The 72089-nt window shown below is 42.3% G+C and overlaps 2 protein-coding genes across 2 annotated transcripts in view; both read left to right on the forward strand.

Annotated features, from left to right (window-relative positions):
- The first annotated feature begins 28869 nt into the window (after window positions 1-28869).
- On the forward strand, window positions 28870-57841 carry Ctu2 (Cytosolic thiouridylase subunit 2). Its single transcript, XM_080284067.1, has 8 exons — window positions 28870-28952; window positions 38168-38242; window positions 42467-42666; window positions 44725-44870; window positions 47802-48047; window positions 51366-51500; window positions 52817-53389; window positions 57743-57841. The coding sequence occupies exons 1-8, from the start codon at window positions 28885-28887 to the stop codon at window positions 57839-57841; spliced, it is 1542 nt and encodes a 513-aa protein (XP_080140193.1). The 5' UTR covers window positions 28870-28884.
- Window positions 57842-69449: 11608 nt separating this feature from the next.
- The window catches only part of LOC145414548 (uncharacterized), a 17286-nt gene continuing 14646 nt past the window's right edge, over window positions 69450-72089 (forward strand). The window contains exon 1 of the mRNA XM_080284068.1: window positions 69450-69660. Coding sequence (XP_080140194.1) covers window positions 69450-69660 — 211 coding nt within the window. The remainder of the gene's footprint in view (window positions 69661-72089) is intronic.

The following is a 72089-nucleotide window of genomic DNA, read 5'->3' on the forward strand; positions in this document are numbered from 1 at the left end:
CCTAATACAGAACAATTACTTGGCATTTTTCTGGACTACATGAACTTAAGACATGGACGACATATAACATCAGAGTGGCCTCGTAGCGGGATACACACAGCCAAGGGAGTGGCGCACGTAACGTCATGTCCTCCTCCATCGCCCTAGGGACCTGCGCATCGGCTGGCCTGTTTTACTGGGTCGTGGCTGCATATAACCCCTCCGATTCTGAACACTCCTCCTAATCTGAATAAAATCGTCTGAAAGCAGCAAGAATGAAATAGTAAATACGTCACTGGAATGAAATGGTTAGGAATAGCAAAAAGTATCTCCTTCTTCTTCATCCTCTGAATCCAGTGATGTATCTTCTACAATAAACCTCCTACTTCCAGACGATTTTATTGAGTTCAGAATTGATTTTTCGAACTGAGGGGGTTAGATACTTCAATAACTCCTTCACTACACAAGCACTTAATCTGACTGTCCTGTGTCTAATGTCGTCCATTTCTATTCATGCGACAAGGGTACTTAATCTTTGCGGTTCAGTCGGGGTGGAGAATAAATCTGACTAGTAACCAAGGAGACTGTTAATATTCAAGTTGTAGGATTGGCCCAGTTCCATCAAATAAAAAAAAACACGACAGTAACAAAAATAAAAAAGTCATCGAGTTGAAGGGATTACTGTCACATTCGGTTTCAAAAATAATCACACTTTTTCAATACCCTCGGGACGTGCGTCTCAGAATGTAATTACGAAGGAGAAGGCGTGTTCACGAGTGTTGACGATAATTTCTGAAACAGGTGATAAAAGTGCAACATACCTGAGCTCTCCATGTCGCTGCTGACCGCTCTGAAATGTGGGATGCAGGTTAATAGAATCTAATAATACTAGGAGCTCCATTAATGCCCACAATAGCAACAATGATAACGGTAATAATAATAATAACAATAATAATAATAATAATAATAATAATAACAACAATAATGATAATAATAATAATAATAACAATAATGATAATAATAATAATAATAATAATAATAATAATAAACACCACCAACAACAACAATAAAAATAACAACAGGAAGATGAAGAAAAGGAGGAGGAGGAGGAGGAGGAGGAGGAGGAGGAGGAGGAGGAGAAGAAGAAGAAGAAGAAAAAGGAGAAGAAGAAGAAGAAGAAGAAGAAGAGAGAGAGAGAGAGAGAGAGAGAGAGAGAGAGAGAGAGAGAGACTAACTTTCCCTTCCTCGTTTTAAACTTTAATCCTTGACACCAAATCCACCAAAGACTTCGAGTATGATCACCACTACAATCCCCTCGACCTCACCCCCCCCAAAAAAAAACTATCAATTCCTCCACATAAGATTTCAAGTAGGACTATACAGGGTGGTTCATAAATAGCGCTCCACTAGAAACTCGCCCTGCGGTATCTTATGTGTTGAGAGGGCGGCTTAGTCTGCTGCTGTGGGAGTGGGTGTGCCAGTGGGAATAGGATGAGGCAGCGTGTGAGTGAGGCAGGGTGTGGGGTGAGGCATGGTGTGAGTGAGGCAGGGTGTGGGGTGAGGCAGGGTGTGAGTGAGGCAGGGTGTGGGGTGAGGCAGAGTGTGAGTGAGGCAGGGTGTGGGGTGAAGCACGGTGTGAGTGAGGCAGGATGTGCGGTGAGGCAAAGGGTGAGTGAGGCAGGATGTGGGGTGAAGCAGGGTGTGAGTGAGGCAGGATGTGGGGTGAGGTAGAGCGTGGGTGAGGCAGGTGTGAGATCCAGCTTAGACATTGATAACGCTGACCAAGCCGTCCCCGCAACACACGACAAATCGCCTGGCAAAGTACAAAAGGAGAGTTAATTATAAGCTCTTCTGAATATTGACTCTGGGCTAAGTATTCTAACCATAAGCATAACTTCCAAGAGGCCTCCTTAACCCTCTGACTCCTTGGATTTCTCTCTCAGCTGAATAAAATCGTCTTAAGTTAGCCTTTAAAATATGCACCAACCAGCAGCGAAAGTATTACTCTGGCTAAATTCTATCCTCTGATTGACAGGATTTTTCTCAGCCGACCAAAATCGTCTCAGCTGACCAAAATCGTCTCAGCTTACCAAAATCGTTAATGACACCATCAAACGCATAAGTACTGGATAAATACTGTACTTCTAGATGCAAACGTAGTCACCACAACCTTTACTACTATAGCTATCACTGCCACTACCACCACCACTACCATCACCACTACAACTTTGAATATAACTATACAACTACCATTACAGCTACAGTTATCACCATCACTGCCACCACCACAACCACTACATAACCATTACTAATACCACCATCACCATCACTACCACCATAACCACTACAACTACGACCACCACCATCGTAACCACTACGATTACCGCTACTACCCCCACCACCACCACCACCATAACCACAACGACTCCTAACACTACGACTGCCACCATTACCACTGCCATTACCACCACCACAACCACCACCACCACAACAACCACTAACACCACCACTACGACCACCACCATCACCACCACGACTACCCTGGCTGACCACCCCCACTCTGGCCGGCTACACAGGATTATCTTTGCGCCACTGCATCACTGGGTTTCTCATCCTGGACAGATATTAAGAGCAGATGTATTGTTTCACATCATCATCATGAAACTTTTCCTCCTCTAAAGATGGGTGAGGTCTGCATAATAATTTCAATAACAAAATAAGAGACATTGAAAGAAGGCAACACCCTCTCCCACCAATTGGTCTAAGGGCCGAACATTTGACTTAGCTCAGTTTATGTTGGCCTTCAGTAGATTGCTATCAAAAGCAAATAGTTTTATTCATGCCTGACACGTATCACTTCCACCAAATTTGGTCCAAGCTAAGTCAGTACTGTTTCAGCTGACCTTGCACTGTAAACTTGACTTTTGACCCATCTCTTTGATAGTGACCGTCGACTGACTGGTTCTCAGAAGCACATCCTTCCACAAAGTTCGTCTGAGATCCGATAAAAACCGATTAAGTTGACTTTGCCATGTGACCTTCACCTTTGACCAATTGTTCTCAAAAGCAATCGATCAGCTCCTAGAACTATCATCAACCCTTGTACCAAGTTTGATCCAAAGCACATCAAAACTGTTTTAGTTCATTTGTTCAAGCACAGACACAGGATTAGAACTTTGACCTTATCCTGTGACCTTGACCCTTCACTTATTGTTCTCAAATTGAACCCCTTTGTTCTTGTATTACTTTCAGCTCTTCCACAAAGTTTGGTTTAAATCAAGTAAAAATCCGTTTATGTTATCTTACTAGTTCAAACTTTTATCTACCCTTAAGATTTTGACCTTTGACCTATTGTTCTCAGAAACGATGGGTCAACCCCCAGCCTGCCTCTTTACCCCTCCATATTAAGTTAAAATCGGATAAATACTGTTTGATAATTTTGTTCACACACACACACACACACACACACACACACACACACACACACACACACACACACACCCGCACTAGCTTCGCGAATCACGGGTGTAAAAACAACAAGCAAAGGAACGGATATTACAGCAAAGTATAGTGTTTCACTTCACTGTAATTAGGTTGGCATCCTAATATTTTCATCATCATCCTCATCCTCATCATCAAGGGGCCATATGTTACAATCTCTTCAGTTTTAGCTACGTGAAACATTTCCTGAACATATATTTGTCTTCTCTCATACACCTGTCATTAACTCCACAACCAAATCAGAGTCAATAACAGACCGACAAATTACGCGACACTAAACGATCTGTGATAAGAGTAAACAGTTGTCGAGGGCTTTCTTTACCTAACAACTACTTCGGATCCTTAATCTTTTTTCTTCCAGACGATTTTATCTACCTTGCGACAGACAGTACGAACTGGAAGGGTTAAAGAGGCCATGGTTTAGAGAGGCCATCGTTAACCCCTTCAGTACGAGTGTTCTTTACTAAGCTCAGTATATTAATCAGGAAGCAGAGAAAAGTAAAGAATATGTCGTCGAGATGAAGTGGTTAATGATGGAACACGCCTCCGTGAACCCTCTCGTGGTCGTGACGCCAGACGATTGTATTCAGCTGAGTGAATTATACGAGCCTGGGAGTGTGAATACTGTCACCATTAACTCCCTCATGGTCGGGATAACTCTAGTATTCTATTCCAGCTAAATCCAGACAATTTTATTCAGCTGAGGGTGAGTCACGGAAGCCTGAGTATTAAAAATCTAATCACTTTTGGAATTTCTTGACCAGAATACAATGAGGCGGATTTTTGGAACCACTCCTACTGGCTCCCTTCAAACCTCTGTCTCGTCGCCGCACTGTTGCCTCTTTAGCTCTTTACTATTGCTACTTCAATGGTCACTGTTCCTCTGAACTGTCTGCTTGCATCCCCCCACCTCTACGACGGGCGCATAGCACCCGTCTGGCAACAAACTCTCCTCCCCTTTCTGTCCAACCCTCTAATGCAAGAGTTAACCGTTACTCCTAGTCCTTCATTTATGCAACAGGTCAGCTCTGGAACTGTCTCCCTCTGTCTGCATATCCTACTTCCTATGATGTCCGGTCTTTCAAACGTAGTGTGTCCAGGCATCTCGAAATGAATGGATCTTGAATTTGGCTCTCTTTTATTTTTTTTTTTTTTTCTTGGAAGGAACGGTTTGCTGGCTCCTGGCCTTAGGTTCCTTCTTCCCTGCATTAAAAAAAAAATCACTGTAATGGCATATTGTGTGTTCTGTTACTAATAGTTGTATTAGTTGCTACCCCAAGCTTTTCTAAATGTAAACCCAGACTGCAGGCTTAACTTCCTCTCTTCCTGCAGTCCACCATCCTCGTTTATGGAGATGTTGAAATTACTGAGAAGCGATTTTATAGCTCGGTAGTTGATCTCCCTGGCTATATCAGTGCCACCACCACATGAAGGCGTTCTTCTCCAATACCATAATCTATTACAGTCACCACCAAACGATTTTATTCACCTCTGAAGAGACTTAACGAACTGAAAGAGTGAGACAATATTTTTCAACTTCTTCAATACTGACGGTCTGTCCTCAGTTGAAGAAAATGGGGTGGTGGCAACAAGAACGAAATATAAAAATCTGATTGAATGAATATAAAAATAGGATTAAAGAATTATAAAGCCGAACTGAAGGCATATAAAGTCGGATTGAAGGAATAGAAAAATCGGATTAAAGAAATATAAAGTCGGAGTGAAGGAATATAAAATTAGGATTAAAGAAATATAGTCTGATTGACGAAATATAAATTTCGGATTAAAGAAATATAATGTCGGAATGAAGGAATACAAAAATCGGATTAAAGAAATATAAAGTCGGACTGAAGGAATAGAAAAATCGGAATAAAGACATCAGCCACTTCACTCTGATGACGTATTTCTATGTTATATCCCTTTTAGGTGATGGAGAGGGACGCCTTCATGTGGTGGCATTAACATAACCAGGTCGCTCAACTGCCTGGTTATACAAGCGTCCCTCAGCTACTTTCCAGTCCCCCCACAAGAGAATGGTGTACTGAAGGAGATCCACTAAAGCCTGCAGTTCACAAGGTTCACATTTCAGATGAACCTGAGGACACAACAACTACTACTACATATTCCTGTTACCCTTGGACGATTCTATTCATCTTAGGAAAACCGTCTGCTATTGATGGGCTTTATGTAGACTAAAACCTCTCCAATTTGAAGTCTCCCCAAGCTGAATGAAATCGTCTGTATAATCATATATATTAACTAGGTGGAGATTTTCGTCCTTTTGGAGCTTATTTCCAGTAGCTCAGAGGCAGAAAAGACATTGCCATAGCTCTACATCCTTTCCACGGCGTGTCTGCGTGACTAGCATCGAATTCTTGTGTTAATCTTTTTTACAGCACTACACTGAAAATCCTGAGATGGCAATTTTACGTCATGTTAAAGACAATAGAGCATAGGGTATGTGAATATTTGCTTCATGGAACTGAAGGGGTTAACAGAAATATGACCTGGGTTCTGTCTCTCACTGAATGATGCTTCACCATAAATAAATAAATAAATAAATATATATATATATATATATATATATATATATATATATATATATATATATATATATATATATATATATATATATATATCCCATCATCTCCACAAAACCTATCACCTACCTCTGTCTATCCTCCCTGTCTCCATTCTTTATCTGTTCCATCCATCTCCTCATCCCTACTACCTCTCTCCACTTTACCCTTCCATCTTCCTTCGCCGCCTATTTTCTCCCTTTCTTCCTCTACCTATTTTCTCCCTCACCCACTCCCTCCATCTTCCTTCTCCACTAGTTCCCTCACCTTTACGCTCCCCTATCCACACTCCCAGCCATCCTCCATTCCTACCCCCTCCACCCTGCCAGTACAAGATTTGGAGGAAACCTAACCTGAAGGAGGCGCCGTCTGTCTTGATGTCCATGCTCCCCTGACGCCTCACCTGTCTGCTCTCACCTCACCTGCTCTTTACTCTCAACCCCTGCTCTCTTAACCCCTACTCTTTACTCTCAACCCCTACTCTTTACTCTTTACTCCTACTCTTTACCCTCAACCCCTACTCCTTAATGCCTCTTCTCTCCTTCACTTACTCTTTCCTTTCCCGTTCTTTTTTCTTTCACTCGCTGCCCACACTCTCTTCACTCAAAACTTTCTTCTCAGCTTCTCACTCTTTCCCTCCACTATCTCTACAGTCTTCCCCTTTTCTTCCTCTTCACACTCTCCTCTTTTCTCTGCCACTCACTCCCCCTTCCCCCCTCTCCCTCCCTCCTCTTCACTCTTCTCCTCTTCCTTTTCTCTTTACGTTTTTTTTTTAATCAGTCACACACCTTTCCCTACCTCTTCTCTCCCTCCTTTCTTTTCTGTCTGACTCCTCCTTCTCTTCACTTTCCCTCCCTTTTCTGACACTTAATTTCCCTCCTCTTTGCTTCACTTTGCCTTCTTCTCAGCCCTTACTCTCATCTTTCCTATACTAAGTGTTCATGTGTGTGTGTGTGTGTGTGTGTGTGTGTGTGTGTGTGTGTGTGTGTTCATCTCCCAGAATCCCCTCTCCCTCTCCCCAACCCCTGATAATCTACCCACAGTTGGGGAGATGAGAAATAAACAGAAAAAGTCATCGTGCTGAAGTTTATAAAAAATATAAAAGCAGGTACTTAAAGAGGCCAGTGTGTGTGTGTGTGTGTGTGTGTGTGTGTGTAATTCACAGGGTCGGTCAGGATCACTTGATGGTTGTGATCGTCAGCTTTTACCCTCCCGGAAGGGAGCTGAGACTCATATAGTCCGATCTAAGGGCAAGGCTGTGACCTTCACACACGCACACACCCGTCCCCTTGCTCAAGGGGGACAGTAACCACCCACTTCGTCAGCGAAACTTTTCGCAACCTGAGCGAGGCGCGAACTCCCGTCCACCAGTTGGCAAGCGAGAACGTTACCACTGCACCAGCGAGCGGTGTGTGTGTGTGTGTGTGTGTGTGTGTGTGTGTGTGTGTGTGTGTGTGTGTGTGTGTGTGTGTGTGTGTGTGTGTGTGTGTGTGTGTGTGTGTGTGTGTGTGTGTGTGTGTGTGTGTGTTGTCTGGCAAGAACGAGATTAGTGGAGTGGTAGCTATTTATACGTATGGTGACGTGGTCGGCAGAAGAGAAGGTGTTGGTGAGGCGGTATGGGGAAGAAGGGTTAGGTTAGGTTAGGCTAGATTATGTTAGGTTACATTAGCTTAGGTAAGGTTTGGTTCTATTAAATTAGGCTAAGGTATATGGGTAGAGGGTGGCAGGCAGTAGAGTGAGTCTCGGGAAAAATGGAAAAGGGTAAGGCAAAGGGTGATAGGGGTGAGTAGACGTGATAAAAGTGGAGTAATGAGAAAAAATGGGGGTGGAGTGATTTAGTGGTGATGGTGGAGAAGGGGAAGGGAGAGGTGTCTGAGGCGTACATAGAGATGGTGTGATGTGGAGAGGAGATAGTTGGGTGGAGCGATGAACAGAGGAAAAGGTAAAATTGGTGGAAGGAAAGTGTATGGCTGTAAGATGAGGGGTGAGGAAAGTGGCCCTGAGAATGGACAGGATGGTTATGGGTGAGAGTGGGAATGGGAGTGGTGAGTAGGGATGTGGAGGAGATAGGGAGTGGGGAGGAGGTAGGGAGTGGGGAGGAGGTATGGAGTGGGGAGGAGATATGGAGTGGGGAAGAGGGGATGTAGTACCCCGAGAGAGAACGGAAAGTGAACAGAAAGGACGAGAGTGACATCAAGGAGAGAAGCAGGAGAATAGAGAATGTGTCAGGGAAGGATGTGAGGAGGGAGGGGAGGAGGGGAGGAGAGAGAAGAGAGGTGAGAAGGAATGTGAGAAGAGATGTGAGGAATAAAGATATGGGGAGGAGAGAGAAGGGGGTGGGGGAGGAGTAAGGGGATGGAGGAGGTGTGTGAGAAGGGAAGGGGCAGGGAAAGCAGAGAAAGTGAGAAGGGCTGTGAGAAGAGATGTCAGATGTGGAGGAGGGGTGCTAAGGGGTACTGGAGGTGTAAGGAGATGGGGGAAGGGGTATGAGAAGGGTAGGGAGGGGTGGAGGCAGTAGAGGGAGTGAGTGTAGCGCCGTGATAGAGAAGAATGACCACCATGGCTGCCCCTGAGGTTGTAAAGTACGTTAAAGGTCCCAGGCGTTCTCCCCAGGTCGTCACTGCCTGCCTCAGATTTAGGACCGAGAGGAGAGAGCAAGGCGTCTGATTTTCCTGGATTCTTTTTTCTTTCTTTCTTTCTTTCTCTTTTTTTTTTTTTTTTTTTTTTTTTTTTGTTACGCTGGGATCGATGGTGGGGTTGCTTGGGAGGGAGAGGGGGGAGAGGGAGAAGAAGAAGAAGAAAAAGAAGAAGAAGAAGAAGAAGAAGAAGAAGAAGAAGAGAGAGAGAGAGAGAGAGAGAGAGAGAGAGAGAGAGAGAGAAACTCATAGACAGACAGACAAACGTACACATAAACAGACATAGACATATAAACAAATAAACAGACAGACATAATGGACAGGTAGGCAGGCAGACAGGCAGGCAAACACACACAAGCAGACAGACCAACAAACAGACAGAGATAGATAGACAGACTGACAAGCAAACAGACAGACAGATACATAGACAGGAAATCAAGCAAATAAACAAACAGACAAACAGATAAACGTGCAAACAGAGAAAGGAAGGGAGGAGAGAAACAGACAGACAGACAGGGAATAATGAGAGAGAGAGAGAGAGAGAGAGAGAGAGAGAGAGAGAGAGAGAGAGAGAGAGAGAGAGGATCCACTTACCAGAGCCAAAAATAAGTGCCTAAATATTACAGCATGTCCAAGTTAACTCGTCCCCCAACCGTATACGATGTGTCACGCGTCCATTTACAGAAGAATCCAAACCCACTCGCCCCCATCCCGCGTCCCACCTCATTACGTCAAACCACCACATTTGCCACACCACCATCAGCACCACACTTACCCCACCACCACCACCATCACCATCACCTCGTCATACACCTACTTACACTCCTACACTTGCTCACCACACTTCTCCTTGTCCATCGACTCTTTCCTTCGTCTCCCCCTCCTTCGACTTAACTTCTTCTTCCACTTCGCTCCTCATCTCCTCTTCCTCCTCCTCTTCCACCTCCACCTCTTCCTTCTCCTCCCCCTTTCCTCCACATTCTCCTTCTTCCACTTCGGTTCTCTTTCACCTCCTTCCACTTCGCGTCTCTTCCTCCTCCTTTCATTTCGCTTGTCTTCCTCCTTCTTCCACTTCTTTTCTATTCCTCCTTCCTCTCTCCTCCTCCTCTTCCTTCTCCTTTCACCACCTCCTTTCCGTCTTTCTCTTCTTTCTCTTTCCTCCTCGCTTCTCTCTTCACCACCTCCTCCCCCTCTTCTTTCCACTTCACTCCTTCATCTTCTCTTCTTCCTCCTTCTACTTTGCACCTTGTCTTTCTCCTTCAGATTCACTCCTTCATCCACCACCCCTTTTCCCTCATCCATCCATCACCACCTCCATCACCTCCTCCTCTTACCATTCTTCTCCCATGGAACCTTCACCTCTTCTTCCTCCACCTCACACTCCATCCACCACCTCCTCCACCTCCATCACCTCCTCCTTTTACTAGTCTTCTCCCACGTACTCTTCACCTCCTCTTCCTCCACCTCCCACTCCATCCACCACCTCCTCCACTTTCTACTCCATCCACCACCTCCTCCACTTCCCTGCCCTCCACATTATAGATCCAGCCAACTATGCCGTCACGTGAATTAAGAAAAGGGTGCATCTGTCGCCTTGAGGAAGCTGAGACGTCGATAAAAAGCCCTCATTAGTGTCAGAGATAAACGGGCGGCCCCTCCTGCCAGACGACTGCTGTGTGACGTCCCGGGGTGAGAGAGAGAGAGAGAGAGAGAGAGAGAGAGAGAGAGAGAGAGAGAGAGAACGATTGATGAAAAACAGGATAACAAAATGTGGACAGATTTATTGTGAGAGGAATAAGGATAAAACCAAGACGCATATTAGAGGATGGAATATGAAAAGCCTATGAATCCACATGAAGGCGTATAGAACACAAGACTTTGAAACTAATAAAAGTAAATGCGGTGAAACTCATCCCACTGTTGATAATCGGTAACCAGCAAAGAGCCAAGCAGTCTACATAAAATACAGAGTAAATCAGGGAACTTGAATAAGGAAATTTATAAACGTTTTAGTGAAAAGCACTAAATGAGACAAAAGAATTCAATGAATGCGACTAAATCAGTTTATTGTATTATCTTTCGAGTGTTTATATTTCACATTAGTCTTTGAAAAAACATTAATTCACTCGCACTTCAAAGCAAGGCATAACAAGCTTTGGAGTTTATACTGGTAGGTTGACGACGAAACTGTCTTGTGGTGCATCGGGAACATGAAGAGGTAAACGCTAGACGCTTTAATGTGCAAGTTTGAAAAATGTGAGAAGGTCTTTAACCCCGTCAGAAAGGTGATGTATTTCCATTCAGTTTTAGCTATCTATTGACGGTAATATTCAGCTGAACAGAGATCTACGGTACCGACGGACTAAATGTAGGCTGTAATATTAACCTTTCCAGCTTAAAAGGTCTCTCCTAAGCTGAGTAAAACTGCCCGATGGTAGCAAGGGCAAAATGCTAAGGATGCCCCGGATTGAAGAGGCTAATGATGCAGTAGTAGCAGCAGCAGCAACAGTAATAGTAGTAGTAGTAGTGGTAATCGTAGTTGTAATAGCAGTAGTAGTAGTAGCTGCAACCCCAGGCTTATCTGAAAGTGAACACAGTGGACTGCAGGCTAGAACTCATCTTCTTTCGCAGTCCACCACCATTCTTTTGCTGATAGAGAGGGAATCAGGGGCGATTCTATAATAGAACAGCTCCTTCGCCTGGTCATATCGGTGCCACCACGTGAAGGCGTCCCTCTCCAGCACCAGAATAATGATGCAGCACCAAGCCATTACAAAGCTTAGATATGTACCTTAAAATTACATATTAATACCAGACGTTTGTCGCACAGTGATCAATCTGATTCTCTACACGTATATAAAGAGACATCATTAGACTGGTTGACAAGTGTTTATACAACTCCCATTTCTGATCTCCGTCTACCAAGTCTTTTTGAGTACGATGAGCGTCTTGCGAAATCTGTAAGAAGCGTGTTGAAAAGTTTGGTGATCATGTGCAGCTAATTAAGCCTGGGTAATGAGTTGATCTAGTAATGAGGCTGGGGAGTGAGATGAGGGACACTGAGACGGATGCTTCACGTAGAGAGATGAGGTTGCAACATCCATTTCATCTCACCTTTTGCCCTCATCGTCTTCGTTCGGTGCTTCCTCTGCCTTCACGACTTTTATGTTTAGACGAAAGGGCGTGAGGTTATGCATTTTATTTTAAACACTGTTGCCTTCACACACACACACACACACACACACACACACACACTTCCACCACCACAAACGTGCTGAATCTCTCTGTATCTGCCAATTAGGGTGGGTCAGATACCATCACTTAAGAGGGCGTGTACTAAGAGGCACGCACACTATTTTTTTCTTTCTCTCGCTCGCTCTCATCTACCTTAAGAATGTAGTCGTGTTAGGTTTTGAGGTTAACAGGAATTTTATGTAATGTAAAAGCCTTGAAAAATGTGTGTGTGTGTGTGTGTGTGTGTGTGTGTGTGTGTGTGTGTGTGTGTGTGTGTGTGTGTGTGTGTGTGTGATATAGAAGAGGACGTGATAAAGAAAATAATTAAAACATATCACGTTAACTCTTGAATAATGGACAGTTGTTGGGCTACCCTATAAAAGAAAATAAACAGATAAATAAAACTGAGAAATAGCAAAAATCAGTAACGAAATGGGTCCCAAGCATTAAAGACTTGAGTTATAATGAAAGACTAAAAAGACTAGATTTGCTGTCACTGTAGGAATGAAGATTAAGAGGAGGTATGATAAGGCTTAATAATTACGTAACGAATATGGATTAAACTGACAAGGATACCTATGTAATACCAGTGATTATACCATCAAGAGGTCACAGCCGAAAATTACAAAAGATAAGAGGAGATAAGGATGTGAAGAAGCACAGTTTTCCAGTGAGATCTTTAAACACATGGAATCGCCTACCGGAAGAGGTTGTGTGTGCTAGAAATATTTGTAAGTTTAAAAAATTATATAACATGGAAAGAAGACGGGAAATTACAAGCTTGACTCAGTCCTGTTAGAATACAAATAGGTGAGTACATGAGGATTTCAATTTGGTTACTTTCACATGAGTTTGTGTTCTTTATAGTAACATGTGGCAAAGGTAAGGAACTCGTTTTTTTTTTTTTTTTTTTTTGTACCATCTCTCTCTTAGCGTAATTCTAGCCCTCTGCCTTGCACATGTTTGTTGTCATTTCTTTGTCTACGCCTTCATCTTGGCATACAACTTCTCATTTGATTCACTCCTGACTGATTCATAAATATGGTCACACAAGACTATTGTGGTGTAAATTCTCTCTCATTTGAAGGAGTCAGGGTCGAAACCAGTGTTTATTCATGACCGTGAAATCCATGGTATTACTATAATTTGATTTCAAGAAGTTATAATATTCTGAAATACCTTTGTTAGCTTTTTTACTGTTTTAGAGGCAAGTGAGACGCCATGCTCTTAGGGTTTGGTGAAAGGTGGATTTTGCCTTGTATGTTTGTATCTCAAGTAGCTCTCATCTCGGAAAGCTAACTTCCTGTATTATGTTTTGTACGCGTTCCTTCATTGCTGTAATAAAGTGGTGACAGACAAACTGAAAAAGGGCCTTAGAAATCCGTATGATTGTTATATGAAAATGCGATAAATTAATTAATCTAAAGGAAACTCCCATTATCTGAAGAGATTATATCAAGATAAAATCCTTTTGAATAATGCAGATTGTAGAACTTTGACACAATGATCAATAACAATAAAAACCTGATTCAGTCTCTATAAATCACAACCATTACGAAAATATTTGAATAATTCAGCTTAACTCTGCAGTCATCAAAGCTCTGTGTTGTTTATATATTGTCAGCACAGCCTCTACACACACACACACACACACACACACACACACACACACACAGACGATGTTCCGGGACTTAATGTACTAACTTCAGAGGGAGTGAGGAATGAAATCCAAGTGCCAGCTGGCAAATATCATATGGCTCTATGTTATGATTTAAAAGTATATTAAGGAGTAGGAAGGACACGGTAGAGAATTATTAGAAACTAAAAAGGGGAATTTAGATTAGGCGAAGGATATGGAACGCCAATGGGAAGTCTTAACACTATTCACATCATGAAACCAAATGTCTAACCTAGTAGGAGTAGAGGGAAAATAAAAACTGCAAGGAACACAGAAAAATGAAGAAGAAAGGTAGGACAGAAAAAAAGAAGAGGACAGTAAAGAGAGAAAGATGGGAGACAAGAAGGCCCCTTTTAATCGCCTCTTACGACGAGCAAGGGTACTGGGGAAGTTTTCTTTCTCCCCCCCCACCACCTCCCCAGGGGGACACTGTTTCAGAAGATATTTTTATGGCCCATTTTGATTTAAAATGCTTTATCAACATGGGTCCAAGCCTCCGCCGTAATGGAGTCACAACTACTGATGATTTTACGGGCTAATTAAGAGGGAGCTGATGATCTTTTGGGTTCATTATGAGGGAGATCAGTTTCGCCCATAAGGTCATCAGTAATTGTACCTTTGTAACAGCTGAGAACTGAATCCGTGTTGATATGGCATATTTTACTCAAAATTAGCCCTAGAATCACCTCAAGGTATTGCAGGAAATCCTGGACCACCCTGTACACACACACACACACACACACACACACACACACACACACACACACACACACACACACACACACACACACACACACACACACACACACACACACACACACACACACACACACACACACACACACACAGTATTCTCTCCCTTATCCAAACAAATACAGGCAAAGTTTACAGATATGAGAGTTAACCCAAAAATATCCCAAACCAGCTCAAACATCTCGTCCTTGCGTACTGGCATACCCCAAACGTGCCCAAGCACATTTTTTTTTCCTTTTGTTTGAACACTGTGCATACAATTGGCTTAAAACACAATACAGTGGAGTATTAAACAAATAACAGAGTAGTCTACCGGACAGGCAATGTAGATTCTGAAAGTTCATAGTGTTGGATGATCCTCAAGTTGTTTCAGTGAGCACCCGTTCTTTGTACGGTCTCACAGATCTGTTGTAGTGGCAGCACTCTCCTAGGCCGTACTGCAGGAATGGGAGTCATCATGGCCGACTGGTACAGAACAGGGTGACACAAATTCAGAGCCAGTAAAGACAGGCAGAGTGGGATTCCGGCCGTGTGTTAGAACGTGCTCACTGCGTGCGAGTGGGCGAGTCATTGCTATACCTACACGAATTTAATCAGAGGTATCCTGCACTTCCAGACAATTGTTTTCAACTCATGAAATGTCTCTTGCCGTGAAGAGGTCTTTGAAGTATCTCTAACCCCTACAGTTTTAACAATCTCCCCACAGTAAAATGGAATTGTGTGGAGGTAGCAAAAATAAAACATAAAATGTTCCTTTCGGCTCATAAAGATGTTAACACTGTGGTCCCTAAAGTCCATGCCAGTCTACTTGTTCGTAGGTTCATACCTTCTCCTAACAGTCGCTTCAGATTGGCAATGGTAACTTTCTTCCTATTGATAAAATGCTAATAGTAGGTGGGGGTATCCATCATCCACTTGCTGAATGTAGTGTTGCCTTCAGGTGACTCTATACTGAGTGACAAGCCAAACAGTTTACTGTAACCCAGAGAACCATTTACTACGATGGATGGTAACCATAAAATCAAACGACGGCTGGTGATCTAATGGCCCTCAAGGGTTTACATCCAAGTGGTAGTTGGGGTTTGCTGTTCACATAAACTCCTCATGGATGAATAAGGCTGGTCACCCTCGCCTTAAACGTTTGGAATTAGTTTGCTAACCATGCCCTGACGCCCCTAATACAATTGGATGGTGGATGGAAAATGTGGTGACCTGTCACATAGTAAGTTTATATTTTTTCTCAAGCTTTGCAGTGTCCTGTCACGGATCTGGGATGTTGGTTGAGGGACGTAGCTCACAAGGTGGCTGGAGCAGAGTGCAGTAAGTGTCGATGTCTCATTTATTTTTCCCTTGCCCTCCTCTTTGATCCGAATGACGCAGTGCTAGGCAACCATCAGTGGAGGGGGTATCCACCAGGGTAAGTGAGGTCTGCAAGCAACGTCTTGTACTCTTGGGCGGCCTTGGTTGGGAAATGGGTAATGAGTGACACCTTCGTAAAAGGATGCTGTATGGGAATACAACATAATCACTTAGGGTTTAAAATAAAATAAATCAATAACATGTATTACGGCAAATCAAATGACATATAGGCGAAAGAAAGACCAATTTCAGTCCGAATTTCATGGTCTTAGCTCATACTTAGGTATACGACCACTCCCAAATTACCAAACCACCAGTATGGTGATCATGGTAATATGATTTTTTAATTTATAAGGTTTGACTGGGAGAATTTTTCTCAATTAAACAAAATCTTTTTTATATTAGCCTTGATATGGCACCGGACACAGCCTATGGGGTTATTGGTTAGAATGTCCCAGTTGGAGAGACATCCATCAAAACTATAAACAAAGAACTAATCAATGGGTTGACGAGGGGGTTATTGGGGTCAAGTCTGAGAGATATCAAGCTACAGTGTCAACTGTACTACTCGAGGAGCATTTAAGGTATAGCGCTTTAGGACTGAGTTCCTGGTTGGCCCTCATGGGAGTAGATATACCCAAGGTGGATTTATATTCAGGCTAATGAGGCTGAAGCCTCAGGCCCCGAGCTTGTGGGGGTCCCCAGTAAATAAATATTATTATTTAGTGTAGCTAAATCAATAAAAAATACTATGGTATCAGTATACTTTGCATCAGGTTTCAATAACTAAAAGACACAACGGGAACAATTTCTTTTGTGCTTTGTTACGTTGACATAGCAATAGCTTATTAACATATGAATGTAAATGGGCCTCCATGCAAAGTTAACGTCAGGACCCAAGTACGGTACTGCGGTACTGTATTTCTAGTCCGCACCTGGATATACTCGTTGTCGCTACATCTGTTCCTTATCAATGTCGTCCACCTTGTACTCGGTTGTGGTGGTGCTGTACCTCATACCTCGGCAAGGATCAACATGTCCCTACTGTCACGCCAGGCACGCTACCATGATGTTCTTCGCGTGTAAATGGAAAATAATTAGAAACAGAACGGTCAGTCCCTTTGCTTCCCTTGCGATGTTGAGGCCCAGTGCTAAGCTACCATAGTCTAGTACATTTGAGGGTAGATAACAAACTTACTCCCCTTGATGACTTTACATGATCAACATACCACCAATTACCTCTTGGGGACTGACGCTATGCAATGCCACCACTCCAACTGGTTCGTTCTAACCACTAGACTATCAACTGACGTACTTATATACTTAGAATTCCCCAAACTATATGCACATGGTTAGGTTTCTGAATGTCGTGTTAATGAGTGCCTGGCCAATTTCTTTCGACATGCTGTTGAAATTCTCCCTCATATATTTCTCTTTCTTTGTTTTCTGGGCTCAAACTCACCCCACCCCTAGACAGGGAGAGGATGAGGATGGTGATAAATGACCTTGATTCTGTCAACGCCGACTCTATCAGCGTTGACTGTCAACGTCGACTCTATTGATGCGGACACTGTCAGTGCCGACTCTGCCAATGCCTTTATCCATCAACGCCGACTCTGCCAGTGTCCTATCGATTAACGACGACTCTATCATCACTGTCTTTGCCAACGCAGTATCTAACAACGCCGACAGTCTACATGGACTTTGTCATTCTCATTTTCTCCTTTCCCGTTCTTGTTCTATTGCTAGGCATTTATTTGCTCTGAATCAGTGCCACATGGTCTATGATACTTGGCGCTAGTAATCCAGTATTTGATTCAGTCAGTTACAGAATCGGCATAGGAATGACCGAATAGGCACTTTTAACTGCAAAATATGATATTTTTTATTACCAAACAGTTTCATACAAACTCCATTATCTGAAATTCAGTAAAAAAAAAATGTATTTACTCTAACTGCTAATAAGTAATCTAACTTCAACGTAAAAACATGCCAAAATAGCAAAAGTTCTTTGTTTCAGATCACTAAATAACCTGAGTGTGACTATGTGTGTGACCACCTTTTAAGATTTCATTGCTCTTGCTATTGCCCTTCGGATTAATATCATTTGAAAATATTCCTGTGTGACCACTGCTTAATTCACTGTTTATGCAAAACAGAAGTCATGCAAGGTGAGTTAGCGATCTCAAGTCGAAGCACTTTTGCTACAGAACGATTTCGAGCCGAGGATAAGCGGCCATTGCATCATCTAAAGATAGTAACATTTACTTCCCCCTTGGTGTTACGCAAGATACTTATCTTACCTACCAAATTATAAAGTACGGACAGGTCTACAATAAGGATGAAAGAATGCATGGATACCTTAATTCTTACTCACTGGACCTTACTCAGTACGATCGCTCCTCCCCGTTACAAAGAAAAGTAGGTCAATTTTAACAAGTACACCTCATGCGATTTTCGACTTTTCGTTAACATTTTCTAGTAGATTCGGTCATTCTAAGATTCTTTTCTTCTATGACATTTCTCTCGGAAACTGATAATAAACGAGGAACAGAAAACACTCAGGTTGGATACCTGTTACCACTTGTTTGTTTTGTTGTGGCTTAATGGCCATCGCCACCAACGTGGGGCATTAGGCCAGCCAGAGTAATTGAACAAAATGGATCCACTCCCTCACCGTGCACCACCGACGATCTAAGGGGCCAGTCGAGGTGGAAACATGTGATAAAATGCTCGAAGATCGGCTAGACGCACCTCCTCCCCCCTGACAATCAGCGCAGGTCTTATGTCCTCACCCCGGTCGGCAGCTCGGAGCAGATCGTAAAGAGTGGTGTATGTCGTTTCTCCGAGCTGGTACGACCGGGTGTGAGCGCTGAGAGCCAGGAGGTGTCTGTAGGAGACTACGTCTAGCCGATCCTTTAGGTCGATGATGGGAGGGCGAGATGGGGTGCCCTCCTCTGTCTGAGGAGGGGGGGACACCAACTTCCTCCTCGGTCGAGGAGCCGGTCGACGCTTCCTCGACCATGGAGGCGGTGTCAGTTGAGTCCCGCTCCCCCTCAGACATTGCTGGCGGATGGTGGACTTCCGCCGTGGTCGTGGTATTTGTAGCATTGGTCGGGTCCGGAGCCAAGTCGATATCCTTGGAAACAGTCCTTCGGTTGAGGGGGGCCTCCAGCCTAAGCCTCTTCCTCGGCGTTTGACGAGGGGCAGCAGATCGTGGCTGCGATCGTCGAGCCTGACGCTCCCGTTGGCGAGGGACAGAGTGTAAATCACGAGCAAAGCACTCGGGGATGATAAGCCTAGGCAGCCCATTTTCCTAAAAGATCTTCGGGAGGAGAATGCGCAAAGCCCTCTTATTACCCCCAGAAAAAGCCTTCGCTGTCGCGATACACATCTCCACGACGATGTTACCACGTGAAACGTCCTTTTATAGCTAAACAAAATTAACCTAACCTAACCTATCAAAATTACCTAAACTAACCTAATCTATCAAAATCACCTTACCAAACCTAACCTATCAAAATTATCTAACTTAACCAAAAAGCTTACCTTAATCAGTCGGCTATCCTCGTCTTCGTCGAGGATGAATTTCATTGGCTGACGCAACGCACGCTCGTCTGTGATTGGCGGAAATAAATCACGCGTAATTCTTTTATTATCAATTTCCAAGAGAAAGGTCATAGAAGAAATGATTCTTAAAATGACCGAATCTAATATAAAGTGTTAACGAAAAGTCGAAAATCGCATGAGGTGTACGTGTAAAGTTTGACCGAAAAGTAACTTGTTAAAGCCAACAGAATTTGTAAAGGAACTCTGAAAAAAAAAAAAAGGGAATTTAATGTCTTCTCGTATTTTAGACAGTTCTAAGACACTTTTCTTCTAAGGCATTTTCGTCGCAAATTATGCTTATTTTGCTCTTGAAGATAACCTAACCTGATCTAACCTAACTTAACCGTCAGGAGGAAAATAAAAATAATTTGCGATGAAAATAAATTCTGGGCGAGTCAGGGGATCAAGTACAATTTTAAAGAGAAAAGCTGACACATCAGGTCAAACTATGTCAGAGGACGAAACTGATGCAGAGGTCTGACTGACCCATATTGGCAGCGATCTGGACACAGAGGTCAACCGACCTGCGTCTAGTATCTACGTAAAGCCCCTGTCACACATACGCGACTCAAGGCCCGACCGCGGCGCAAACCAAGGTCGTAACGGCTTTTGTCATTGGTCGTCCCTTGATTCGCCGACAAAGCCCGGACTCTTGAGGGCGGTCGTGAGCCGCTGGGACGACTCCTGGAGTCTCAAGCCGGTCACACATCCGCGACTCAAGGCCCGACCGCAGCAGGACTCAAAGTCGTGTCCTAGTTGGTTCCCATGCCTCCCAACTGGCCCCGAATCTAATCTGCTCATGACTGCCTCACGACTGCTTGTGACGTCTTCAAGAATGCAACCAGATCACAAGGCAACCGCGAGGTGACCATGGGGCGACAGAAAAATGGGTCTTCAAATTTGAAAATTTAGCAGATTTTTGTCAGCCATGACCACCCAAGAATACAACACGACTGTGTGACGCATTATGCACGACTACCCCCCCCAAGCCTCCTCCGACCCCCTGCCGACCCCCCCACGATGGGAAGCGCCGGCCTCTCACACTTTATACGCTGCTCGCTCGCCGGCACGCAGTTGCCATGTGCGACCGGTGTTGCCAGATCGCTGACCACACCCAGTTTCCCGCCAAGACTCTTGGCGAGCTCTTTGCATAGTGTGGGATCAGTCCTAGCCCAGTCGTCATGTGGTCTGCTTGTGGTCTGTTTGCAGTTGTCATGTGGTCATGAGCCATGATTCTGAATCGCCGACTGGAGTGTCAAAATGTGTTGCATGGTCAGGGTCTGGTTGTGGTCTGATTGTGGTTGGCGATGCATTACATAGTCGTAATGGTTTTTTTTGTCAGTGACTGCACGCTGACACGCAACGAACGCATCACGATGCATCCAATTGAGCTAAGACTGCTTCAGGACTGACCTACGACTCTCCCAACTATGATGAAACTGTGACCCGACTTTTACGATTTTTTAATGCACGCGTTAAAAATTCGTGAGGCTCGAGAAGTCATCCCAGCGGCTCACGACCGCCCTCCAGAGTCCGGGCTTTGTTGGAGAATCAATGGATGACTGATGACAAAAGCCATTACGACCTTGAGTTGCACAGCGGTCGGGCCTTGAGTCGCGTATGTGTGACAAGAGCTTCAGGAATTTTTAACACGCGTAAAAATTCGTGGCCGCCTTATGACTTGCCAAAGTCGGGTCACAGTTGTGTCATAGTCGGAACTGTCGTAGATCAGCCCTGAAGCAGTCTTAGCTCAATCGAATGCATCGTGATGCGTTCGTTGTGTGTCGGCGTTCAGTCGCCAACAAAAAAAAAAGTTACGACTGCGTAATGAGTCACCGACCACGACCAGACCCCTTGCTGACCATGCAATGTGGGGGGGTCGGTGGGAGGTCGGGGGAGGTTTGGCGGGGTCGTCGTGCATTTCCCGAATGCGTCATGCAGTCGTGTTGCATTCTTGGGTGGTCGTGGCTGACAAAAATCCGTTAAAATTTCAAATTTGAAGAATCGTTGCTCCGTTGCCTCGTGGTTGCCTCGTGATCTGGTCGCGTTCTTGAGCAATTTACGACCAGTCGTGAGGCAGTCATGAGCAGATTAGATCTGGGGCCAGTCGGAAGGCGTGAGTCCCGCCGCGGCCGGGCCTTCAGTCACGTGTGTGTGACGGGTTTTAAGGTTACGTAAGGTAAGGTAAGGAAAATGCCATAGAAGAAAAATGTCTTAGAGTTGTCTAAAATACCGAAAAAAAATGGATCAAATCTCGTAATTGTATTTTTGGCTGAGACTATGACAATAACAAAAGGAAATCTTTTCAAATATAATTTCCATGAAAATAGGATCTTATGCTTAGCCAGGACCCGGGCGTCATTTAGCAGCACAAACGGAATCGGCTGGTATACGTCCACGCTTTTATGGAACCTCTGTGCAGCTTTCTTTATTAGCTAACGTTTTCCTCCTTCAGCAAAGCTAGAGCATAGGGTCGTATCGTCTACTGTGTTCTTTCGGGCCCTGAAGAAGAAAACAAGCCAACAGGAAGCTGCGTGAAGAGAGCGCCTGAAGAGATTATTTTACTACGGTGCTGATGCAACACAGAATTATCTTGACGGGGAGAATAGTGACTGATTTTTGGGAGAAGTTTTTCCGTTGTCACTGTCAAGAATAACACATCAGTCAACACTGCAAGAAATTGGTTGGCCATCCTGGTAATAAACTGCCTGCTTCTGTAGCATTTATAGTTGACTGTGGTAAAGTTAGCCAAGAGCTCAAGCCACTGAGTCCAGGGATCTCTTTATTCATGCTAGCTTCTTTTAGTTTAATTCACTTTGATTTAGTTTTTCAAGTAATCCATACAGAGACAAAAGACCACCTTATTAGACCAAATGTAACATAGATTTTCAAATTTATCTCAACCTTATATATCCTAACCAAATCCAGCCTGTTATATGCCCACCAAACCAAACATCCTTTCCTTATCTAACCTATCCCTTATGTAATCTTATTTTCCTTGTTTATTGAGGGATCCTCTTATACTGGGAAACACATTTCTACATGCTTTTACAAAATCACAATTGAAAGGCATTTTTTTTTTTTTTTTAAGAGGTGCTTCTATGTCTTCTTATGGATTACCATTTTTTTTTTTTTTTAAATTTGACATAGCATTAACTAGCCTAGATCAGGCTTGAGTTCGAGTACATTTTTCTGTACTTGAGTTCCAGTACGATTACATTACAGTATCACGAATCCAAGTACAAGTACTCCGTTTTATAGCTGAACTCGAGTCCAAGTACCAGTACATTTGTACTGTACTCAAATCCAAGTACGAGTACATTTTACAGTACTGATTTAACCTCAATTGCTTTCAGCAGTTTATTGTGTGTATGTAGTTATATAATGTCCAGGCAGCTGTGTTTCACTCCTTGCAATTAGTACCAAGGTGCTAACATATTAAAAGCAGCTTATCAGGAGTTAGTGGGCATGGCTGTACACCACTTGACCTCAGTGACTCATCAACCCAGGCCACCTGGCCTCTTCAAGGACACACCATTGTTACCCTCACCACTTTTATATATCGTGGTTGTACTCGAAAGTACTCGTAAAATTGTCGAGTACTTTGAGTCCGAGTACAAGTACAAGTACAGTAATCACTCTAATATCCGGACGCCCAATAACCGAACATCCCCACTAACCGAACCTTATCGTCCTGGGATCAAACATTCCCAAAATGGTCCGAAAATCCAAAAAAATTGGAAAAAAAATCGATTTTTTGCCGTCCGTAATTTGAACTTGCCGCGCGCGCCGCGTGAGAGCATTGTTTTGGTTCGTCATTCCTCCGACGTCCGATAGAGCGCCGCTGCATCCTCCCCACTTCCCGCCTGTCTCTCACCGTGACAAGACCTGCGCTGTTCGCCATGACTTCTGTGTGTTAGTGACTAAGTTCAGTGCAAGACTTCAGGAAGAGTGTAGTGCAAGTGCTTCAGGAAATCGTTCTTACTGTCAGAGTCCGAGAGGAGGTGGTTATTCATCGAGGTGGCCAGGGACTTGCTGTAAGTAGCCAGAATGTTTCATGTTGTACTATTTCCATACTATATTTACCAGAATGTTTCATATTGTATTTTTTCCCATACTATACTTACCAGAAAGTGTCATACTGTACTTCTTTCCATACTAAACTTACCTCATGCATGTGCAGTAGGAATGTGTTTTTCAGAGTTCGGTTAGGTTCGGTTAGGTTAGGTTCGGTTAGAGTCCATAAGTACCAGAATGTTTATTAATGTATGAACATACTTCTAAACCCACATTTTATGTTTCTATTGCATTTATTTCAGTCATTTATGTGCCTTATTGGTGTGATTTGGGTGTTAAATAGGTGCTATGCATGTCCGGAGGGAGTTGTATAGGTGTTTCTCTGTGTTAGGGTCCGTAAGTACAAGTCCATAAGCTGGGGCCCAATATCCGGACGAAACCAATATCCGAACCTACCGATGGCTCTATTGATCCGGATATTGGAGGGGTTACTGTACTATGGAAATTTTAAACCCGAGTACAAGTACAAGTACAAGTACATTATATTGTGTACCGTACTTAAGTACGAGTACGAGTCCATGTACTCGGACCCAAGCCTGGCCTACATATACCCTTAATATATAATACAGTACGGTATTAATATTTTACCACAAAGAAGCAGGGACTGTAGCTATTCCAGATGTCCTATTGCAATTGGCTTTTCACAGGATGTTTATCATTTTGCAGATTACCTTAGATACTAGGCACTTTTTAAATTTTATCTATGAAACATGTAAAGATGGTACCGGTATTACTGTGCTTTTGAACAACACTTCCAATTTCTTTTTTGTTATTATCAATCAGTATTATAGCAATCAGTATTATAGAGGGTGTATGTAGGTGAGGTGGAGGGAGGGAGAGGGAGGGGTAGACCGAGGATGAGGTGGAGGGATGGAGTTGAGAGGTATATGAGGGAGGGGGGGGTGAGTTGGGGGGAGGGTAGTCAAATGGTGGGTGACAGAGTGACTTGGAGGCATTTTGTCTGCGGCCACCCTTTGCGGGATTAGGGCGTCGGGCTATAGATAGATGGATAGATTATAGCAAATTAAGGTTAAGGTAAGAGGCATAGGTTAGGTTAGGTCAGATTAGGTTAGTTAATTTTTGGTTGGGTTAAGTTAGATAATTTTTGGTTTGGTAAATTTAATTTTGATCAGATGTGATTTAAGGTCAGGACGAAATTATGTTTTTCCAATGGTTTTCGTTGTTTCGAACGAGTTTTAAGCTTCATTTCTACTTGGAGTTGGTAGTTTCTGTAGTTTATAATTACCGTATTTAACCTCATAGGCCTGGGAGGAAGGTAGAGTCCTGGAGGATTGGAAGTCAGGTATAATTATTCCCCCGTACAAAGGATAAGGGGAAAAAGAAGTGTGTGGTAATCATAGGGGTGTCTGTCTTCTTAATGTATGGTAATAGGAAAAGTGTATGGTAGGATACATATACCGGTAAAGGAAATAATGGAGGAATTAGTTGGTGAAGAATAGGGAGGTTTTAGGAATGGAAGAGGTTGCATAGGTCAGATATTCATTCTTAAGTCTTTAGTGGAAATGTTTCTAGAGAAGGGAAAGAAGTTGTATGTGGCCTTCATGGATGTGAAGAAAGCATGACAGGGTGGATATACAAGGAATGTGGAAAATATTATATGGAGTATATGGGAAGTTGTTGAATGCTTTGAAGAGTATGTATGAGGGGGCTGAGGCTGCAGTGTGTGTGGATAGTGAATTGTGTGAATTTTTTTATTTGAATGTTGGATTGAAACATGTGTCATGTCCCCATGGTTGTTCAGTCTGTATATGGATGGGGTTATAAAAGAGATACAAGGTAGGGCAGTGGATGTTGGAGGGGCTTTGATGAGAGAGGGCAATGTTTGGAAACTCTTTGTATATACTGTAGTTTGCAGATATTACTGTATTGATAAGTGAAGACAAAGGGGAACTGCAAGGCATGGCGAATGAATTTGGGAGAGTGTGTAAGAAACGGAATCTAAAGGTGAATGTAGGGAAGAGTAAAGATATGGTCTTCGAGAGAAATTAAATCACTGGAGGAACAGTGATATTGGATGATGAGTAAGTGGAAAATGTAAGTGCATTTAAGTATTTGAGAAGTGTGATGAGTAAGGATGGAAGTTTGGAGGGTTAAGTGATTGAAAGCATACAACAAGGAAGAAAGGTTGCTGGTTCTTTGAAAGCAGTGATAAGAAACAGGGAGCTGAGCATGGAAGTAAAAAAGTCACTACAAGACAGTATTGTGATACCAACTCTAAAGTACCGGTATAGAAGTGAAGCTTGGACCTTGTTGGAAGGACAAAAGTCAAGAGTGAGAGCAGTGAAAATGAGTTATTTGATAGGAGCATGTGGTGTTGCATGGAGAGAAAGACTTACAGGTGAGGAAGTGAAGGAGCACTGTAGTGTGGATGTGGATGTGATAGAAAGCGTTAGGAGAAACACATTGAGGTGGTTTAGCCATGTGGAGAGGATGGAGAGCAAGACTAACGAGGAGGGTGTATGCAAGTAAGGTGGAGGGGGGGGAAGAGGAAGGGGGAGGCCAAGGATGAGATGGAGGGATGGAGTGGAGAGGTATATGAGAGAGGGGGGTGTGAGCTGGGAGCAAGGCAGTGAACTGGCATTGGACAGGGCGACGTGGAGGCTGTTTGTGGCCACTCCTTACGGGATTGAGGCGTCTGGCAATAGATAATTTTAGATTGTGTTTAATTAATCAAAGCAGTGTAGCAAGTGTGTGTTTGTCAATCTTACCCTTCATCAGACATAACTGGTCAGGAAGAAACTGATTTAGGAAGTAAATATGGGAATAAAAAATTACAGTCAAGAAAGTAGAAAAAATATAAATAGTGTGCCCAGTAAAGTGAGTCACGTATGCATTCACTGATCATTGAAGCATGTGAAATTCTTTTAAGTACTTTTTCTTGGCATGCACTGTGCTCTGACACCTTTGAAGAAGAGAAATTCCCTAAATTGTCAAGTTAACTTGTTCTGTCAAATTCCCCTCTTCCTTCACCTATAGCATTCTTTTTCTGTGTGTGCCCTCCTCTCGTTCTATATCTCCCATCTTCTCTTTTTCTTATTCTTCTTTCCTTTCCAGGTGGCTTTACATAGGGTGTAAGCTAGATAATCATTTATATACAAAGCTGGGTGGTAACCATTTAACCAGCCCATACATGTTCCCTACATGTCAACAAGTGGCTTGGTGGAAGGTTAGTGCCCCTCCCTGTAAAACAAGTAACTCAAAGACAAACGGCCACCCCTTATGGGATTATGGCATCTGACCAAAAACAGATACAAAGAGATATTCTTTTATTCTTGGTACTACCAGATAGAGTGAATCAGCTTAAAGAAACACTTCGTAGACTTGTACGGTACTGAAGAAATTAGTGAAGGCTGTATCTAACTCCACCAGTTTGAAAAATCCCCATAAGTTGAGCATAGGCATCTGAGGATTGCCAGAATGGAATGAGAAATAAATAATCACATTGAAGGGGTTAAATTAGAACATTTTAAAGCATGACTTAAACATATATTCTCAGTTTGACTGATGCATAGATTTATGTAGCTGTGATATTGTGGTTGCTAAAAGTAAGGTGAAGAGGAATAAAAAGATAGTTTTCTGTTTTTGAATGAATTACACTACACGTATAAAGTGGTAATGAACTAATAAAATGCAGCATACAGTACTTCTGTTGAACTGCACCAGCATTTCATTACCTACTGTATATGTGTACACTAGTCTAGTTCTTACAATAACTTTGTAGGTTCTTGTAGTGTGTTTTGCAGATCATTTATACATATACAGTAATCCCTCCAATATCCGTTGTAATAGGACCAAAGGCATGTCTGGATAGTGGTTTTGTCCGGATATTGGTCCCCAGCCTATGGACTTATACTTATGGACCCTAACCTACCCTGAATCAGAAAAACACCTACATACCTCCCTACCGGACATGCATAGCACCTATTTAAGACCCTATTCACACCAATAAGGGACATAAAAGAGTGAAATAAATGCAAAGGAAACACAAAATTAGGTTTCAGAGATGAGGTCTTTATAGTGGGAACCAGCCGTATGGACTAGTACTTATGGACTCCAACCGGACATGACTTACTGTACATAACTCTCAACCGCACATGCATAGCACCTGTTTAAGACCATATTCACACCAATAAGGGACATAAAAGAGTGAAATACAATGCAAAAGAAACACAAAATGAGGTTTCAGAGATGAGGTCTGTATAGTGGCCACCAGCCTTACGGACTTGTACTTATGGACTCTAACCGGACATGAGGTTTCAGAGATGATGTCTGTATAATGGGCACAAGCCTTATGGACTTGTACTTATGGACTCCAACTGGACATGATTTACCAACTGTACAGAACTCTCAACTGGACATGCATAGCACCTGTTTAAGACCCTATTCACACCAATAAGGTTCGGAAACAAAATTCGATTTTTTTCCGATTTTTTGCGTCTTTTGGGCAATTTGGGATAAAAAAGGTCCGAATCATAATGTCTGGATATTGGGGTAGTCCGGATATTGGGCGTCCGGATATTATAGTGATTACTGTATTAGACTCGTGGATGAGCGGTTGTTATACGTGAGTAGTTTTGTAAATAGATAATCTTAATTCCCATTGTCATGCAATGACAGGAGAGGTAAAGATGAGTATGGGACTACTTTTATTTGTCTTGGAAATATTAACAGTCTCTCACACACAAGTGAAGTATACGAGCAACCTCCTTGTCTCTGTCTCTGTCTCTGTCTGTCTGTCTGTCTGTCTGTCTGTCTCTCTCTCTCTCTCTCTCTCTCTCTCTCTCTCCCATGTTGCCAGCCTTCTCCTCCCAACTCCTTCCATTTCTATGGTCTGTCTCCTTCTGACCTGAAAATCCTACATTCTCATTTCAGCAGGGGTTGTGTCACGTGGAATAAACTGATGTGAAGTTTCTAGAAGCCTGTGTGTGAGTATGTGTGTGTGTGTGTGTATGGTTATGATGCGTTGTTCGTGTGCCTATCTCGCTAACACACTACCTATCTCATCCCCTGACTTGCTGCTTCCGGTGTATTGTCAACATTCCTTCACTTAGAGTTGCAAGCTCATATCCTGTTCCCAGGCTTGCCTGGTGCTGTGTCTATCTATCTATCTATCATGTTTTCTGTAATGAATTGTATTTATAATATGGAGTCCTGACAGTAACTAGTTCTTGTATTAACTTACATGTTTATACTACTCTAAAATCTATTTCTTGCATTAAGTAAGGCTTCAAAGGTAGTCAGATTTATGAGTGTTGTTTCCATGTGATCTCATATCAAGAATTTCGTATACCCAGTGTTTTTCTTCATTGTTGTATTCCATGATAAAACCATCAGTTTTCAGTGAAACTGTATTCATGTATACCTTTTTGCTGTTTCCTGTATTACCCTAATAGTCTTGAGAGTTCTCATATAAAGATTCTTTTCAGCAGCAGAGGGGGTAATTTAGACAACCAAGACCATGTGTTCTGTTGATCCAGATGAGCTAACAGAAATGACCAAGGCTACTGAATGCTTGGAAATTAGTAGGTATGTTGATTCAGGGTTTTGAAGTTTATAATATTACTGTTAAGCCCTACGGTGAATAAAGTGAAAAGCCAGATGTTGCATATAACCCCTCTCATCAGCTCAACATCTGCTATCGAACTGGATATTGTGGTACTGTCTGTCTCAACCCTTTATCCTAAAAACTTTTCCATGAGTTAAGGTGAAAACTAAGCATAAAATACAACATACAGTAATCTCTCATTTATCCGGACATAATAGAGCCAAACGCATGTCCGGATAGTGGCATCAACAGGATAATGAACACTATTCCCCTACTATACCCAGACCCTACCTATACCCAACCTCCAACCTCTACCTAACCTATTTGTAGAGTACCTATGCTTATTTAGGCAGTGTTTTCCAGTCATTCAGGCATATTTAGACATCAGAACTCACATGAATATCCAAAGTAATGCTAAACACCAAGAAAACCATGCAGAAACACCACTGAAAACCAAAAAACACCCTACCTATATACTACTATATGTACAGTACCCCTCCTTATTTTGGCAGTGTTTTACATTTGTTCTGCCATATTTAGACATCAGAACACACATGAGAATATCCAAAGTCATGCTAAACACCAAGAAAACCATGAAGAAAAACCACTGAAAACCAAAATACACCCTACCTATACACTATTGTATGTACAGTACGGAACCCCCCTCCCCTTATTTTGGCAATGTTTTCTGGTCATTCTGCCATATTTTGACATCAAAACATTCATAGGATTATCCAAAATAATTTTCAACACCAAGAAAACCATTGAAAAAAAGATGAAAACCAAAAAACACTTTACCTATACACTACTGTATGTACAGTACCCCTCCTGATGTTGGCACTGTTTTCAGGTCAATCTGATATACTGAGACATCAAAACACACACAGGAATATCCAAAGTAATGCTAAACACCAAGAAAACCATGAAAAAAAAAAACAAACAGAAACACCCTGCCTATACATTACTGTATATACAGTACCCCTCCTAATTTTGGCACTGTTTTCCAGTCATTCTGCCATACTGAGACATCAAAACACACATAGGATTATCCATATTAATGCTAAACATCAAGAAAACAGTGCATAAACAACAAAAATCCACATTAAACCTGAAGACGGTTCGAAAAGCAGTTATCTGTGACGAGTAATTGCTCCTGGGGCTAAAAAAAAAATCCACGGCCAAGTATGCCACCGGAAACTGGCTATATTGGTATAAATGGTATACCATTATATTCGCTGTCGTCACTCAGCTGCTTTGCAGATAATACAGTAAATATATATGAATTGCATGGAAAAATCTATCTACAGTGGAATTTCAAATTTCGATGGGCATGGGTACCCAAAAATCACCGCGAAACTCAAATCATCGAAATTTTAACTGAATTTCTCATGGGAAAAATTAGTTTGGGTCCGGACCTAACTACGTAAAATCATAATTTTTTTGCCCACACCCACTGTAAATTTTATGAACTATAATTGTGGTTAAGTAACTGTAGTTCTGCATTGTATTGCCATACTGTAGTATAGAATACAGATTTTTACCTTGTCAGCAAGTATATACTTGGTGTATTTCCACCCTTTCATGTGTTGCCATTTCTTCTTTGGCTGCAAAGATTTAGAGGTGCCAGGCTGCTCTTGTCCATTACCACTGCTATGCGAAGAACCACTCTTGCTTGCCATCTTGAAACAAGTAAGTTGCGATGAAAATACAAAGAAAATTCATACAACTAAATTGCAGCGAAATGCACGATTGCACGTCCACATGTGGAAGGTACAGACTGAAAGTTTGGCGCTTGGTTGGCTGTAGAGGGCTGGCAGGACTGTTGCAAGATGGCCACTGACAGTAGAACATCGCCTTGCACACGGCTTGTTGTTGGCGCCTACTCCTCATCCGGGAGCTCTTGTCTTTAACCCCTTAACCGCGGGGCGTCACTTTCGTGACGCTTGGGAGCAAGGGATCATACCGCGGGGCGTCGCTTTTGTGATTCTGTGTTATTTTGAATTCACCGGGGCTTCCAAGTGGGGGCTTGTATCATCTATCAGTACTGCCAATGTCCAACACTAGTCAGCACTCCTAATCTCATCTGTACTCCCATCCATTGTTGACAATTTAGCCATTTCTCCCCGTTCTTGACTCCCCTCCCTACCCCCCTCCATTACCCTATCCTCTCGCCTGCCCGGCCGTGCTACGCTAAGTAAATCTTCCCTGGAATTTTTCACTGATTTCATCCATTGAAATAAGCCCTATGTCCTATTCTTATACCAAATAATATATACAAGAAAGAAATAAGGTAAGTGAGAGTGCCATACACCTGGAATTGGCTAATTATCACCTGACAACACCTCACGTGCACTCGTTCGCTAATTTTCGCTGTTTTTTTCCCCTTGAAATATGCCGTATAATCTATTTTCGTAATAAATATACATGTAAGGAGGGAAGGGAGAAGCCTAAGTGATATTTACATTCACCTGGAACTACCTAATTTATAATGTATTGTCTAGATTTCCTGCCAATCATATCAGTGCTAGACAAAGCTGTTTCAAGATATAACATTGGTAGCTCTGAATATATATCTCCTAAGTAGGCCTCTAATCTGTTTTCGTAATAAATATACATGTAAGGAGGGAAGGGAGAAGCCTAAGTGATATTTACATTCACCTGGAACTACCAAATTTATAATGTATTGTCTAGATTTCCTGCCAATCATATCAGTGCTAGACTTAGCTGTTTCAAGAAGTAATATTGGTAACTCTGAATAACCCCTAGCAGGCCTCCAGCTGGCCCTCGCTCCGTTATCAGTTTACTCTCACCTTCCGAAGCGAGAGTACGTATGTTTCTTCTTGCTGACTTCAAGGCCTTTTTTCACCCCCATGCAAATGGCCCTGTGACCTTTACCCCCTACTAAACCTCGTGTGGAAAGAGGTAAAGGGCTGACAATTGATAAAAGAGTGACTACAATCTTTCTATTGAGTAAAACAGTGCAAGTGGAATTGTAAATAATGTGTAAATAATGTGTAAACAGCAAGTGAAAGTAATGAATGTAAATATACGTGAACAATGGAAAATAGTTTTATAAGTTATTTCAAGTGACAGTGCACAACACAGTGTAAATAAAATAGAAATGTAAATAACGTAAAGAAAATAGAGAACGTAAATATAAAGACTGTAGATATATATAAGTGTTATACTGTATAGTAATAGAAATATAAAGTGTGAGGGGTTTTATGAATAATAAATGACAGACTACCATGAGCGAACTAGTGCCAGTGCGACGGTCAGACGCGCTCGTAATTTCCATTGCTTTCACAGTGTTTTTTTTTTTGAGTATGGATCCCAAACTACTTGAAAATTGTAGAATAGTGTTTATAGTGTTTGTATCTGGCTGTGGTAATCATATTACGGGTTGTCGGGAAGTGTAAAGTGGAGACTTCGTTACCCTACTTCAGAGGTCTCCACAAGTCTTATGGTAACCGACGAAGGCTCAACAATCATTCCAGGAGAAAGCTGAAGGTATGTGCCATAAGCATATTTAATTTTATTATTCTAGGACTAATAACTGATTTTTGGCAAATATTTTTTGAGAGTCTGTCGAGCCCAAATAACCCCGCGGCACACGCAAGTCATTGGTAAACAAGCCCGCGGTGTAGGGGTTAAACAAGATGACTTTTTTTTTTTTTTTTTTTCCCTCAGTCTCTATTGTTCATTTCTGTGTTGCTCCTTATATTCATAATTACTTCTCTTTGTTTCAGTATTCTGCCTACTGTATTTGCTACCACCTGTAATTCATTTTGTTTTATTATTTCTATTATTGATTCTTTTCCTTTAATTTCTCTTGTTATATCACACTGATGGATCCCCCTGAAATGTGGTTATTAAAGTACCGATTAATTAATAATAAGTATACAGTACTGTATTTATAGAATGACGGGGAATCATCCAGGGTGCGAATTGTCCTGAAGGGGAATCGTCCATGTTTTGGCGGGGAATTATCTGACGGTGAATTGTCTCGGAACCATATCATCGTATGCTTCGCATATGAATAAATGATGTTGACTTGTGTGGGGTTGGTGGAGGATTAGTGCCCCTCCCTGTAAAACAATTAACTCTAAGCCCTTGGCCACCCCGTTTGGGATACATGGCGTCTGGCAATGAATGAATGAAAACTTTCATTTTCTTCTTGACACATGTCACATATTAGGTCATGCTTATAGTTTTTCTTACAGTTTTCCTTCACTTCTAGCATTTTGGTTCGCATCAGTTATATTATCTTTGCTAGTTTTGGTTGGAATCCGGCCCTGAGAGAATCGAAAAATGCGATTTTGCATCGAAAAGTGAGGTAGGTGGACCACTCCAAAATGCATCGAAATTCGAATTGTCAAATTCTAAACCATCGAAATTCAAAATTCCACTGTATCTATATACCTACGCTGCTTCCCCCAAGGAAGGGGAGGTAGCCGAGACAGGACGACATACTCCCAATGGAAAAATAAACTAAATAAATAAATCTTGAGCATTATTTGTGAAATGATGATTAGGAAAGTAGTGTTGTACAGTAAAATTATCACGAATTGCTCACATTTGTGTATCCGGCCACAGCCCACCAATTTATTCCTCACTTCACTGCTGTCACTCCACCCCTCATCCACTCACTCAGCTGTTTTGCAGTTACTGTACTGTAATACAGTAAATACATACAAATTACAGGCACAGTAATTTTATGCAACAAAGCAAACCTTCATTTTTATCAGCAATATTTTATCTTCTCTGCCAGTGCAAGGAAGATGAAAGTATACATCATCTTAGAATGCATTTGCACTGGCAGAGAAGGTAAAATCTACATGACAAAAATGAAGGTTTGCGTTGTTGGATGAAATTACTGCACTTGCAGTTAGTACATATTTACTGTATTATCTGCAAACCAGCTGAGTGGCAAGTGAGGGATGGAGTGATGCCAGTCAGGTGAGGAGTAAATTGGTGCGCTGTGGCTGTATACATAAAAGTGAAGAAGGGAGTCTTGATAATTTTGCTGCACAACACTGCTTTCCAAATCATCAGTTCACCATTAAATGCTCAAGATTTATTTCTTTTGTTTATTTTTCCATGTTTTTATGAGTAATATATAACAGAATGGACTTGCCAAGTTACTGTAAGATATTGCAGGCTTGTTGGTAGTTAGAGTCGGTTTGTTAGGTAGGAAACCTTATAGGTACCACACATTTTCCAGCGATGAAAAGCATACATTTTTATCAATGGATTTATTCATCTTGCTTTTCTTGACCCTCTATCCTAAAAGCTTTCCCATGAGTAAAAGATGAAAGTTAATCATAAAATACAATACAGTATTGATACAGTACTGTACAGTAATACAGTGTTGTATGTAGTGTACTATTTTCTCACCTAACCCTGGCATCAATGTAGGGTAGAGTTGTACACCATGCAGTACAATACAGTGCACTTAATCCAGTGTGGTCTAGTGGCAATAATTATGGTTAGAGTAATTTCAGAATGACAACAGAGCATCAGGACATGAAGCACTGAGACGCCACAAGCTTTGCAGCAATGAGAAGTGAGGCATGTGTGGCCATAGAGTAAGTCTTCAGCACTAGGGTTTTGTCACCACATGTTCACAAGACAAGAGGGCATAGATATGTGTTCACTGAACGAGATCCACTAGAGAATGAGAGAGTGACGGTAGGCTTGGCGCGCTGGGTGGGTCGCTCCTGCAACAAATTCTGAATGCTGTCATGTTGCAGGGTTTTCCTTGGCGCTTGTTGGCTGCTGCATGCAAGCCGGCTGATACACCATGCTTCCGGATATTTCATAGAATTGCTGGTTATTTCCCGTTTTGATACCGAATGTTGCATAATTTTGCTAGATATTGCTTTAATAGAGCCAAGCCAACAGCACCGGATTTTGCGTTGGGCCAGTTATAGCGACAACTGATAATTGAGAGTTTACTGTATTTAACTGTAGCATTCAGAAAAAATCCAGTGTTATACAGTACCATAATTAAAGCATTCATGACCATTTAATGACAGAGCATGGATAAGCAATATACCTATAGAATTGTTAGAAATTAATTATGTTTATTTCAAGAGTGTTCTTTGGTTGTGGAAAATTTACACATAGGCCCAGAGTAAGCCTGTGGTAATGACCCATCATATAGAAATAATAGAAGTTAATGATTGTCTTTTAAGTGTTCTTTGGTTGTGCAAATTTATACATTGGCCTATAGTACACCTGCAGTAAGGACCCAGCCTATATTTAAGGGTTAAGTATAGAACACTGTCCAGTGAACTGGCTGTTTAGCCATTCAGTTGTTGGGGAGTGGATCAGTTGTCATGAGCTGCTGTACTGTACTGTTTTTTTATTCATGTGAAAAGTTGTCATAACATAATGTTGCCATGTATCATGACACCCTTGTCTTTCCTCTGCCTTGTACACTGTGAGGTCTGTTCAGAAAGTATCCAACCTCATTTTTTTTCTCACCAACCAGTTGGAGGATAGGAACGGGGTTTTCTGTTGCACAGTGTGGGACCTCCGTGCACATTTGTCATTAATGTCAGCCACCATGAGTGACTCAGTAGCTGTCATTCAGCCTGTGTTCATGGTCGTGCACTTTACGTTCATCATGTTCATGTGCTCATTGCAATGACTGAAAATCAAACAACATTGCTGATTTTGCCAAAAACTAGGTGATACCCAGGTTGAAACTATCAGGAAGATCCAGCAAGTTTCTGGGAACGAAGCCATGGGGATAATGCTAATAAAGGAGTGGCACAATTGCTTAAAAAATAGATGAATGACAGTCAAGAGTGATCCATGTCCAGGGAGGCCATCAACAAGCAGGAGTGCTAAAAATGTAAAGAGAGTCTGCTATTTGGTCATGGGAAATTGTCAGTTGACCGTCAGAGAAATTGCTAATAAAATTGGAATCAGCAGTATATTAGCACACAATTTTTATAATTGATTTGGGCATGCGAAGAATTTCCGCCAAGTTCGTTCTAGAGCTCCTTTCATGTGAACCACAAGCTCTGCTGATGAACGTTGCTCAAGACAGAGTGTGCAAATCATGATCCAGACTTTCTGAAGACTGTTATCACTGGAGATGAAACTTAGGTGTATGGGTATGACCCAGAAACCAAACCACAGTTGTCTCAGTGGAAGCATGCAAGATTGCCTCGGCCAAAAAAAGCACGACAGGTCCGCAGCAAGGTGAAGCGCATGTTGACAGTTTTTTCCAATTACTGTGGTGTTTTGCATCACGAATATGCACCAGAAGGTCCAACTGTCAACAAACATTACTACAGTCAACCCCGGCTATTCACTGGTTTGCTATTTTTGCGGATTTTCTGGGAAATTATTTCTAGATATTTCCTGCTTTCCCCACAGCATCAGCTGTTCCTAGTGGTTCATAAGTGATTTTTTTGCATCTTTTCTGTGAGAAGTACTGTCCATTACAGTTACCCCTTATAGGTAGCTATGTGCACTTCAGCAGACGGCAAACTGTTACCATCATCATCACATGGTGAGTACAGTACAGTGTACCCAGAAAGGCTTGTGTATCATCCTGTACTGTCATTTTAGGAAGTATTAATTTACCATGAAATGCATGTACAGGTATTATGGTGGGTTTGTAGGTAACAGGAATAGCTAAAACACTGAAATCAGTGAACTCTGGTAGGTTTGGGCTATTCGCAGTACAGTACTGTACTTTATTCATCATTTGCGGGGTGTTCTGGTATATAACCCCCGTGAATAGCAGGACCTGAATGTACCTCAGTGTTATTTGTCATCTTCGTGCCGCAGTTCGGAGGAAAAGACCAGACCTTTGGAAAGCAGCGTGTTGGAAGCTGCACCATGACAACGCTCCTGCCCATTCTTCTCAACTGATTCAGGAATTTTTGGCCAAGCACAACATCCTGCAGGTCGGGCAGGCTCCCTGCTCACCAGATATATCTCCATGCAACTTTTGGTTATGGCCCAAGCTCAAAACTGCGCTGAAGCAAAACTCTGGTCCCCGATTTGGGACGAGAGAAGAGATCGTGTTGAATGTGACGAAGCACCTGCAGGAGATACAGAAAACTGACTTTGAAATTTGTTTCAGACAGTGGAAAGAATGCTGGGCTACGTGTGTTAAGTCAGAAGGGGCCTACTCTAAAGGGAATTAGTGTCCTAGTTCAACAGGTTAGCTATTTATTTTTTTTTAAAGCCTCAGGTCAGATACTTTCTGAACAGACCTCGTATGTCCTTGTCTTTCCTCTGTCTTGTATATTACATCCTTGTTTTCTCTCTGCCTTGAACACTACAGCTTACCCCATGCCCTCTGTGGATGTGGGTTTGGTTGTGGATGAGTGATTAAGTGGAAGGATTTTGTGGGGCCTAAATGACTGGCATTGGAAAAGAGCAGGTATGGATCTCCAAGGAGGGAACTGGATTGTCTAGAGGTATGGAAATTATGGAGCAGTGCGAAGGGTTGGATGCAAGAGAAAAGGGGATAGAGCAGGGTAGTTCTGTATTTGTTTAGTACAGGTGTACAGGAGGAGAAAATGCTGTAAGGGAACCCTTTACATGGTGGGACCAGTATACCCAGGTGGTGGAGCTGCCAGGTTATACAATTGCCACTCAGCTTCCTCCTTATTCCCCAAGAGGGGGATAGTGGACTGGAGGAAATGGGTGCCCTGAACCTGCAGTCCACCTGGTTCATGTCTAAGTAAGCATGAAAACACAGTGATAACAAGAGCAGGAGAGGGAATGGAAGAGGAGCTGGCTGAGTGGTGGTAAAGGAGTTTTTTGTGTTTACAAACACTTTACATATATGAAGAGTTTTATATCTAAGCTTTTAACACAATATTGTTTGACCAGTGGCAGACTGAGGTGATCCCTTCTCTCTTAACTTGTTTGGTAGTGTTTGCAATTAGCATCATGCTATTTGCTGCTGAAGATAAAAGAGGAAAATCAGCCGTAAGACGTTATCCACTGAGAGATGGCTAATTATTTAAGGGTTCATGGTGTGTGAGGTTATGTTTTCATATGTGCATTGCCACTTAACCAGTGAGGTGATGATGGCCAGTAATGACCCATGGCTTTAAACCCATGAAGGGTTTCATAAATTAGGGCACACATTTGTACAGAGCATTTACTGTTACTTCAGGAATATGTTAACATGCCATGCTGAACACAGTTCCTTTCACAGAGGAGATGTGATCTGTCGTAAATGTAAGGAATCTTTCGCAGAGGTGGTCTTGAGGGGTAAAGATCCATACTGCAGGCAAGTTGTATTTTTTTTTTTTACATCACTTATGTTTTGAATCTGTGATTGAATATACAGTATGTAATTTTGTTTCATGATATATTGTTATATTCAGAACTATTCTTTGTTGTTATATTCTAAGCTACTTTATGTTTTTCTAAATCATCATGATTATCAGTCCATTTCTCTATTATTCCTCATTTCAAGATTATGAAACATCCACTTTGTTGACTGATGGAGTGAATGTCTTAGCTTTTTTCTTAGCAACCTAGCATTATTACATTGCTTCACCTATATATAATTAATGTTGATAAGCAACTAAATCTCAATAACCATATAGAAGTTGCATGAGGTCTTGAGGCTGTCTACTTGTTTGTTGGTTAGAACACCCTGAACAGAGTGACTTTCTTGCACATATTCAAACTCTAGGAATGAGTGTAGGTTCTTCACTCTGAATGGAACTAAGGGAAGCAGGTTGGTTGTCTGTCCTTAAATGTAGTATCCAAACCTTGGGCCTCTTCACATTTAAGGGTGCTAAGATGATTTATTTATTCTTTTTTTTATAATTGTAAATATGAAGAACAACATTGCCTCATAGCACTATATTGTGGCAACCCTGTACAGTATTTGAGAAAGTTACAATCAGTTCACGGTGATAGTTGGTGTAGTGCTGCATACTTCTTCTTCATCTTTATCATTCCTTTTCTGTGTCTGCTCTCATTTTGTTTCTTTTCTTTTATAAAGGCTCCAACATGCTTGTATGCATTGGCCTTGGCTACTTAATGGCTGCTTTCCACACTGCTCAGTCTCTGACAGCCTCCCAGTTCAGCTGTATATCCCTGAGGTCACACTCTATGACCTTGTCGCAGGTCTTTTTTGGTCTACATCTTATAACCCTACCCTCAATATTCACACCTCCCACCCTCTTAGCCCAGATATCATTTTCCATCCACTCCACATCCCCAAACTATCTCAATCAACCCCACCTCATCATAACAATAATACATTCAAATCCCGTCCTTCCTTTCAGTTCTTCATTCGCAGTCCTGACCCCCCAGGCCTCACATTCAAGGATCCACTACACATTCATCAAATCATTATCATCTCTGTACATTTGAGCCAATGAATATCCACTTCCTTTACTGCCCAGGTCTCACTACCATGCAGCATTACACTTCAAACTTATGCTGCATACAAGGACCCATTAGCATGGTGGGAGGGACTTCTCAGCATCAGGAGAGGCAACAGCTCCCTGAACTCCTTCCAGCTACCCATACCTTAGACAGAGTTAGGTTCTCTCCCACCTCCAGTGCAGAACATGTTCCCCAAGTAACAAAACTCCACCACGCATTCAAGAGACTCTCCAAGATTAATCCTATCCTGCCTCAATCTCTGCTTGCTCTCTTCAACACACTACACACTTGAAATCAGCATTATTTCATAGCCTACCTTTATTCCACTACATCTCTTGTACACCCACTTATCACAAACACTGCACAGGATGTAGTTATCTCTGACACCCTTGTAGCGAACTGAACATGCCTACACTTGAGTTGTCATTGATTTTGTTTTTTCTGCATTTACTCTCAAACCCTGGTACCCCATTCCAACTCTCCACCTCCTAAATCTTTTCTCCACCTCCTTCTCATTCTCTGAGATCAACGCCAAGCCATCAGTTGACGTCTTCCATGGGAATGCAGTTCTGAAGTCATGTAAGAGAGCTTCAGGCACAGTGATAAACAATAAGGGGCCCAAGATTGACCCCTGTTATGTGCCAACATTCATCAAAAACCCATCACTCAAACCTCCATTCATTCTCACCCGGGTGCAAGCACCCACATACATAGCCTTAACCATTCTATCCAGCCACTTCATGATCCCAGGCTTTCTCATTGCCCACTTCACGACCTCCCAAGGGACTTTGTCTAAGGCCTTCCCAAAATTAGCAAAAACAAAGTACAGATCCCTTTTCTTTCTTATCTATTTTTCCTTAAGCTGTCGAATAGTGAATAATTATGGTCTCGGTGATCCCTTTGCCTGGCATAAACTCAAACTGCATCTCATCAATATTCACTCTTTCTCAAATCATAACTTCTAGAACTCTTTCTCCATTGCCCTCATTATCTGGTCGAAAAGTTTTATGCCTCTATAATTTCCTCTTTCCAGGACGTCACCCTTCCCAGTGTACACATTTGCAATCAAACTCTTCGGCTAGTCATCTGGGACAACATGCTAATACTGTATATAATCATCTCATCTCATCATCTTGTTTATCTATCTATCTATCTATCTATAGCCCGACACCCTAATCCTGCAAAGGGTGGCCGCAGACAAAACACCTCCAAGTCACTCTGTCACCCACCATTTGACTCCCCTCCCCCCAACTCACCCCCCCCTCCCTCATATACCTCTCAACTCCATCCCTTCACCTCATCCTCGGTCTACCCCTCCCTCTCCCTCCCTCCACCTCACCTACATACACCCTCTTAGTCAGTCTTTCATTCTCCATTCTCTCCACATGTCCAAACCACCTCAGTGTATTTATCAAATCGTTAATTAACCCCACTCTGTCACCTGAGGCCTTCAGCATTTCAGCAGTCATCCCAGACACACCTGCTGCCTTCCCCAGCTGCATTCTCCCTATTGCCCTGCTCACAGTAGCAGTGTCAGTCAGAAGGCAAGGGCCTAACACTGGATCCGCAGACTCCAAACCTTCCCTTTTCCAGTCAAACTCCTCATACAGTAACCGGTTATAATGCTTTCTCCAGGTGTCTTTAATATCCTAACTGTTCACCGCTACCTTTCCTTCATCGTGCTTTACAAACTGCTCACCTGTGATATCCCTGTTTTCCCTCTTCATTTGATTTGCCACCATAATTATCATATTCTTCCATTCAGCGCTGTTTAGTTTATCCAGTAAAAGTCTCTGAGACTCAGATTTTGCCCTGTAGCTATACCTCTTTTCTAGCCCTATGCTTGGCAGTCAGGTACATCTCTTTGTTACCATCCCTTTTCCATTCCCAGAAAAGCCTTCTTTTCTCCTTAAATTACCACCTCTTTTCCATTCCTGGAAAAGGCTTCTTTTCTCCTTAACTGCTTCATCTACACCCTCCTCTAACCACCATGTTTATGTCTTGGGGCTCCCCTTGTCCATCAACACACTGAGCCAGTAACTCTCAGGAGATTGTTCTTGAGAGTTCTGTATGGTCCATTAACACTTCTGTCAACAGCTTCCTGTTCAGCCACCACTCCACTCATGTCACTATAGATGGCATACCTTACTGCTTGGTTTTTCAACTTCTATATTTTCCTCTTAGGTACATAGGTCTTCTTCATCAACCATTCTTTAGAGAGAGAAAGAGAGAGAGAGGATGTGCCCCATGCTGATGAATGCATCTTTTTGTTGCAAATGCTGAATATAAATACCAGTATGTAGTGCTGCTGTTGCTAAACCCCAGTCTGTCTGGCAGAGCAGGTCTGCTGAGCGCAGGTAAGCAGCTGCTTCTGCAGGGTCGTCCCATAGGTTCCTTACAGAACATCATTTATGTTATGTCTGTGTCTTGGTGTGACACGTGCTGTGTGGTGTCCCATTATGTGTGCTTTGTTATGTGGACCTATTCTACATGTATGGTATGTCATCCATGATTCCACCCAACCTTAATCTGAGCTTGTAACTGGGAATCACTGCATGGTGTACAGATCAAGCCTGGCCAAATGAACTTAATCAGTTCAGTTTAAGGATACCTTTGATGGATGAATGTCATAAGGGATGGCTTGTATTATAATGTGAATATGTAAAGGAACTAGAGGTGCAGAGTGATTTAGGGAAAAAAAGGGGTTGATGCTATGAAGACAGTGATGATAAACAGAGGTCTGAGTATGGAGGCTGCATGAAAATTACCTGTACATGACGATGTGTTAGTGTTCATATCATATGTAGATATTAGACTTTGTTACAACATAAATGCAGACAGTCATCTGTAAGAGCAGTGGAATTAGGGCTGTCCTGGAATGTGTGTGGAGTAGACTGAGGAAGATAGAAAATAGTGTAATATGCTAAAGATGTAAAGTTAGGAAGTCTGTTGATAACAGTATAGACATATGGAGAGACAATATAGACATGGTGGTGAAAAGTGTTTGTATGAATGAGTTTGAAAGTGGAAGGAGGCATGGTAAGCCAAGAAGAAGGTGGCTGGATACAAAAAGTGAGTGTGACATTTATCTGTTTCTTCTTGACCGCAGGGTGTGTTTCCTTTCCTACTTTGAACACAAGTTCCGCTCCACAATTGGGAAGTCTAAGCAGATCAAGCCTGGTGACCGAGTGTTGGTGGCTGTTTCAGGAGGGGCTTCTTCTACTGCCCTCCTCCATCTCATTCGCAGTGGTCTTAATGAAAATTCGCACAAGAAGCTTCGTTTTGAACCAGCATATCTTTATATTGATGGTAGGTATTGATGCACAAGCAGTCTTTGTTGTAAGTGTGAGATGTATTCTATCACAACTTTTTTCATACAAGGGATAGCTATTGTAAAGTGGATGAGACTGGTAAATCAGTGATGTAAGTAGCAGAGGAACTTGAATAGGCAGTTTTTTATGTAACATGCTGTTGAATTATTGAGAAAAATAGCTGTCCAAAAGGGAGACATAATGAGGACTTGTTGTTTCATAAAAGTGTTATCCAACCTTAGCATGATACTAGGTGTGTTTGTTGATTAAATATACTTGCTGTTTTCATCATCATCATCATCATCATCTAATCCTGTGTTGTTCCATGAGGAGTGTAGGAGCCCAGAGATAGGCAAGTTGGTTCTGACATTTAAGATGAGAGTGAACAGCCTCATTCATCCCCGAGTGGCATCACATTAGCAATAAACCCCAATCACCCTTTGGATATAAACCTGCACAGGCTCAATCCAATTGGAGCACCTTAATTACCCACTAAACCACCAGGTGCCATTGTTTGGTTATGTGGTTACCACTAAATGTAGTGCCGTAAGTGGTTTCCTGTGCACAGGAAACCATTTGGCTTGTCACTTAGCGTAGAGTCACCCATAGACGGAAGGAAGAGGAAGGAAAACAAAAAATGAATGAAGCAAGGATGAGAGGAAAGGGCAGTCACCTGAGAGCAGCACTACATTGAGTGAGTGGATAGTGAGTGCCCCCACCTACGGCCATAGTATAGGACTGTACAGCTTTACCCTGGTTTACAATCCCCTTTTATGCGATATCCTCCTTTGTGATGTATAAAAAATTAACACCCTTCCCTGCCTATCGATGGCTAGTCACTGGTTATCTTATGGTTTTCTTTTACTGATTTTGATTATATTGTAGATTTAATTTTTGTGTTTAGGCTGATGATAAACTCTTTTTAGACTTAGATTAATCTTTTTAAGTCATAGGTAGGGTGATCACTGTCATTTTTGGGTACAGTTTTCTTAGTTTGATTTTTTCCTACTCTTATTTTTGATGATTTTCAGATTTTATTTTTGGGTCTAGGTAAGTTATAAACTGCTTTTAGTCTATGTGTCAAGTGGGGTTGGTGGAGGATTAGTGCCCCTCCCTGTAAAACAATTAACACTAAGCCTTGGCCACCCCGATTGGGATACATGGCATCTGGCAATGAATGAATGATGATTTTTGGGTCTAGGTAAGTTATAAACTGCTTTTAGGCTAAGGTTAGCTCATTTTAAATTTATTTGGGGGTTTAGGTGAGCTAAAACTTGTTTTTGGACTTATTTGGGTAGTTTTGGCCTGGTAAGAGGGGGATCCTTAGCCACCCAAACGCATCCCTATACATTCTGTGTTATAACATCCTCGGTAACTGATACCCTGGCTCAGTGTTGGGTTTTCCCAAACACATCTCGTTGTTATAACAGGGACACCCTGTACTTGAAATTACCATTTTAGTTCTTAGATTTTTAATCCTTCAAGGAATGGGACTTCCCTAGAATGAAAACGGTAAAAAGGATCTTATATTTAGCAGGCAGAAATATTTTGCTAAAGAACTGAGAGCAGTTTGAAATAGAAAAAATAATATATTAGGGGGGGTCACTGTTTTATTAAGGGTCATTGAACACTGTTGCACTTAGAATTACTGTAGTTTCATTTCATTGTTTGTAGTTCTACCTTGCAGTTGCTGCCAGGTCAGTATTTCACTAACCTATTCTCTTTCAGAAAGTCAGTGCAAGACAAGAATGATCCATGTTTCTGTGATTGCTTTGATCATTTTAGCTTTACACTTTCTGAGAATTTTTAACCCCATCAGTCCAGTGATATATTTTGCTTTTCATCCTTGCCACCACAATACAGTTCAGTTTAGGAGATACACCCTGTAGTGAAGATGTTAATGGTCTATAAATAAGCACTTTAGTTCAAAAAGAATAGTCATTTGGAGGTAACAGAAAGTGCATAGTAAATTGATAGAACTAATGCAACAGTGTTATTGCCAGTGTTTTATATCTGTTACCTGTATGTCAGGTACATTCTTTTTTTAATTTTTCAGAAAGTTGTGTTTGTGATGGTTGTGATAAACTGGACACCATGCGGAAAGTTTGCGGCAAGATTGTCTCACTAGAGTTCCCTTGTTACTTAACATCACTAGAGCAAGTGATGGCCTCAGACATGCCAACTATAGAAACATATACAGAGGTCAGTTGGTTTGAGCAGTTTTGTCATGATAGTTTCTTGTACATTTTTCATTTTTGGGGGGGAAATGGGTGTATTTGATTAAGTTTGAATGAGGAAGGAGGCATGGAAGGCTAAGAAGAAGGTGGATGGATGTGGTAACTGAGTTTGTGATAAACAGAGATGTTGAAGTTGATGAGACAAAGGAACTGACAGATCATGTTAGCTGGATGAAGTACCAGGTATATCCAGAGAAGCTTATAAGAGGAGTTTGTTACTCCTCTTCTCCCAGGTAGTCAGAGGTATGAGTCCGTCTGGCAGTTTTATATGAAGTGTATCCATAAAGAAATGAAAGAAAAGCACTTCGGAACCAAATGTTAATCATCTGCTGGAATATGTTGTTGGCCATGTCCAAGATTTTGGCCATACTTTGATGCCCTGAAGATTTCTTGTTGATAGCTCAAGCCGTTCATGAGATATAATGGTGCTAAAGGCGGGCAGTAAAATCTAGTTGACCTTTGGCAGTCATTTTGGTGACCTTGACCTTGACCCAAGTGCCCATTTTCAAACTCGTCCAAGATTTTGACCATATCTTGATACCCTGAAGGTTTCATGTTGATAGTTCAAGCCGTTCATGAGATATACTGTAATGGTGCTAAAGGCGGGCGATGAAAACTAATTGACCTCTGGCAGCCATTTTGGTGTCCTTGACCTTGACCACGAGTGCCCATTTTCGAACTCGTCCAAGATTTTGGCCATATCTCGATACCTTGAAAGTTTCATGTTGATGGCTGAAGCCATTCTTGAGATATAATGGTGCCAAAGGTGGGCGATAAAATCTAGTTGACCTTTGGCAGCCATTTTGTTGACCTTGACCTCGACCCCAAATGCCCAATTTAAACTCGTCCAAGATTTTGGTCATATCTTGTTACCCAGAAGGTTTCATGTTGATAGCTCAAGTTGTTCGTGAGATATGCTGGGAATACACACACACACACACACACACACACACACACACACACACACACACACACACACAGCAAAAAAACTGCATAAGAAGAGAGGTGATAAAGTCGTAAGGAAATTCAGTTTCCCAAACAGAGCAATTGATCAATGGAATGCACTACCGAATGAAATAGTGTGTGCCAAAACAATTCACAAATTTAAGGATATGTACGATAAATATGGTTTAATACACGGGACAGTACGAGCTTGACTCATTCCTGTAAAGATACAATTAGGTAAGAACACACACACACGCACACATAGAGGCAAAAACATTATTGCTACACCTTGCTAAAAGGCAGGCGATTAATATGTACAGTACACAGTTTGGGATTGTGTGGTGGAGCTGGATTTCCAGTGGCTTGAATTATATGTATCATCATCATCCAGTCCTACATTGCCCTGTGAAGAGCGTAGGAGCCCTGGGGCTAGGCAAGTTGGTCCTGACATTTAAGATGAGAGTGACCAGCCTTACTCATCCCTAAGTGGCATTATGTGAGCAATAAACCCCAACCACCCCTTGGATATACACCTTCACCGGCTCAATCCGATTGGAGTGCTGTAATTACTCGCTAAAACACCAGGTGCCAGAATTTGGTTACATGGTTACCACCCAGCATGGTACAGTCACCCACAGGCAGAAGGAAGAGGAGAGAATGAAGGAAAGAAAGACAGAAGAGGGAGTGTAAAGTCACCCATAGGCAGAGGGATGAGGAAGGAACGAAGGAAAGAAAGACAGCAGGGGATGGAAGGAAAGAAGGATGGAGGAGAGGAAAGGGCAGACACCCGAGAACAGCACTACATCGAGTGAGTGGATGGTGAGTGCCCGCACCTACCACAAACTGGTGTATCATATGCAGGAAAATTATTGGTGAAACAAGTACAGAACTGTCAGTAATCATGGACAACACATGCAAACATTGCCAATAGAACTAGCCATGTGTGCATAATTGTTTGGCCCCTGTGACTTGGGTGCTGTTGATAGATATTCCTTATTTATGCTTAGCTACCTTCTCCCTGTATCTGGATCCTACTTCATGTAGTCTGTAGGTGGAAGTAAGGGTCATGATGATGATGATGATGGTGATATTTCAGGGTGATCTGATGTCTTAATTTCCATCTATTGACATTCAGGGGACTTTTCACTAAGGGAAGATTGTGTGCTGCAAATGTGAGAAGTATAATATTTTGTGGTACCTAAACTTTGGTGGCAAATAGAAAAGGACATGCAGTACTAATATTATAAGTAGCTGCAACCCCAGGCTCATTTGAATGTGAACCCAGTGAACTGTAATTTGAAGTTTTCCTTCTACAGCCCACCAGCCCTCTTTCAAAAGGTAGGGAGAGTGTTGAGAGATGTTTATATAACCTGGCTTCATATGCACCCACTCATGTTAGTGCCACCACAGGATGGTATCCCTCTCCAGTATCTGACCATGCATTAAACTTAGAATACAGATATGAGAAGACCAGAGAGATGTTTATTGCTTTCTTGAATGACAGAGCTGCAAATCAGCAGCTAACAGATCAGCTGAGAATTGAAGAGTATGGTAATGTGATGCATATGTGGAGATTGAGGTGTTTTGGAAACTTAGAGAATGGTGGTTGAATATTGGATGAAAAGGTTGGTAAGTGTGAATGTGGAAGGTAAAGCACCAAGAAGTAGACCAAAGAAAACTTGAGATGAGAGGTCAAGGGATTGAACAGAAATGCTCTCAAAGATTGTGTGGCATGAAAAGTTGCCATCAGATGAACAAGACAGATACATTTGAACATTTACAATGCCTTTCAAATTGAAATGAACAAAATATAAATGATCTTTACCATTTGTTAAAAGTTCATTTAAGGTATTGTTTCATGCAGTTAAAACCATCTTCTTGCACATGGTATTTCTTTAGAAGTAACAGTTTTTCAGTTTTGAATATACAGTATGATTTTCTAACTCCCCAGGACTGGCAGGCTAAGCTTCAACCCAATGAATCTTTCAAAAAGCAGTTGTGTGATCTAATCAGCACCTGTAAGACCATCTCCACCCAGCAAGACCTTCATGAACAACTCCGACTCTCCCTCATCGTGCAGTGTGCTCAAGTTTTAGGGTTCAAGAAAATCTTCTTGGGTGATAATGCAACAACGTTATCTATACGCATTCTATCACAGGTTGCCCTGGGTAGGGGATCTCACCTGCCAAGCCAAGTGGTAGGTATAAGTTCAACACATCATGTCCTCTGTTTTTGAGATCCAGTGTTACATGACTTCATGCCATTCTGTGATCACTTCCCTAAATTACCTCATTCGCTGCAATAACATTCTTCATTGTTTTGAAGCTATACTGTATTTGTTTTCATTGAGGATGACAATACAGCGATTCTCTGCTATATAATACCCCACCTTAGCAATGTGAAAAAATTAACACCTTTCCCTGGCTATCAGTGGCCAGTCCCTGGTTATCTGATGTGTGTGTGTTTTTTTTTTTATTTTTATTTTTTTCAACCAATTTTGATGATATTTTAAACTTAAATTTTGTGTTTAAGTAGATTTATAAACTGTTTATAGACTTAGATTAATGTCTTTTAATCGTAGGTGGGATGAACACTCATTTTTGGGTACAATTTGCTAAGTTTGATTTTTTCCAGACATATTTAATGATTTTCAGATTTTATTATTTTTGGGTTTAGGTAAGTTATAAACTGTTTGTAGGCTTAGTTTAGCTTGTTCTAAAGCTATCTGGGGGTTTAGTTGAGCTAGAAACTTGTTTTTGGACTCATTTGGTTGTGGTTTTGACTTGGTTGAGGGGGTGGGGGGTAATCCTAAGACTCCCAAATGCATCCCTGTACACTCAAACCTCAGTTTAAGGGACTAAATGGGGAATCAACTTGTCCCATACTTGAAAATGTCCATATGGGACTTGAAAATGTCCATTGTTTTAGCACATATAAAGATAATCTTATCATGAAGTGCAATGATTGTTTCACTTATCTTACATATTTATATGATTATGAATATTATATTATGGGTACTGTATAAAGAAACATATTAATGTATATAACCTAGAAATTCGTATCAATTTTGAATGGTCTTGTCTGTTTGTCAGGTAGAATATGGAGTCCCGTAAATCCAAAATCCCTTAAAAGAAGGTCCCTTAAATCGAGGTTTGAGTGTACTTTCCATGTTATAATGTTCCCATTTAACCCCTTACCTGCGGGAATGGCTGGACTGCGCTGTGCCCCTCCAAAGTGGATAGCAGGAAATCTAGACAATACATGATAAATTAGCTACTTCCAGGTCATTGGAAGTATCACTTAGCCTTTTCCCTCTTTTTTTATACATATATTTTTTTTGGTATGAGAATAGGTTATAAGGGACATTTCAATGGGTAATGAACTGGGAAAATTAGTGACCTAGTGCACGTGGGGTGTTCTATCTATCTATCTATCTATTGCCAGACGCCTCAATCCCGTTTGGGGTGGCCACAAACAAATCGCCTTCAAGTCGCCCTGTCCCCTGCCATTTCACTGCCCTGCTCCCAACTCACACCCCCCTCTCTCATATACCTCTTCACCCCATCCCTCCATCTCATCCTCGGCCTCCCCCTCCCTCTTCCCCCCTCCACCTCACTCACATACACTCTCTTCGTCAGTCTCTCACCCTCCATCCTCTCCACATGGCCAAACCACCTCAGTGTGTTCCTCATAACGTTTCCTATCACATCCACATCCACACCACAACGCTCCTTTATATCCTCATTCGTCAGCCTGTCTCTCCACGTGACTCCACAGGCTCCTCTTAAATAACTCATTTCCACTGCTCTCACTCTTGACTTGTGTCCTTCCAACAATGTCCAAGCTTCACTTCCGTACGTTAGAGTTGGTATCACAATACTGTCATGTAGTAACTTTTTCACTTCCATGCTCACTTCCCTGTTTCTTATCACTGCTTTCAAAGAACCAGCAACCCTTCTTCCCTGCTGTACCCTTTCAAGCACTTCACCCTCCAAACCTCCATCCTTACTCATCACACTACCCAAATACTTAAACGTACTCACATTTTCCAATTCCTCACCATCTAACCTCGCTGTACATTCACTAACTTCACCTCTCTCAAAGACCATCACTTTACTCTTCCCTACATTCACCTTTAGGTTCCGTTTCTTACACACTCTCCCAAACTCATCCACCAAGCCTTGCAGCTCCCCTTCGTCTTCACTCAACAACACAGTTGCCAGGTGATAAATTAGCTACTTCATGGCCAGTGGCAGTATCAATTAGTCTTTTCCCTTTTTTTTTTTTTTTATACATATTTTTTAGCCTGAGAATAGGGCATAGGGCACATTTCAATGGAAAAAGCGAATGGAAAAAACTGGCCGGGAGTTGCGTTGCACGGCCAAGCTGTAGCTAGGCGGGGAAGGAGGTAAGAGAGGGGAGGTGGGGAGGCGAGGCAAACACAGAAAAATGGCTAAATTGGTAACACTGGATGCGAGTACTAGTGATATTAGCAGCGCTGCCTATAACTGCACACTGGCAGTACTGATACATGACACAAGACCACACTTGAAAGCCTGGGCAATTTAAAAAATCCCTGGATCACAGAAGTGGCGCCCCGCGGTATGGTACTTATGTGACAAGCGTCACGGTAGTGACGGCCTGCAGGTAAGGAGTTAATGATACCCCACCTCAGCAATGGGTTTTCCCGAACTCATTTCATCATTATAGCAGAGACGACCTGTATTTCATACTTGACCATTCACTCTTTTCCAAGCCCATTTTCAATCATTTTTTCTCGAAGAAAGTATTCATCACCGTAAAACTGAATGTTGCTGTCTACAGATTTCACAAGCATATGCTTTTAGCATTGCATTTGCCCCATATCAGAATGCTTTATTATGGCCTGACTTATATTTTTCTCACCTCAAGCAGTAACCTAGATCAGAAGGTACAATAGAGTCCACTGAGCTAATGTACTTCATTGGAATGTTCACGTAGATTGGATACCGGGTATGACTGGAGTGGTGAAAAAATATGATGCGAATCAGTGTGAGGATGGGAAGAAGTATAGAAGGTGAAGATGATGATGTGATATGGTAAATGAATGTTTGGGGAGGGAAAGAATTGCTTGTGGAATGAAATAAGATGGATGATGTATATGGTACCTTGTTCAGTATTGCATATGAAAATGCTCATGAGAAGGACTACACCCTTATTAAAAAATTTTAATCGGTAGAATTGTCACTTTAAGTACTGCAAGAATTGGTTGATTAATGAAGCATAGTGGGGAAAAGCATGAAGCTGTCATGGTAAGGAACTTCAATAAATTTGCAACCAATATGACCAGTCACTGTAAGTAATTGTTCACTTAGTATTGCATTTTCATGTTCATTTTCCTGGATTCTGTCCATTCCTCTTACTAGCCTGAAATAACAAAGTAATATTGATACTATTGGCATGGCATATACACCTCTCTCTGCAGTTTATTTTAATTGTTAAATGGCAAATACCTGTAACTGTGTAACTTTTCCAGCACTTCAAGTCTGTGAGGGAGGATCTAGAAATATACCGACCAATGAGAGAAATCCTTGAAAATGAGGTACTGTATTATGTGCAGCTACACACCCTAACTACAGCTGAACCCTCACTACCTCACTATATAGTACAGGTAAGAAATATAGGGCGACTTGGAGGCGATTTGTTTGTGGCCACCCCAAACGGGATTGAGGCGTCTGGCAATAGATAGATAGATAGAAGAAATATAGGATGTATTAAGCTCCATAATATGGTAAAATAGTAATAATTGTATAATAATGGGTATATAGTTTATATATATACCTTTTAATTAACAGTAAAACCTCTTTATGTCGGAATAATGTGGGCTGAGGCCATTTCGTCTTTACTGAAATTCTGACTTATGGAAAATGTGAGGCTTCCTGACTAACCAGAAAAGAAAAAATCATGTACCATGTTTGCAGAGGGTGTAATCCAAGCATAACGAGGACCTTTTGGTAGAATATAGAGGTATTAAGGGGGCACATGATTGCTTCTGTGCAACATTTTCCAACCATAATCACAATTGCACTACCTTACAATTTCTATACACTTTATATACAGGCCTTAAGAACACTATTACACTTTATATACAGGCCATAATCACTTCTGTAAAGCACTGTTGTATGCAAAATTAATCACTATCAGAGTCACTGCAGAAAATCTGTGCAAGCAACTCTGAGGACACACTGCTTAGGAGGCTGCATGTTGGTGGTAGCAGTATCTAGACTGAGGCGGGTAGTGGATGATGGGCCCTCACAGGTTAAAACATGATGAGCCTAGTGCGTCACGCCAAGATTGGATTTTCATTGGACAGCATTTTACGACTTAGAATTTTTTGTGGGATTTTTCTGACAATGTTTTCGAAAATTTTAAATTATTTTCATCAACGAATATCATGTGCCATGTGAACTTAAGTGTCATCCTGACTAAAAGGGTTCCGACTTATGGAGGTTTTACTGTATATTATTAATGGAAGCTGTTGAGGCTTGATAACTGACAAGAAGTTGAGCTGGCTGGATGAATTTTGTACAAAGGAGTGTATGATAGGGTTTGGCATCCCTCTTTAACTTAACAGGTGTGGATTGACTGCATCAGAAAGGTGAGTGTGCAGTTTTTTTTTTTTTTTTTTTTTTCTCAGGTGGAGCCAGGTTTCCAGGGGCTTGATTGGTGAATGTATGGGAGTGTGGTCCATTCAGTTTGGCAAACTTTGGTTATTGTCATATTCTATCAGGTTCTTCCTGGCTTTGTGGACCTTGCTTCATCCCACCTTGGATTGAAAAAGGATGTCTGGATGATGATGATGATGGCAGTATACATGATGTGGATGGAATCTGTTCATGTCTGTCAAGGCTCACATCTTTATTGTTGTGGTTTGCTGCATGTTGATTTTCTGCTTTGTTTTTATACTTATTACTCTTTATTTTACAGGGCACAAGCATTGTACAGTGTACAGAGAAGTTTATCCGAGGATTACAGAAGGATTTCCCTGCAACCATTCCAACAGTGTTTAGAACTGGAGACAAATTAGTGTGTGTATCCCAGGATATTGACAAAAGCAATGGTTCAGCCACCCCACATTTAAAAGAAAATGACAAGGGAAACATAAATGTGAATGGTGAGAGTGAGACATGTGTCCTGTGTGGGTGTGAGTTAGACACTGATCGTGGGGATGCCTCAGCCCTCCATGCTACCCAAGTATCTCTGAAGCTCTCACATAAAGGTTCACTGCAGGGAGTTCAACACAGTTCACAAGTCAGTGATGCAGATACCACTGTGACAAAGAGTAAGGCTGAGAAGGTGGAGTCATTGCAGAATGGGTTTACCACTGAATGTTCCAGAGATGTACAAACTGAGGAGTTTGACATATGTGCATGTGGCAGTAAATCAGGGTGCTGCAGTGTGGACCGCACAGCTGTGGTGAAAACCAAAGAAGACCAGTTCACAAAAGATATTATTGAACATCACTTATGTTATGGATGCCGCATTCTTTTAAGAGACATGGTAAGGCCATTATTATCGTGCTTATTATCATCCTAACCCTCGCTTTGTAAATTACAATATACAGTAGGGTAATCTTACACACTGTTGTGCATATATGGTTGTGGATTTCTTAAACTCAAAGCAAGTACAGAATCAAAGGTATTTCATACCTCATAGAGTTGTATGCTAAAAGGAGACCTCATGGCTTTGGATGAAAATCTTTACAGTTTTTAAGTATTTTATTAGTATGAAGTCAATCCTGTGTTACGGGTAAATAGTGATTTTATCAACCATTTCTTTCCACCATTTTCATTAGCTCTTGTATGTTTATGTACCATATTTATTGACAGCTTAAGAAAATGGAAAGTCAGCACCAGGTTGTGAAAGAATGTTAAGTTTGGCTGCAATATCTTCCATCATTTACAGTTATTCATAAATGTTTGCATGTACAGGGTGCTTCATGTATTATACAACCTGTTCCCATGTGTTGCATGGATGACTTGAGTTTTTTTCTGTGGGGAGTGCAGACACTGTGTCTCCTTTGTGAAATATCTAGTCAGCTATGTAATCAGTAGATGTATGTAAGCAGACACTTAAGGTTATGGGATGTAGAAGATGCCGCAAGATAGACATTGGTAATGCTGACTGAGCTGCCCCCTGAACACACCAGAATTGGGTCACTTAATAAATGGACCACCTTGCATTAACAGGTGGTGAGTAAATGAGCAGGATATCCCTCTGTTACGAAGTTTAAGTTTGGGCTACCACTGTGGTGCTGTGACATCAATGTCAGCTCTTTGCACAAATCGACCTGTTACCACCACCAACACCACCGTTGCAAAAAATGACTTCAGTCTGATGATTTACCTTTTATTCTGTTCTTACTGTTGCTAGATAGTTTTTGTCAGTTTAGAAGTCATATTAGTGATGGTTAAACAGTATTTGATTCATCCAGCTTGAAAGTTTCTCTACAGCTAAATAGCATCATGGTGACATAACAAGAAAAAATTAAAATAAGGAATCTTAGTTAAGGGATTAAGGTCACTGCTTTATTCAGCATCATAAGCTCAATCCTGCTATTTTCTGTTACTATACTTAATACCGTAATCAGGAGAAGAAATACTCATTTAATTTTACAACTTTGATATACCATAAGTATTAATAGTAGCTACATTAGTAAGTAGTAAGAAACGTTAGTCATCATCATCATCATCCGGACCTCCTTTCCCACCCTAGGGCAGGGTGAGGAGTAGCAATGTCCAGACAGCCCAAATTTGCCCAATCCAATGGGCCCCCGGAATCCTGGCTTTATCTGATACGCCACAAACATTCACCACAATCTGTATCTTCACATAAACGTATCGAATTGAGTCACTCCAGAAGCTGCCATGTTAAAAAGGGGTGCCAAATCCCTGATCATGCATTTCTCCTCACAACATTCATCCAGCCAGCTCAACCCCTGGTCAGTTCCCTAGCCTCACCAACTTCCAAACCTCTCTTCCCCACACACTCATCTGCCATATCTCTCCACCTTCTCCTTGGCCTACCTCATCTCCTCCTTCCTTCAAATTCGCTCAGATATACCTTTTTCACCACTCTGTTGTTATCCATTCTTTTCACATTACCGAACCATCTCAGTACACTCCCTTTGATTCTGGTACACCATAGTCTCACATTCATATGTTAAAGTTGGCACTAACACTCCATCATGTACAACACTCAAGCCGCTGTTTCTTATCAAGGCCTCCATTGCACCAGCTACTTTTCTTCCTTGTGTCACTCTACTTTCAACTTCTTTTGCACATTTTCCTCTCTTTTCTATCATTGTACCCAGGTAATTGAACTCTCTCGCCAATTCCAGTCTCTCTTCATTCACTGTAACATCACACTGGGAGTCACCTTCTCTCTCAGTAACCATCACTTTACTCTTTTCTACATTTACTCTAAAGGTATGATGTTCATAGACATCAGCAGAACTCTGCACTAGCCTACCAAGTTCTTGTCCGGTACTTGCAAGCAGTACTGCATCATCAGGATACAACAAAATTGGGATATTCCATCCATCACCATTCATTACCAATGCCATCCCTCTCTCCGTTACTCGTGTTTTTACTTCTCTCATCACCCCATCCATATATGTATTGAACAACCATGGGGACATCACGCAACCTTGTTGCACGTTCACACCAATTGTGAGCCATTCACTTAGATGCCCATTAACCCTTACACATGTTTGACTACTGTCATAAATTCTCTTTACAGCACCTAGCAGCTTACCATCTACTCCGTACATGTGCAAAACTTTCCACAATCCTTCTCTGTCCACTTTATCTTATGCTTTTTCCAGATCCATGAATGCCATAAACACCTTAAGGTCCTTCTCACAAGCCTTCTTTGCTATCTGTCTCACTGCAAATATTTGGTCCACACATCCTCTGCCACTCCTAAAGCCACCCTGTTCATCACTCACTAGGACTTCTGATATCTCTCTTACTTTCTCTATAGTAATTCTTCCATATGCTTTCCCTACTACACTCAGTAAACTTATGCCACAATAATTCTTGCACTCACTTCGCTCACCTTTATTTTTGTACATGGGTACAATCACAGCGTTTTTCCACTCTGCAGGCCAGCTGCTTTCCCATTTTTCAGCCACTTCACAGCACCCTTCACCTGTGCGAGTATCACGTCTCCTGACACTGCATTCCTTCTCAACACCCCCCCAAAACCAATCATGTTTACAGCCGCTCTGCTATCTCTATTCCCATTCATCAGGCTTTCAAAACATTCTTTCCATCTGGTCCTTATGGATTAATAATCTACCACCTACATCCTTCACACTATCACATTTCTTTCCGCTTTCACCTCTACATTTCCACACCTCCTTCCAGAATAACTTCCTATTTTCAGAGTAGTTTGCATTCATTTTTCTTCCTAGATCATCATTTAAATCCTTCTTTTTTCACTTCACTATTCTCTTCACGTGCTTCTTGCCCTCAATATATTTGTTTCTTATTTCAGCTGAACCCCTGTCCTGTAACCACTTTAGCCACTTCTTCCTCTTTTCCTCCACCGCTCTCTTAACCTCTGCATCCCACCATGCCATACCTTTCTTCTTTGTTGTTACTCTTGCCACACCACACGCTGCTTTAGCATTCCTAACTAAGCAATCCCTATATGCTTTCCACAGGCTGTCCAGAAACATTAGTTCCTCCTAATACTGTAATATGAATCTGGAGACTGGTGTTTGTTTTCATGAGAGTTTAAGGATCAGTTTAATCCTCACTTTCCTGTAACTTACACTTCAGTTTTCAGATGGTCTTGCCAAATCAGTCAGATCAGTATGTAATGATTAGTTGGTTGTAGGCCATGAGAGTTTTAGGAGATACGACTTATTACACTGTTAAGAACAGAGATGAGATGACATGGGGTTTATTTACAGTCTGTATGTAAGATCAGAAGTCATGTGGTGCCTGAGTGAAGTCAGTAGCCTATACCTTTGGAGTTAGCTTCGCTTTGGTTAAAATTTCTTGACTAACCTGAGTTTACCATGACTTTCTGGATTTGCTCAGGTGAGTCTTTTGTGAAGTGAATTTGAGGGAGGGAGGAGGAGGCGAGGTAGGCCAAGGAGAAGGTGGAGGGATGTGGTGGATGAGTGTATGAGGAAGAGAGGTTTGGAAGTTGGTGAGGCTAGGGGACTGAAAAGAGATCGAGCTGGCTGGATGAACATTGTGAGGAGAAGTGCATGATCAGGTTTTGGGCACCCATTTTTAATGCGACAGCGTCCCTATTGGCTCTATCGGATATGTTTTTGTGAAGCTACAGTATATGGTGACTGTTCTTGGTGTATAAGTTAGAGCCAAGATTCCGGGGGCTTGAATGGTGAGTGAATGGAAGCACGGCCCATTGGATTGGGCAAATTTGGGCTGTCTGGACATTGCTACTCCTCACTGTGCCCTAGGGTGGGAAAGGAGGTCCGGATGATGATTTATTTATTTATTTACAGTATTTATTTATTTATTTTTATTTTTTCAAAAACAAGCATTGTTAGTCACAACGTGGCACCTACTTTCACCTTTGCTGTGATATCTCTTTATGCTTTCATATTAAAATGGATCACAGTTTAATTCTTTTGGGTGGTGTCAGAACAACAAGTCTCAGTGTCATTCAGTGTCACCACCATCTAATCCATCCATCCATCATCCAATCCTACATTGCCCCACTAATACTTTGTTAATTATTTTATTACAGCACAGTACAGTATACAGCACACTACTTGTTCTGCACTCAGAACAGATTCTTAATATACTGTAGTACTGTCTTAATTATAGCCATTCCCAGTTGAGGGTACTGTATTATTCTATATTTTTACAGAATGCAGTGCATCATCTGCCAGTGAAGGTGCATAAGGCAACAGCAGAGCGTGAGAGGCGTCGTCACATGAGGGAACAAATTCAAGATTTTCTTCTTTAGCAATTATGCTGGTTGTGGGGAAGTGGATGTTTCGACTTTTACCCTGCCCTAGGGTTGGAAAGGAGGTCCGAATGATGATGATGATGATGATAATTCCTGGAAGTCTGATGGCTGAGTACTCAGACTGGAGACAGCTGTGTCACATGCACAACTATTCAAGTCTTAGAGATGGCTGAAGGTTTATCATCATCATTATCATCATCTAATCCAGTGTTGCCCCATGAGGAGCATAGGAGCCCAGGGCTAGCCAAGTTGGTCCTGACATTTAAGATGAGAGTGACCAGTCTCACTCATCCCTGAATGGCATTATGTGAACAGTAAACCCCAACCACTCCTTGGACATAAACCTACACTGGCTTAATCCAATTGTAGCACCTTAATTACTAAACTACCGGGTGCCATAATTGGTTATATAGTTACCACCCAGAATAGTAAATAGTTTCCTGGTGTACAGGAAACCATTTGGCTTGTCATTCAGTGTACAGTCACCCATAGGCAGAAGGAAGAGGAAAGAATAACACAAGGGGAAGGAAGGAAAGAAGGAAGGATGAGAGGATAGGGGAGCCACCCGAAAGCAGCACCACATTGATTGAGTGGATGGTGAGTGCCCTGACCTACGAGCAAGTTCTCTGTTCGGTAAAGTGCTGCCAGGTATGTTGGTCACTTTTCTTCCCATCTCGTGTACCATCTATCATGAATAGTTGACTGTTAATTTTATCGCTAACCTTATCTAGCAGGATTGTGGCTTATGTTTAATTTGTTTCAAAATTCTGTTAATCATGATATTTCACTCTCATCTTAAATGTCGGGATCAACTGCCTAGCCCTGGGCTCCTACGCTCCTCATGGGGCAATGTAGGATTGGATGATGGATGGATGGATGGATTTAGCTATAAATTTATCCAGTCACTAGGCCCAGACTGAATATCAGTTGTGTCATGATTGGTAATAAACTGTGATAATGTATGACATTTCCATTCCGAAGTTGGTCTGGGTCCTCAAAAGATTAAAAGTATGATGAAAATAAAAAAGCTTACAAGTCTATAGGATTTCTTGGTCAGATGACTGCAGGAGAGGTTGAATTTGATGGGGGGGGGGGGAATTGATACTGGGACGTCAGCCTTCAAGAAACCTCATGTGACTTGGAGCATTATCAGTTAGCAGGATGACTGGAAAGGCTTTAGTGATGCTCAGAAAGTAAGCTTCATTATCTCGAACAAAATGCTCATTTAACCAGCTAAGCTCTTCCTTTAACATGTCCAATACACTTGTAGTTTTGACATATCATTATTTTGAAGGCCTTAGGTTATTTTACATTTTATACAACTCGTGATGACATTAGCAAGCACAGTATTGCAAACACATACACTGTATTTGATCTTCAGTCTCTTTGCACCTTTTCCTCCTCCTTGCCAGCAGCCATTATGTTATTAGGTGGTCTCCTGAACACAGCAGTTTCATGATTGTTCAATATATTGGCATAGAGCCATCCTCTGAACTGATGTTATGCAAACCCTCAGGAATCTGCTGTGCTGCAATGGTCAGCTAATTGTGACTTGCCAGTTACACTTTTTATGGTACTTAGTATTATTATTATTTTATTATTATTATATTCCCTCCTTCCTCTTATGTCCTTCTTTCTGTCTTTCTTTCCACTTCCTCTCTTTCTACAGGTGACTCTACACTGATTAACAACCCAAATGGTTTCCTGTACACCAGGAAATCATTTACTGTGCTGGGTGGTAACCATATAACCAAACTGTGGCACCTGGTGGTTTTGTGAGTAATTAAGGTGTTCCAACCGGATTGAGCCTGTGTCGGTTTATATCCAATGAGTGGTTGGGGTTTATTGTTCACCTAATGCCATTCAGGGTTGAGTGAGGGTGGTCACTCTCATCTTAAATGTCAGGACCAGCTTGCCTAGCCCCAGACTCCTACACTCTTCATGTGGCAACACAAGGTTAGGTGATGATGATGATGATGATGATGATTTATTTATTTATTTTTTTAGCTAACCAGCCAACAAAAGCATGGTATTTCAGGGATTTAGCAGTACTGTATTCTGTTTCGGTGCAAGAAGCTCACACATCCACAATGCATTGTTACGTAACTGTGGTCCACTCACAGTTATACCCTCTGTGATGCTGCTCTGCACCTGTGCCACAGGGTATCTCACTGTTAGTAGCAACAACCTTTTCCAACAATGCTTTGAAGAGTCTCTATTGCAACAACACATTAAGCAGCTTAATATCATCTTTGCTTATATCTAATGGAAGGAGCTGTTCCTTCATTCAAACTGTCTCCTCTTAATATCACACAGTCTCCCACCGCCATCAAGTGGTGCTTGTCAGCAGTCCGTGACATGGAGTCAGAGTTCCTTCACTGTGCCATCACGATAAATTTTGGCAAAGTGATGACTGGGAGTGAGTGAGGAGGAGCCAGTCAGCCAGGAGAGCCAGCAAAAGCAGCAGAATATTCTGGCCACTCTAAAGTACAATACATAAGTCACTTGAGTTGATGTAAATATGTCTGCTGACCAGTGACCTGGAAGTTGCACACTTGATATGTAGTACAGTACTGTATATATTTCATGTTTATGCAGGTAAATGTTGGGTGTCCACAACTATGAAGCTTGATATGCGGTACTGTACATCCACCATGTATATGCTCGTGTGTTCTAGTGTGGTATCCACTATTGAGTAGTCTTTACTCACTTCACCAGGAATTCTCCACATAAATAAGCTGGAATCCATAGTTGTGCTGATGGCAGAAGTTTTAGGAAAGTGACCTTTTGTCATTTCCCTGTTGCTCCTCCTGCTGATACCCATCACCACTACAAAATTGAGCACAGATACAGTAAGCTTCGCAATATCTGATGTAATACAGCCAAAGGCATGTCTGGAAAGTGGGTTTGTGCAGGTACTGGGACCCTGCCTCCTGGACTGGTACTTATGGACCCTAACCTAGCCTAACTTTGAAAACCACCTAAATAACTCCCTACCGGACATGCATAGCACCTATTTAAGACCCTGTTCTTACAAATAAGGGACATAAAGCATGAAATAAATGAAAAGGAACCAGAGAATGAGGAATTAGAAGTGAGTATGGATAATATTAAGCAGTGTACAGGATACGTACAGTACGTCCGTGGCTGTTACAAAGATTAACTTGCCTCCTCCAAGTCTCTGGCAATGGTAAAAATGCTCTTGAAGCACATACAGTAATCCAGTGTTCTGCTGAACTTAATTCTTTGCACTGCGAGTTATAATTGTTTAACACTGCACATTCTGTTCTTAATTGTGCAACGCCAGTTTCAACCGCCAGTTTGCATTCCGCACTTAATCCTTTGCACTCTAAATTCTAATTTCTTAACACTGCATAACACAAAATTCCCATGTGGTGTAGTGGTGAGGTATTGCAATTTATTCACTGTTTATTCACAAAAACGAGTACGTGCGACATCCATTGCAATGAGTATCTAGTCAGGATGGTAGTTAGGTGGTAACTGGGGAGGGGAGGAAGGAAGGGGGCCTTTGGTAAACACAGCTGTTTGGCACCGAGCACCAAGTTCAAATTACGGATGAAAAAAGAAAAATCTTTTTTTTTTTGGGGGGGGGGGGGGAGGTCTGAAGGCCTGGGCCCAAAATGTCCGGGTAGTGGGGTGTCCGGTTAGTGGGCAGATTACTGTGCTTACATCACCTATTTTTCTTTATTACTTAACAAGAAACAGTTCTCGGAATTCATCTCATATTTACATTATGGCTGATGATCTCAGTACAGCCTCCAAATCTGGATGGTTATGAAAATGCACATCAGGTAATTGCAGAGATTTTCTTTAGACTGCTGAAGAGTTGGATATTGTTGGTAATTTGATATAAGATGTATTTTATTTTCATCAGATACTTTTTATATTATGGAGTGTGATTTATTGTACAGAACATTTATATTACTAGAGATTAATTTTGTATAGGTAAAGTTTATATACATGTCATGAATGATTAAAGTTTATATTTTATAGATTATTTTTTTCACAGTATCATTTACATCATATCATTTATGAATGGTGCAACATGCTTGCATGTGATGGCCTCAGTCACCTGCTGGCAACTGACTACGCTGCTCGGTCTCTGGTAGACCCCCTATTCATTCCCTTATCGCAGAGATCACACTCTGTGACCTTGCCCCAATACTTTTTCGGTCTGTCTCTCGCACACCTACCCCCATTCACACTTCTCACCTCCCATACCCAGTTGTCATCCTCTGCCCTTTCAACATGCCCAAACCCCCTCAATCTACCCCTCCTTATCACAACATCAATACACTCCAGTCCCATCCTTCCTTACAACTCTTTAATTGTAATCCTAGCCACCTCCTTCAGGTCTCGCATTCAAGGACGCACTACACATCCACCAGATCATTGTCATTTCTGCATGTCTGAGCCTGTGAATATCCTCATCCCTTACTGCCCAGGTATCACTATCATGGAGTTTTACAATACCAACACATGCTGCATACAAAGATCCCCTAGCACATAGGGAAAGCCCTGTCACTGTCAGAGGAGGCAGCAGCTCCCTGAACATCCTCCAACCACTTCTTACCCTAGCCACAGAACTAGCTCCAGCACACAACAAGTCCCTCAAATAACAAAACTCTTCCACACACTCAAGAGACTCAGCAGCAAGATCAATTCATTCATGCCTGACAGTCTGTACATGCTCTCCCTGACATACTGCACACATGAAATCAGCAATATCTTGCATTTTGCCTTTAATATCACAACATCTCTTATCCACCCACTTACCATAAACACTGCACAAGGTGGAGGTACATCCCACACCCTTGTGGCAGATGATGCTGTGTTGCTGGAAAATAGTGGACAAGAGCTTTGTAGATTGGTGCAGAGCTTTGTGGCTGTCTGTGAGTATTGTACAGGACTATGAAAGTAAAGATGGATAAGAGAGCACTGATGATGGTTTAGAGACAGGTGACTCTCAATGTGATGTGATGATAAATGGGGAGACCTGGAATGGAAAGGAAATTTAAGTGCCTTGTTGCAGTGATAGAGAGGAAAAGCAAATGTGCAAAGGAAGTATGAAAGTAGAGTAGCTAAGGGAAGGAAAGTGGTTGGTGCCTTGATATGTAACATGCAGTGGGTATGAGAATTCTAGTGCCTATGAAGGAGTTCTAGTGTTTACATTAACATACTGGTGTGAGATTTTGGTGTGGTGTGAAAATGAAAATTAATGAGTATGAGCAATGGAAATGAGGTTGTTGAGGAATGTCGTGTTGAGTGACAATGTGGACAGGATAAGGAATCACAAGAATCATGAAAAATATGGGGCAAGGAACTCTGCGGACACCAGAATCAGAGAGTGACATGTTGAGAAAATGGGTGTGAATAGTGTTAAAAAAGGGATATATCTCAGTAGGTTTGAAGGTGGGAGGAAGTGTGGCAGGCCAAGAAAAAGGTGGATAGAAGTGGTAAATGAGTGTACGGTGGATAAAAATGGTAAATGAGTGTATGGTAGATGGAAGTGGTAAATGAGTGTACAGTATAGTGGATAGAAGTGGGAAATGAGTGTATGGTGGATGGAAGTGAGAAGTGAGTGTATGGTGGATAGTAGTGGTAAATAAGTGTATTGTGAACAGAAGTGGCAAATGAGTGTATGGTGGATACAAGTGGTAAATGAGTGTATGGAGGATAGAAATGGTACATGAGTGTATGGTGGATAGAAGTGGTAAATGAGTGTATGGAGGATAGAAGTGGTAAATGAGTGTATGGTGGATAGAAGTGGGAAGTGAATGTATGGTGGATAGAGGTGGGAAATGAGCATATGGCACAGCAAGGTACAGCATGGGGAGGTAATAAAGCAAGGGAGCTGTCAATGGCATGAGTTCAAGGGAAGAATTTTGTACTGTGGCGTGTAAGACAAGGATTTAGTACCCCTTTTTTTTTTCCTGGTTAAATGACAGTCATTGAATTTACCCTAGATGATACGTGGTAAGAAGTGCATAAGTATTTATGTTTATGCTTGTGTGATGGAAGTCATGATTCTGTGGACTTAAATTGTGAGTGAATGAGGGTGCAGCCTGTTTAACTTGAATTAAATTTTGGTTAGTTCCCCTTTCCACCAAGTGCCAAAACCTGATAATGAAAGGAAACATAAGATGAGCAATAAAATTTAAAACAATGTGAGTCCCGCGTTCCTATGCTCCTTGTTGGGTGATGTAGGATTGGATGATGGATGGAAGGTGAGTCTCAGCTTGGATTTTTACTCTGTTTAGTTGCGGCTGAATGTTTTTTGCTTAGAAGTGATGATTGTGAGGCTAGTTGCCAAGCTTGTGGCAACACTTCACTCTCAAGGTGGTAGACATACATGACAGCACCTTAATGCCACAGATGTTGTTTCCTAGGGGAGTCCACAGATCACACTAGAGTGACAGGACAGGTTACTAAGACATGACTGTTATCAAAAGAGCCCACTGGACAAGACAGAGTATCAGAGTACTGTATGTAGAAAGATTATTTACAAGGAAAAGCTAATATAGGTGCAAACTCTCCAAGATGATCAGGGATATAGGTATAGGGTAGGTGCAGAATAAGCTGCTCTGTGCTATATATAAAAAAAAAGATGTTGGTTATTTGTTCAAATGTAGGTTTGTTGCAAGGTAGAACTAAGGTGATAGTGAGCACTAAAATCTCCTAAAGTAGAGATTTCAAGGAAAGAAGAAATGTAAGACTGTAAAGGCATCCCTCTCCAGCTCTTTGATGTGGCCATCTTCCTTGCTAAATTCACTGTGGCCAAAAAATGCTGTACAAGTCAAAAATAACCTGCCAACAATTTGCCCTCAATATAATGCCACTTCTCAAACACAGCACACATATTTATGTCATGCACTTCAATCTCACAACAAAAGATCTTTGAGAGCACAGAGCTGAAGTTGTTGAATTTCTGAACCCCAACACCACAATAAAAAGTGCAATCATTGCTCATTACTGTACATTAGTTACCAGGTACAACCTTTAAAATGAGAATATTCACAACAAAGGGAGAATGTATTGTACAGTACATGCACATCAAATTGCTGGTAGAATAAATAAGACTGGGTGTGCAATGGAAAAATGAACCAAGCAGAAATGAAGAATAAGCGCAGCAAGATTGTGCATCCTTCCTCTACAACATGAGCCCATATGAAACCTAGCTGCTCACAGCAAATGGAAATGATACCATAGGTAACTCTAAAAAGATTTCCATAACATTAGCACACTTAGCACTAAAACCATTACCTGTAATGCTCTCAGTTGCTGGGCAATGCTTGCCATTTGAATTATTTCTCCTCTGCCTCCTTCTCCCAGGGAAGACCACACCTTAATTGCCCACTGTGTGGAATGGGAAAAAGTTTATGAGCCAATCCTTCATTATCCAACTAGGATTCATGGAAGGCCTGAGGCTAGACTGTGCTGTCCTGATCACTGAAGATGAAGGAGACCACCCTAAATCCCTGACATCATTTATGTGACGGAACAAAACAAAGGGCACTTTTGATACTTGCACCCATGTAATGGGGTCTATAAATGCCCAAGTTGCCCAAAGGCAAGTGGAGATCCTCTGTTTGGCTCTGTGGTAATGTGTGCCTGTGTGGAGTGCAAGGGCCAGAGATCGAATCTCGGCCAGACAAGTGATTAATTTGTTAAGTTTCATTTCGGCCATTACACTTGGTTAAAAATCATGACTGCACAAAAAATCCTTTGGTCAGGACCCCGGGGGGCTGCCCCCATGGAAGTGGCCTTTGGGGCTCTCACCCTGTCTAAAACGTGGCCCATGTATAGATCTACAATTGTGCAGAACTTCGTGCTTATTTTAGGTTTGAAATACCGGCTCGGCGGAGCAAGCCAGACGCCACCACCCTAGGAGGAGGGTACAGGGAGGTAACCCCCACACCACAAGGAGATGACGGGAAGGCTCTTTTCACCTGCTGAGCCTTCCGGGCATAAATAACGTATCTCCCCTGTGACCTGACACCCCTCTTCCCCGCAGCCAGACCACCAGGTAGTGTACAGTAAAAGTACACTACACTTCAGTGGAGGGAACACTTGCCAAAATCGGAGTGGGACTTGCAGTGGCAAGATCCCAAGCAAACCCTCAGATGTTAAGTCCCCTGGATTGGCCTCCTTTATAGCAGAGGACTCAGGAGGAGCCTCAAGGGTTGCTATTCCTCCAAGGGAGCAGCAGCACAGTATTACCCGTCGGGTATACTGTGGGTGGAAGGACTGTCGGTTAGCCACCCTCTGCCAACCACCTTTGGGAGCCGAAACATCGGCACATCCACCGAATGACCTTCGCTGGCACTCCCAAGGAGGAGGCCACGGTTCCTCCCTGATGGCCGCCCCTGTCGGACGAGACGGCAGCTCAGCCAGGGCGCCTCCCTCCCCACAGCCGACCCTAGGCCCGGGCCTCCCCAGGTCCGCCCCCAGTACCCCGACGACGACTAAGGGCCAGCGCCGTGCGGCGTGCCTCCTGGCCCTCTTCGGTCCAGGGAGGCCCGCATCACCCAGGGCCTCTACAGAAAGAGGGCCACCCACCATACCACCCACCAACTCCTACAAGACTCGTGGCGAGCCCACAGGTGACCTACCCCTGAAATACACTCTGGACGGCCCACCCCCAACGCCCAGCTGCCACCTACGGTTCCCAATGCAGGGCCTCCTGCCTCCCGTGACCCGAGCACTCCTCTCCGCCAGTTCCGTGAGTAAAAGACTGAGGTTGTTTTTCACCTAGTGTCTGGGATGCCCCTACCCCAGTGGACCCACCCCCTCGCCCCAGTGTCTACCCCCCCCCGTGTTATCCCCCCGTGTGGAATAGTAAACTCCCCACCAATAAGCTCACGCGCGGAGTACATGGTGCTAGGCCATGGGCCACCCCCAAGTGTGACTATCCCCCCCAGTGTTACATACGGACAGACAACATCAGTGCAGCACCTCTCCCCCCTTTTGCTTTGGCCATATGGAGTGAATAGAAAATGATATATGAGGTATACTCCCAACTTCCTGTCTCGTAAGGAAGTCTATATCACCACTCCCCCCCTTCTGCCCCCATGCGCGGATAGATCGTGAATGCTATATTCTCTCGTCCTGTGTAACTCACACGTAGCATAAGGATAGCTAGGGTATCGTCTGTGTCACGCAGATGCATATAACTAGCATAGGAGGCCGTTTATGTTACGCGAATATATATAAGGACTTGAGTATATACTGTCGTCTATGTCACGCATTTGGGTACACACATATACTTGACTGTCTTTGTTATATACCTGGGACCAAGCTTACCTGGTGTATAGTGTGAACCATATGTACGACAGTGTGTGGAAATTATCCTATGTAAGGAAAAGTAGAATACTGTGTAAAGGTCAAACTCGCTGAACTAGGTGGAGATATTTATTGTAAGGCTAGCCTTCTGAGATTATCTGGGTATTATATATCCCATAGTTTTGATCACGGGTGTGTGTTTAGTTCCCTATTGTTAATAGATAAGTGCGCCTTTGACCAGTTGTGTTTGGACTTCCCTTCCTTGCCTGTGACTGACCCGGTCGACAACAAAGAATCCAAGGTGGCACCGTACCTGAACCCGAGAAGTCGGGACTCAGAATACGCTGCATAACAAGGTTAAACACACACACACACACACACACACACACACACACACACACACACAAACACACACACACACACACACACACACACACACACACACACACACACACACACACACACACACACAAGAAGAGACTATCTTCATGGACTGTAGCATGCATCAGCTGATGCAACAGCTGACATGTTAAATCAACTCAAAATTTAAGCTGAGCAACTGTGTATTTCATAAGAAAGTTGCTAAAATGCCTAATTATGGCGGAATTTAAAAATTGTCTAATAGACAACTGCGCATTAGCTGACGCAACAGCTGACATATTAAATCAACTCAAAATTTAAAGATGAGTAAAGTGCCCGGGACGAGACTCATTTCAGTCTCTACTTCAGCCACTGCCATGGAAAACCAGCACTCCACAGAAAAACACCAGCAGCAGCCAGGTGCTACAGCCAGGATAGCTACAATACGAATGCCCGAACAAGAGGGGCTCAAGCAGCACACATGCACAGCTACGGGCAAGCCTAGCTCTGAGCCGTCGCCCAACTGCTGTCACAGGCCGATCCCCAAGTACTGTTGGTGACCGGAGATCTCCAATCCAGCGCTTGCTAGGGGCGGCACTACAGGGAAAGTTAGATGCTTCTCTGCTACTGGGTTTGCTAGTGGCGACTCTCATATGTTTACTAGAAGCGATGTACACCTCCTGGACTTGCTAGACACGGTCCAGCTACTCTGGACTTGCCAGATGCAGTTCAGCCTCTGGACTAACTAGACACGGTCCTACGCAGGAGTCCCGACACCCCTCTTCAACTGCTGAACTTGCTAGGGGTGACTGAGCCCCGGAGGAGCCATGATGTGCCCCGGGCTCGGACCAACTGCCACCAGATACCGCTGCCCTCGGAGTGGATCCCCTTCTCGTATATACTCCCCCCTTCACTCTTCCTCAGTTCCCTTCCCCCTACACCGGGAAAGGAGATCCCAGGGATAACAGTAGATTACCTAGTTGTCCCGGCTTTCTCGGGCCTCTTCTAGCTTCCCCACGTGGCCACTCTGGAAACAAAGCACACTTACGTCTCTCCTCCACAAGGTCTGTAGAAAGAAAAAGACATCGGGTTCCTCCCCTTCGGAGCCAGTCACAGTTTCTCCGTGCGGGCTTTACCAGTATCCTATCTTACTTTAAACACCACAACACCCACACGTACAGACGTAGACTTGATCCCCGGATTTCCTTACTTTCCAGTGCGTAGTCCTGGTGATGATGTCCAGTACGAAGGAAGTGAGAGCTTCTCTCCAAACCCTCAGATTGAGACCCCACACCCTAAATTGGCCATTTTCCTCCCTTCGTCTTTTGTCATTCACTCCATTTACCTAGGTTGTATAAAGGGTCAATAATAATAATCATAAACCTGTACCATAGCCATCCGGAGTTTGTGTGTATTCCTTGTGCTACCAGAGTATATTGGAAGCGTACTTTGTGTGTTCCTCCCTGTTTAGAAGGACCCAAATGAACTAGGTTTGCTCCAGCATGACAATGAGCAACTTTATATTTCACAGGAAAAACACTCAGAGCTCTCCAAATGCAGATATTCAAACTTTCCTTGAAGGAGGAAAAAAAAATAATCTCCCTGGTGTACCACTTATAGACCTGTCAGCTTTGACCGCTGATATAAAATGGCATTGGCCCCTCTGGAGGCCACCTGCCTGTGAGGGGTGGTGGTCATTGGGGGTCCCACTCTGCCTAAAACATGGCAAGAGTAAGCACCAAAAATATGCAAAATTTCGTGTCCCTAGGTTAAAAACTTTGGTTGTCCACAGTGGCTTTGCTGGGACCCTGGGGCCCACCACTACCACCACCGTGTGGGGTGACCTTTCTTGGTTCAACCCTTTCCAACCCGTGGTCTGGGTGAATATTTATCAGTCTGCGAAATTTCATTTTCTTTGTTTAAAAACTGGCTATGCATAACCATGGCTGAAACCTTCAAACCACCGGGGGCCAATCCCCTTCTGAGGAATGGCCCTAGGGAGTCCCACAATGCTTATAACCTGGTGCGAGCGAGGCTTTACTATTGCGCAAATATGGTATTCCTGGGCAGAAAACTGGCCCTGCTCAAAAGTTTTGGCGGGACACCCAGGGGCTGGCCCTCGGGGGTGCCTCTGCCTGAAACTTGGCACATGGGTAAGTCTACCATTGTGCAAAATTTCGCTTTCCAAACATTCTCTCGATAAGTCCTGGACCATTCTTCATGAAAGTACTAACTTCGTGAGCGAGTGAGTGAATGAGGGAGTGAGGGAGGGAATGACAGTTCGAGATAGGGAGAGACTGATACAGTTAGGGACAGGGAGGGAACGACAGAGTTAGAGAAAAGCACTATTTATGGCTGCCACTCTGAGTGCGGCAAAAGCCCTGAGCCACCTCTTCGTGGCCATATCTGTGAAGATAGACACCCAAGAGTATTTCCAATCCCTTTACAGGGTCACTGACGCAGTCTTGACCTGGATCTTGGGGCATCCTTCCAGTGTGAAGACAGGCACTGATGTGCATGTTCCTATCATGGGAGAGGCCTGCTGTCTCGTTTGTGCCTGGGACCACTATAAGAAGCCAATGCATGGACCTGCAGTGGATCTTCTCTTCAGTTAATCCCTCGCAATGTCACGCCTGGATAGCAATTCCTGTGGAGTTGCAGAGTAGGTTGATAGTATACTGAATGAATGGGCATGTAGGAGAGACAACAAGCCTCTAAGGCATTTGGATTGTGGGAAATAGGAGTGTGGGAAAGGAGAGAGAGAGAGAGAGAGAGAGAGAGTAACCATAAGAAGGACATGATGCATGCCTCTCTCACAACACATCTTTACTTTGTGTAGTTACAGTGGAAAGGAGGTAAGCAATGGCCTTGACATAGCCACGTGACCGAGAAGATAAGTGCATTGACGAATCTAACGCCAACGTGTTTGTAAATTTTCCTTGAAGCCAACATCCCTAAAATTTCAAAACAATACCGAGTACAGCCAAAGACCGTAAAATCCCACCTCTTTCTCACCCATTTTGTAATCTGACTCAAGTGTCAGTGTTCCTATTTTTGTCTCACCATGTTTAGCGAAAACGGCAAAATCCTGTTTTTTACTTAAGAATTTGTGTCAGTTCCTTGAGAAAGAGAAGGAGTACGTTAGACGAGATACAAGCTTCTTTCCCTCATGTTTTCTCCTTTGTTTAATAATTGTAAAATATCACACTACAGTGAATGGCACAGCAAGGCGAGAGAATTTCCATTTGTTTTCAATTGCAAATGGGGGATGCTGCCAAAAGAGATTGTTTTACTTTGATTTTTTTTTTTTTTTTAAAGGAAAGCGTTTACTATACGTGGGTAAAGTCGATCACGTGGATCTTTCTCAAGTGTTTTCTGTGTTTTCACGTGCATTTGATCCTGAACCCTCCATGTGAGAGGTAGCATCTCTACCGTGAAACCAACTAATTCTCTGAAAGATATGAACATCACTACCTTACTGGAAGGCATACTTTTTCTTCCGGACGATTTAAGGGCACAAGTGCACAGACATCTCCGTGCTTTTCACAGATCGTTCACAGTATTTTTTCATGAGTCCTCTGCAACGAATAGTCGACTAGCATATCAGTGATTTCTCAAAGAGAGGCCTTATTTCTTTCTTTCTTTTTCTTTATCTATCCTGGGAAGCAGGACAGTATCATTTTCAGCAACTTGCCATATACCGCTGAGCTAAATTCAGCCTGTGTGTGTGTGTGTGTGTGTGTGTGTGTGTGTGTGTGTGTGTGTGTGTGTGTGTGTGTGTGTGTGTGTGTGCGCGCGCGCGCACGCGCGCCTATGTATCGTCTGTGTCTTTACTCTTCTAAGGCTATTTGAATGAAACTTCCCAAGCGAATTAGTCTCGTTGCTCCGAAGGTCCAACCATAATTTTTAGAGGGGAGGGTCAGCTTCGTCACCAAATTAAAAATTCTCAGTAATAGTAAAATGAGGGCAGATATGGTTTTGATACCTTAGTACCTGCACTATAGACTGTCGTGAATAATGCAATATTTGGGAAGCGTGGCCCTCCAATGATTCATGGGGCGGTCAACTCCCTCCCAAAAATAAAAATGATAAGAAACAGGGGAAAGTGAGCACATGTATTTCAACGAAACCTCTCAGGTCAGTTCGTCTGGTTCCTTGATAATGTCTTCCACTATATAAAATTTTTCATCGTAATGATTTAGATGATCATCCCCTTTCCAAAAAGTTTTACAAGACACAAAATAGGGGAGGAAGGCAGATATGGCTTTGATATCTGAGTTCTGTACATATTGTAGAATGGGCTTCCATCCTCCAACTACTACTACTACTAAGACTACTACTACGGTACTACTACTACTACTATTACGACTCATTGAAGCTGTCTTGGGATATCACCCTTTCACATATGCCACCACTGCGATCATGTGACTTTTGCACTGGGATACTAGCTTCTTTTCTGAAATAGTAATATATGTAAGTCTTTCAAATCGGCATGCCCATCGAGGGATTGGGTATGCAGTTACAATTTTTTTCTCTGAATGCATTGGAAGAAACTGGATATCAGCTTCATTTATCTACCCAT

The sequence above is a fragment of the Coenobita brevimanus genome, chromosome 100 (genome assembly GCF_032717465.1).
Source record: "Coenobita brevimanus isolate Jiangsu-jjx chromosome 100, ASM3271746v2, whole genome shotgun sequence".
In the NCBI taxonomy this organism is placed as follows: Eukaryota; Metazoa; Arthropoda; class Malacostraca; order Decapoda; family Coenobitidae; genus Coenobita; species Coenobita brevimanus.

What these genes read in the sequence shown, in the direction of transcription:
- Ctu2 (XM_080284067.1), top strand. Translation starts at nt 28,885, where the DNA reads ATGTGTTCTGTTGATCCAGATGAGCTAACAGAAATGACCAAGGCTACT. An exon ending in CTCACCTGCCAAGCCAAGTG is followed by an intron (nt 48,048 to 51,365) that starts GTAGGTATAAGT and finishes TAACTTTTCCAG; the next exon opens with CACTTCAAGTCTGTGAGGGA. An exon ending in GCATTCTTTTAAGAGACATG is followed by an intron (nt 53,390 to 57,742) that starts GTAAGGCCATTA and finishes ATATTTTTACAG; the next exon opens with AATGCAGTGCATCATCTGCC.